Genomic DNA, 72,089 nt, shown 5'->3' with positions numbered 1-72,089 from the left:
TAGCTAGACTTGTCCCAAGTAGATTACACTAATCCTTACATTGTTTCTTTGATCTTCTTAGCTCTTGATATTGAAATTGGTTTATCTGGAACTTGCAAAGGATTTTTAAGTCAGGCCCCCTTTGGTTCCCATCATTCCCCCTCTCTTCAAAAGGATTTGACCTTGAATCTCCACCTGGATCAAAGGGAAATAGGTTAGTGACATTGAAAATAGTAGAAACATGATATTTACCTGGAAGATCCACTTTATATGCATTTTCTTTACTTTTCTCTAGTATTTGAAAAGGTTCATCCAAGCTATTCCTGTCATCAACAAGCAAAACCTTCAAATCTAAAAGAGTAAGTGGATTAAAACCATAAACAATGTCAAATAGAGAATAAGAAATAGTAGTATGCAAGGTTTTATTACGCATACTCTAATAAGGGTAAACTCCTGTAAACATCCATGTAACAATTCAATAAATGGCAAATTCCACAAATGTACGTGAAACACACCTAAAGTTTTCGTTATCCCAAAATGATCACTCCAGTTATATGTAAACTCAATGAATGACAAACAATACTCCCACAAATGTTCATGCAACACGCCATTGAATGGCAAATGATATTCCCACAAACGTTCATGCAACACAACAAAAGTCTTCCTTACCCGAAGGATACCCAACAAACCACCATGTCTATCACACACAAGGTACTTATGCATAAAACTAGTAGACATACAAAATCTATTCTCTCTAAACAAGTACCAATCTAGTTTATAGAACTTACCAAACGATGCTTTCTCACATGTTCCATACACACTAGCAAAGTCATCATCATTAGCATGCAATTTCTTGCCATATTCAAGTCTCAACAATTTTGCATCTAAAACGAAGACAAGGACATACCTTCTTGCTTAAATATCAACCCCAAAATTTTTCATACCTTGTGTGTACTTGAGTACATGAGGAAAATTATCAATACAGTCCTCCCACTTAGCATGTATTCTAGTCAGCAACTTACCTTGTCTGTGTGTCAAGGACTCATATTCTTGAAAGAAAGGTCGGTTAGGAATTGTCGCACCTGGCACAAAATCAATGTAGTGCTCTATCTCCCTAATAGGTGGCAATCCACTAAACACACCCCTAGGAAACACGACCTCATATTCCTACAACAAAGAGAAAACAACACTAGGTAAAGATACGTCAAGTTCGTTAATCGCCTTAACATAAAACTCATTTTTCTCTTTGTTTTTCTTTCACTTTCTTCACTCTCTCCTTTCTTTACACTCTCCTTTTCTTTTTCACTCTTTTTTTTTCCTTTCACTCTCTTTTCTCTTTTCACTCTTTTTTTTTTTTTTTTTTTTTTTTTTTTTTTTTTTTTTTTCTGTCACTCTCTTTTTCTTCATCTTTTTTTGAACTCTCATCCTCACAATTATTTTTCAACTCATTCTTTCTTTTTCTTGAGATCTCAACCTCACTGTCATCTTTTTTCTCTTTCATTTTTCTCTCTCTCTCCTTTTCGACCTCACTATTTCTTTTTTTCTCAATCTCACATTCACTCTTACTTTTTAGGCCAATCTTTCTTTCACTATTGCTTTTTAGCTCAATCTCCTTTTCACGTTTTCATTTTTTATCACTCTCATTTTCACTCTTTCTTTTTTGAGCAACCTCAATTTTCAGTTTCAATTGGTCCCCATGGACTTGTGTTGGAGTTAAAGGAGCAAGTTTGATTGTTTTTCCATCATTTTCAAAACTGTACATATTCCTTAACCCATCATGGATCACGTTCCTATCATACTGCCATGGCTTCCCCAACAAAATATGATCAGCATGCATAGGCACTACATCACAAAGGACCATATTATGATATTTTCCAATTGAAAAAGAAACTAGCACTTGCTTATTTACCCAAACCTACCCACAATCACTCAACCACTGCAACATGTATGGTCGAGGGTGTTTCAAGGTAGGTAAATTCAATTTCTCAACTAAAGTAGTGCTAGCCAAATTAATACAACTCCTCAAATCAATTATCATACTACATACCTTGTTGTTGATGAGGCATCTAGTATGAAAAATGTTCTCACTCTGCTTCTATGTATCATCTATCTTAATTTGTGTATTGAGTGCACACCTAGTAACAAGAGAATCACCATATTCTTCTTTCTCATACCTATTTTCAACACTAGACTCACGTCGCCTCCTATCTCTCCTGCCCTGTAGATTTCTAATTACCGCATCTTGATGATCTATCCTATCCCTCACTTCACCCAGCACCAAGTTCAACTGCTCAAACTGTTGTTGCATGGATTGCAACACAAAAGATGAGTTATCTACCATCCCCTTTGGTGAAGAGCCACTCCGGTGAGACATTGTAAAGTGCTACACAAAAGAATGTTAGTAGAAAACCTTACACACTTCCTTATGTATTTACACTCAAATAATGGCACTCCACTCGAGTTTCACTCTTAATTGGTTTTTTCTCGATAATAGTCTCACACTCTCTTGCCTTTTACCTCAATAGTTTTCCCGCTCAAGTTATTTAAGAACTAGTTGAACTAAATTAAAACAATACAACCTTGTATTATTCCAACTAGTAATATAGATCCAAGAAACCAGAAATAAGAAAGGAATAAAATGACACGAGACTCAAGGAATTTATATGAGAGAGAGAGTAATTATAAAACAAGATACCAACTACAAATATGTATTCAGCCCCTTTGATGATAAAACTCAATCAACAAATATTTTTTTTCTCTTTGTTGTAACTATGTCGCAACCTTTAAATATGCTACCTTTTTTTTCCTTTTTTTTTCGAATTTTCTATTTTTTTTTTAATTTATTTTCTTTCGTTTTCTTTTCCTTTCTTTTCTTCTCTTTTCTTTTCTCTAATGCAATCACAAACAGTAATATTCAATTGTGATAATCAAACAATTGAATTCAAGCAAACAAGAATTGACAATGAAGTAGAAGAGAAACAATGGAACGACACTACAAGCAATTGACAAACTTAGAGATGCAAGAAACCCTAAAATTTTGAAACCCTAGGTGATTCAAAATTCAGCAAAACCAAAAACTCTAAAAATTTGGGCAGCCTACATTTTGTTTAAGTTTTTTTTTTTTTTGGCAACCCTAGAAAAATAAAGCCGTAGAATTAAATTTAAAGTTACAAGAATTAAAAGATAGAATTAGACATGATTGGAAACCTTGCTCTGAATACCAAATGATATGAACCCGCAGGAATAAAATCCCTAGAACCCACAATCAAAATGAAAACTCACCCAAGAAAGCGAAAATAAAGTCAATGGACGGAGAATCTAGACCCAATGAGAACTCGTTTCAAGAATCTAAATTATATTAAAATCTAGACCCGTCTCAAGAATCCAGATTATAAAGAAGGAACGCTACAAATGTTGTGATTTACCTTTGATAAGTTCAAAAGTTCAATTAAGAACAAGAGGAGTAAAACTCAACTCACAATGAATAAATTCATCAAATTCCATAAACTTCTTAACATGAGACAACAAAGAGTATTTAAAGCCAAAACCTAATCAAACCCTAGCCAAAATAAATCCTCATCTTCCAAAAATGCCCCTAGATGAACAGTGCGGCGGCTACAGTAACGCATTTACAGTACTCGCTACAGTAAAACCCTAACCCTAGTTCAATAAAATAATAACTTTCTAAATAAGCCCTTGGCCAAAATATAAGGCCTTCCCAAAAAACCTTAGTTCATAAGAAATAAGATATATGTGGGCCAAGTATCCTCAAACCCAATTATTCTAGACTAATTCCTATAACTATTAAAATAAGCCCCTTTAATGAAATAAACAAATCCATGGCCTTCAATCACATAATCATAATAATAGGCCCTAATTTATGTTGCACTGTTCCATAGCTTGTATCACGTGCATGATCACTGGATCTCCTTCTCTCAAGCCCATATTGAATATTCGGCTCTTGCTAGACTTTTCCCAAGTAGATTGTATCATTCCTTGCATTGCTTCTTTGATCTTCTTAGCTCTTGATCTTGAAAATGGTTTATCTGGAACTTGCAAAGGATCTTTAAGTCTAGGTCCCCTTTGGTTCCCATCAAGTCATGGTTCACGTCATATTATGTTCAAGTTTACGTCCATGTCAAGTTTCAAGTTCATGTCGATCATGATAACCCCATGAGACAAGAATATATTTCAAGTTCATGTTTATGTCATATTATGTTTAATTTCACGTTCATGTTATGTCATGTTCACGTTCATGTTATGTCATGTTTACGTTCACGTTATGTTCCAAGTTCACATTGATGTTATGTTATGCTCAAGTTCATGTTATTTTCAAGTTCACATTCATGTTATGTCAGTCATGTTCACATTCACGTTATGTTCCAAGTTCACAGTTATGTTATGTTATGTCATGCTCAAGTTCATGTTATGTTCAAGTTCATGTTCAAATTATATATGTTCACATTCATGCTATGTTTCAAGTTCACGTTCATGCTATGTTGCTAGTTCTATATTATGTTTTAAGTTCATGTACATGCCATGCCACGTCAAGCTAAGTTTCATTTTCAGTTCAAGTTATGCTATGCTTACTTATAACTTTGATTATGCATTCATGCTTTTACTGTCATGCATGCATCATTAACCTGTGTGGAAGTTTCTGGTTAACTTGCTAAAATCTTACCGTGGTAGTCTCAACTACCATTCCCCCCGAATGGTAGGTGATGTGTCAGGACCAGAGTAGGGAGCAGAAGACACTGGCAGACTGGAGGAGGTTGACTAAACGTCGTAGACGCAACACGGAGCTTGCAGCCTTCATAGTTAGGCTTTTGGATAGTATTCCAACATCGTTACTCGAGTTACTCAACGAACTAGCCCAATAGTATATTTTGGCAATGTAATTATGGAGTCTTCGTTGTTTGAGATTACAGTCTTCTGAGACCCGTGCTGTAATCATGGATGTTTTAAGTATGCATGATTTATGTTCTAACTATTTGGGATATTAGAAGTTTGGTGCATAGTATTGCTCAAAAAAAAATTATCCGTTGTGAATATTGCATAATGCTAGATGCATGTTAGAAATATTGCATCTTATATGTCATGAACGAGAGCAGGTAACCTTGTATTGTATGTCCCGACGCTTCGGATGTCCGTCTGATCCCAAGCGGAATCTGGGGGCGTCACATTTCGCTTCTCCAGTTAGTTTAAAAGCTGCGAACCAAACTTTCTGTTGATCGGTACACTCCAAAACACTAAATATTTCTTCAATGTCTTGAATCCAATCCTCCACTGCTTTTGTATCGCTTCTTCCATCAATGGTGGGAGGATGCGTCCAATTAAATTGTTCAAACGTGCAACCTCCATCATTGTTGTTTTCGTTCAAACCTTCAAGGCTTCAAACTCGACGACGAGACACCATCCTAAAAGCTTAAACTAGGTGAAAAGTTGTAAAATAAATAAAGGCGAAAATATTAAATCAATAGAATAAATAAAATAGACATATAAACACAAATATATATATATATATCAAATAACTATCTAAGCCAGACATCACTTAATACTTACATACATCTTTAGAATTTGAAACTTCAAAGTTATGAATTCAATTCCTAACATCTGCCAAATCTAAAACCTCAAATCCGATCCAAAATCAATCATAAGGTTTACAGAAGCTCAAACTTAAATATCCACATGATTATCCTTATAGTCCTCAAGTTCCTACACTACCCACTTGAAATTTCACATCCTATGAACCCACAAATATCTAAACCTCAAAGGTTTATAGTATGTAGAATCTCAAACCTATCTCTGATACCAACTGTAATGCCCCGAACCCAGAGGTCCAGGGAGTTAACTCCTGACACCTTATAATCAACTCTAACAATACTAATATATTTCCAAGTCCAAGAATATATACTTCCAAAACTCCAAAACAAACGTAAACACTTCAAATTAATAAACAATACATATTCACAAACCAGATCCTCAGTACAACAACCCAAATAAAAATATCAACTTCTCTTCATATTTCAATTAACAAACTAGAATAAAATAGAATTGACATAAGTCTCCATAATCTGTCTAAACAAATTGAAATCAACCTACTAAATAAATAAAATCCACCAGCAGCACTAGTACCACGAGATACCCAATAACTATCCACAGCTAATCTTGTCCTCAAACTCTAATATTGGTCTTCAGCTGAACCATCAATGTCATCTGAAAATATTATGAAGATTAAGGGGTGAGTTATCAACAACTCAACAAGCAGTGAGCAAATACTAGCACGTAAAAATGAGCATTTATAGCATTCGATATGCAGAACAAAACATTTTCTTTCAGAATGTGAAAACAACATATTTACTTTCGGAATGCATAAACAAAATTGGTATAAAACATTAGAGCGAAATTTTCAAAAAAACAAACTTGTTCCCAAAAAGAAAATCCATTGGCATATCCAAACTGAATCATTATACTCATATCATCTCATAGCATCACATCGGGACAAATACCATGTTTAACCCCCGTAGTAGGGTTATAAACCACCATTATACTCGTGGTTGGGCCATATATCATGTTTCACCCCCGTAGTAGGATAAACTACCATTATACCCGTGGCTGAGTCGTATACCATGTTTCACCCCTGTGGTAGGGTTATAAACTACCATTATACCTGTGGCTGGGCCTTAACAAAAACATAACGGAATATCATCAGAATCAGATCACATTCAGATACAGAATCAGAACTTCATGCCAAGGTTTTCAAATGACACATCATATCAAAAAAAAAATACTGAATAACTTCAGATTATTTCATATGTTCGAAATAAACAGAATCAAAACATTTTCATTTATTCATAGCAAGAACTTTCAGATTTTTATATTCACTCTTTTTGAATGGTTCAGAAATAGAATACAGAAAATTAGCTCATGTCTACACCAGTCATAACAGAAAATACTTTCTCTTACATAGAATTTATGCATATGCAGAATAAACATCTGAGGTCGTTTAAAGATTTATTTTAAAAAACAAACATGCTTATTTTCAAAGTCAACCTCATTTCATTTCTTTTATGTAAATCTAGTATATGAACCCCGCTTACCTGACTTCCGTGTATTATCTATGCCTTGAGTTGGAACTCTAGTAGTAACACCACCGGCGTTGGACTCATTGACAAAAAAATGACAAACACGAAGGAGACACTACTCGATGGAGGGGAAAAACACAACGTTAGGAGTTCTAATGAGAGGGCTTGACGGCAACCCAAAAATCTTGGTTTACTCCAGAAATCGAAACCTTAGTGCACCAAAATCACTGAAAATCACAAGAGAGAAAGGATATGAGAGGTCTGCACTTTAAGAGAGAAAGAGAGGGAGAGTGATCGGTTGGGAGGTATGGAACAAAAAATAAACTGCAAAGGTATGGAAAAAGTGTGGCAGTTATAGGGAGAAGAAGAAAAGAAAAAGTAAGGGGAAAGTCACTCACATACACATAAACGACAGCGTTTGGGGCTTCAGTTTATGAATTACCGTGGGCTTGGGCCAGGCCTTAAGGCCAATTCTTACCCCTGAATCCCACTCCCACCATAACTCAAAACACAAGCCAAAATAGGCATTTGTCTTAAGCCACCATACTAGCTTCTATTGGAGGTTCTCCATGAACAAGGTAGAGGAGAACACAGACATTGGCGTTTGACCTCCATCTTCCCTCATGTATTTATTTATTTATTATGACAACTCCTTTCTAAAATTTCACTAAAATAAATTTGTATACAACTTTTGGATAAAATGAATGCACACAATCTCATGGTTTCAACAACCATTAGAGAAAAAAGAAAGAAAGGTAAATGTGAGTTCACACAGCCAGGACAATGAGACAAGAAGCTCTGATACCAATTGATGAAACATATAAATAAGATCATGTCTGTCTATTATCATAGCATGCTTAAACTCACCGACAGAAGAAAACATGCCTCCACTATGGTTAAAAGATGAGCTTGCCATTACCTTTGTGTATCTAAAAAATAATCTAGTGTTTGTGTGTTGAGGAGACTTTTACTCTCTTCTCTCTTGACACAAAAAATGACTCTCATGGAGTCTAATGGGCCAACTCTATTTATATATATATATATATGAGGTGAGAGTAATGGTTTCCTCAAGTGCTCACTAAATAGCCCACCCCATTGTGGGCTCACATTATGACTATGCTCGTCCACACATAAGAAATACAACAAAAACGTCTTAAACTGTCATTGATTTTCACATTTATAATCATTCATTGAAGTCCCATGCCAGTGAATCAAGACTTTGGTGGCTGGACGACGATCGGTCTATCAGAGATGACGATTAATGAGTTACTTTGGATAAGTGCACGAGCTATAATTTTATCAAGGTTGTTAAGAAATTTTAATTAAGCCCATAGGCTTAAAAGTCTATTTTAAGACCTGTCAAATTTTAGCGGATACTTTTGGATGGTATAAATGCATATTTTTAGGAGCACGAACTGAGATTTTATTCGGTAAATTTGAATAGGCCACAGACAAAAAATTTATTAAGATGGATTATGAAATTCTTGTCGAGCTCAATAATTAAGTTCAAAAGCCCATTTAATATTTATGTGTCAAGTGAGCCTATATTTAATTGATATTAGGCCCAATAATTTATTTAAAGCCCACAAATATTTATTAGACGAGCTTGACTCATTTTGAAATCTAAAATCGATTCATTAGAATTGCTAAGTGACTTAGCCCATGAAATTATAAGCAAACTTTATAATATAGTTGGACACATTAAATAGACCAACCCATTTATTAGATAAGGATCCAATGACAAAACCTAGTGAACCATGGACCATGAATTAAAGCCCAAGACCCATAGGAAAGGACCAACGACCAAGTTGTAAAAGCCCTACCCTATTGCTATAAATACCCAAACCCGCAGCTCGCACGTTGGTTTGCTTCATTCTTAATATTCTAGCATATGTTTACTAATGTGACTTATTCCCTACCATATTCAATTTATTATGTAAATCAATTAATATCATTGATTTATCGTATTTCCATTATTTCTCTTGCTCCATTCACCTATAAATAGAGATAAATGTAATGTATTCAATAATAATTGAGAATAGCATAGATGTAATCCTCAAATTCTCTTTCCCTTCTTCTCTCTTCTCTATCTCATTTTCTATTATATTTTATTCTGTACATGGTATCAAAGCAGATGTCTTGAATTCACACTTTATCCCCATTTACTTAAATATTCCACATGTTGGACTCACTTATTGAGGGCGAGTCTAGCCCACGCGTAAGGAGGACTATTATGAATATAATATAAATAATTAAATCTACCCTTTTCTATTAGTTTAAACTTTTAAGACAAATGTTGTTTTGATATCCACCATGCTTTTCCACTCGAACACATAGGTTCCACCAGCTTCGAAGCTCCAATGTGAGGACTACACCAAAGGAAGGGAAAAGATGTCCTTCCCCGAAGAAGAGAGCCATTAATTTCCACAATGAGGTGAAAGATGAGGCTGCGTGGCAATCAAAGTGCAACTAGTCCAATGGAAGGGCAAGCAGCACTATGTAGAATGTTTGGTTGACACGTCTCAACACTGTGTCGCCAAGGAATTTTCACCTTATGCTAGGCGGGCAAGCACAATTGATGGGAACCAAGGTGAGCCTATTCTCAAAGATCATTTGTAAATTCCAGATGAGCCAATTACAAGATCAAGGGCCAAGAAAATCAAGGAAGCAATGCACGAGTTGATGCAATTCACTTGGGATGAAGCTAGCAAGAGCCCAACACTCAAGATGAGCTTGAAAGAAGGAGAACAAGCTTTGATCCACTTGATTCAAGTTGTGGAAGAAATGACTTAGAGATAGGGCCTATTGTTATTGGAGACTTCCAATTTGGTTAAATGATTTATTTTATTAGTTTAGAATAAGTGGGCTTGAAGATGCCTGGCCCACACGTCTTATTTTTAATGAACTAGGGTTTTCGAGAAGGCCTTGTATTTTGGCCAACGGCTTATTTGGAAAGTTACTTTTTAGGAATTAGGGTTTCAAGAGGTACTGTAGCGTTACTGTAGCCCTACTATAGCCGGGGTACTGTAGCGAGACATTGTTTATAAGAACATTTTGGGTAAAAAGGGGCTTTATTTTGGATAGGATTTTAATTAGGTTTAGTTTAAACACTCATTGTAGCCTCATTTGAAGGCTAGACAATATTGAATGTTATTTGTGAGTTGAGGTTTCTCCTCTTGTTCTTGATTGAACTCTTGAACTTATCAAAGATAAATCACAACTTTTGTGGCGTTCCTCCTTTGTAATCTAGATTCTTGAGACGGGTTCTTCAACAGGTGTAGATTTTGATATAATCTAGGTTCTTGAAACGAGTTCTCATCGGGTCTACGTTTTGCCCCATTGACTTGAATTTAGCTTTTCTGGAGAGTTTTCAAATTGATTGTGGGTTCAAGAGATTCATTCCCGCGGGTTCATATCATTTGGTATCAGAGCAACGTTTCCAATCAGGTCTGATTCTATCTTTTAATTTCTTGCATCCTTAAATTTAATTCTAGAGCTATATTGTTCTAGAGTTACCCAAAAAAAAAAAAAATTGCAGAAACGAAAAGTAGGCTGCCAAAATTCTGAGGGTTTTGGGTTTGGCTGAAATTTGCATCACCTAGGGTTTCAAAATTCTAGGGTTTAATGCATATCTGAGTTTGTCAATTGCTTGGAATGTCATTCCATTGATTCTCTTCTATTTCGTTGTCAATTCTTGTGTGCTTCAATTGAGTATTTTTGTTTGTGATTGAATTAGAAAAAGGAAAAGAAAAGAAAAGAAAGGAAAGGAAAAAAAAAAAGAAAAGAAAAGAAAAGAAAAGAAAGGAAAGGAAAGGAAAAGGAAAAAAAAATTCGAAAAAAAAAAAGAAGAAGAAGATAAGGAGAGGTAACATATTTAAAGGTTGCTACATAGTTACAACAAAGACAAAGAAAAATATTTGTTGATTGAGTTTTATTGTCAAAGGGGCTGAATATATATTTGTAGTTGGTATCTTGTTCTATAATTACTCTTTCCCTCATATAAACTCCTTGAGTCCCGTGTCGTTTTATTTCTTCATTGTTTCTTGTTTCTTGGATCTATATTACTTCACGAGTGGAATGCCATTATTCGAGTGTAAACAAGTAAGAGAGTGTGTGAGGTTTTTCCACTAACATTCATTTGTGCAGCACTTTACAATGTCTCATCGGAGTGACTCTTCACCAAAGGGGATGGTAGAAACTCATCTTTTGTGTTGCAATCCATGCAACAACAGTTTGAGCGGTTGAACTTGGTGTTAGGTGAAGTGAGGGATAGGATGGATCATCAAGAAGTGGTAATTAGAAATTTACAAGGCAGGAGAGATAAGAGGAGGAGTGAACCTTGTATTGAACATAACTGTAAGAATGAAGAGTATGGTGAGTCTCTTGTTGCCAGGCATGCTCTCAATATACAAATTAAGATGGATGATACAAAGAAGCAGAGCGAGAACATTTTTCATACTAGATACCACATCAACAACAAGGTATGTAGTATGATTATTGATTTGCGGAGTTGTATTAATTTGGCTAGCACTACTTTAGTTCAGAAATTGAATTTAACTACCTTAAAACACCCTAGACCATACATGTTGCAGTAGTCGAGTGATTGTGGGGAGGTTAGGGTCAATAAACAAGTACTAGTTACTTTTTCAATTAGAAAATATCAGGATATGGTTCTTTGTGATGTAGTGCCTATGCATGTTGGTCATATTTTGTTGGGGAAGCCATGGGAGTATGATAGGAAGGTGATCCATGATGGGTTAAGGAACATGTACAGTTTTGAAAAGGATGGAAAAACAATCAAACTTACTCCTTTAACTCCAACACAAGTCCATGGGGACCATTTGAAACTAAAAAGTGAGGTTGCTCAAAAAAGAAAGAGTGAAAATGAGTGTGATAAAAAAAGAAAAAGTGAAAAGGAGATTGAGCTAAAAAGCAAGAGTGAAAGTGAGATTGAGAAAAAAAGAAATAGTGAGGCCGAAAATGAGAGAGAAAGTAGAATGAGAGAGAGAGAAAAGATGAGGGTGAGGCTGAAACCTCAAGAGAAAGAGAGAATGAGTTGAAAAATAGTTGTCAGTTCAAGAGTTCAAAACAAGATGAAGGAAAAGAGAGTGATAGAAAAAAGAGAGTGAAAGGGAAAAAGAGAGTGAAAAAGAAAAAGATTGTGGAAAGAAAAGAGAGAGTGAAGAAAGTGATAGAAAAACAAAAAGAAAAGTGAGTTTTTATACTAAGGCGAGTCTTAATACTAACGAACTTGACATATCTTTGCCTGGTGTTAGTGTCTTTTTGTTGCAGGGATATGAGGTCATGTTTCCTAGATGTGTGTTTAGCAGATTGCCACCTATTAGGGAGATAGAGTACTACATTAATTTTGTACCAGATGCGACAATTCCTAACCGATATTTCTTTGAAGAACTTGAGTCTTTTTCACACTTGAAGGAACAAGGTAAGTCGTTGACTGTAATGCATGCTAAGTGGGAGGACTGTGTTGAGACTTTTCCTCATGTATTCAAATACACACAAGGTGTGGAAAATTTTGTGGTTGATGCTTTAGCAAGAAGGTACGTCTTTATTTTCATTTTAGATGCAAAATTGTTGAGACTTGAATATAATAAAGAATTGCATGCTAATGATGATGACTTTGCTAGTGTGTATGGAACATGTGAAAAAGCATCGTTTGGTAAGTTCTATAAATTAGATTGGTACTTGTTTAGAGAGAATATATTTTGTGTGCCAACTAGTTTTATGCTTAAGTTGCTTGTGTGTGATAGACATGGTGGTTTGTTGGGTAACTTTGGTGTAAGGAAGACTTTCAATATGTTGCACAAACGTTTGTGGGAGTATCATTTGCCATTCACTAACGTATTGCATGAACATTTGTGAAAGTATCATTTGTCATTCATTAACGTGTTGCATGAACATTTGTGGAAGTATTACTTGTCATTCATTGAATTTGCATATAATTGGAGTGGTGTAAGAAAAACTTTAGGCGTGTTTTATGAACGTTTGTGGAAGTATTACTTGTCATTCATTGAATTTGCATATAATTGGAGTGGTGTAAGAAAAACTTTAGGTGTGTTTCATGAACGTTTGTGGGAGTATCATTTGCCATTCATTGAATTGCTACATGGACATTTGTGGGAGTATCATTTGCCCTTATCAGAGTGTGCATATAAAACCTTGCATACTACTATTTCTTATTCTCCATTTGAGGTTGTTTATGGTTTTAATCCACTTACTCATTTACCTTTGATGACTTTGCTTATTGATGATAGGAGTAGCTTGGATGAACATTTTCAATTTCTTGAGAAAATTAATGAAAATACATATGAAGTAGATGTTTCAAGTAAGTATCATGTTTTTGCTATTTTCAATGTTACTAACATTTTTCCTTTTGATCCAGGTGGAGATTCGAGGTCGAATCCTTTTGAGAAGAGGGGGAATGATGGGAACCAAGGTGGGACCTATTCTCAAAGATCATTTACAAATTCCAGATGGGCCAATTACAAGATCAAGGGCCAAGAAAATCAAGGAAGCAATGCATGAATTGGTGCAATCCACTTGGGATGAAGCTAGCAAGAGCCCAACACTCAAGATGGGCTTGAAAGAAGGAGAACCAGCTTTGATCCACTTGATTCAAGCTGTGCAAGACATGACTTAGAGATAGGGCCTATTGTTATTGGAGACTTCCAATTTGGTTAAATGATTTATTTTATTAGTTTAGAATAAGTGGGCTTGAAGATGCCTGGCCCACACGTCTTATTTTTAATGAACTAGGGTTTTCGAGAAGGCCTTGTATTTTGGCCAACGGCTTATTTGGAAAGTTACTTTTTAGGAATTAGGGTTTCAAGAGGTACTGTAGCCGTACTATAGCCGCGGGTACTGTAGCGAGACACTGTTCATCAGGGCATTTTGGGTAAAAATGGGCTTTATTTTGGCTAGGGTTTTAATTAGGCTTAGTTTAAATACTCCTTGTTGCCTCATTTGAAAGTTAGACAATATTGAATGTTATTTGTGAGTTGAGGTTTCTCCTCTTATTCTTGATCGAACACTTGAACTTATCAAAGGTAAATTACAACCTTTGTGGCGTTCCTCCTTTGTAATCTAGGTTCTTGAGATGGGTTCTTCAACGGGTCTAGATTTTGATATAATCTGGGTTCTTGAAACGAGTTCTCATCGGGTCTAGGTTTTGCCATCCATTGACTTGAATTTAGCTTTTTTAGGGAGTTTTCAAATTGATTGTGGGTTCAAGGGATTTCATTCCCGCGGGTTCATATGAGCTATGCTAACCATGCAAAGGTGAGAATGAAGAGCTGAAGAGGTTGGTAGCCCAGACGAAGGGCGAGTTACTTGCAAGAGGTGAACAGCGGTCAAGGACAAGACTGATATGGATGTAAGGGCTTTTCGAGATAGCACAAAACTGCTTAGAAGGCAGCAGTGCCATACGCATAAGCCCACACGTCATGTCAAAGGTCACATCTGAGGTGATTTTGTGGAAAAGAAATTACAACTCTACATGCCATATCATCTTATCTCGAAGGTATGGTCTAACACCACATTGGAGACCTTTATTTGGGGAAGGACTGTGGATTGGAACCAAGGCAAATAGCATGAATGTGCATGCCTTGTCCCATCTGCATGTCTCTACCATCCTGCAAGGCCATAAGGCAAATGGAAGGCCGAGATCAAAGGTCTCATATTCAAGCATATTAGGAGTTAGGAGAACGTTAGAAGGACACCTGACGATTTGGCTTTATAAAAGGGATTGGACAAGGGACAAAATCTCACTTTTGAGATCATAAAAGTGTTGGAGCTTCTTTGGAGTTGGAATCTTCAAAGTAAGCAAGTGGCTTTAGAGGGAGCAGCAGAATGAATAGTGCCAGTGCCGCCATAGTATTTTAAATACTACTAAGGTAGATTATCTCCTAAGACCGTACTGTGAATGTGGGCTAAATATTGTGGGTATGCTGTAAGATTAGGCCTTGTATATTCTGTAACTTTCCCCTTTTCTTCATGAAAATAATATACATTTTCTTCATTACGTTTATGAGCTCCAATGGTTTGGTTTGATGGAAATGGTGATTTCTAGGTGAGTGAGTCTAATCGTTTGTCGCGATCATCATGGACGGGTTGAGGAGTTCCCGTGCCATTCCCATGACACGTTGCCACGAGTTTCATACAAGGAGAGAGAGAGAGAGAGAGAGAGAGAGAGAGAGAGTCTCCATGATGATCAGGGTGGAATGCTTTCGTATTGGCCTCACTTGAAGTCTTGATAGACGGGTAGAGAGATTCCACTTGCATATCATGTGTGGTGTCTTGAGTTGGTTGACCGGGTAGAGTGATTCCCTGGGTCAGTCACGGGTATTGACCGGGTTGAGTGATTTCCTGTATAGGATGATTTGAAACTGGTGAATCAGTTTGCACATTGACCGGGTTAAGTGAGTCCCCAAGTCGAATGGTGGACTGATTCCTTGTTGGCATTTATGTGATGAGATATGATGAGTTTTATGTGTTCGATAAGAGGATGGTTCCTCACCTCAACCATAACTACATATATTGAGATATGCTCAAAGGGCGATTTGTCGCCATGCTTGTATACTTGTGTTGTTCAAAGGGTGATTCTTTATCGTAACTATGAATACATGTGTTTTAGCCTGAGTGTGATTCCTCACCATGCACAAATATTTGTGTTCGTAGATCTTTTACGCTAAACAGTGCATATGTCTTCACTTGCATTGTTGCCTATTAGTAGTATTGTCATAGATGCTTAACCTACCTGTGGTTTCATTATCAGGATCATAAACCTTGATGCAGATGTAGTCCCAGAGGAGGCTCCCAAGGTGGAAGGACCGGCCTAGCCTGAGTATTAGAGATGGAGGCCTGTCTCCATTAATAGGTTGTTTGTTTTTCTTTTTGGAGAGTTATCTCTTAATCAGGTGACAAATCATGTTCAATTTGTTGTACATGAATAGAAGTAATAAACAAATGGTGTTGTATAACCTTATTTGGGAAGTGACAGTGACTTGTGGATATTGTTATTTTAATGAATAAACCATTTTACCAATTTAAACTCTGGTACTATTAATATTTAGTCTCTGACTAAAACTTTAGTTATTCCATTGTGAATTATTCTATTTTTCTTGCACGTGCATTGCTCTTGAGAAAGCACACCTTTACTTATTCTGTTGTGAATTATTCTATTTTAAGGATTTCATATCCTAACTCCAAAACTTACAAAACATTTTGTCCTAAGTCCAAATATCTAATTAGAAAAATTCAAAACATAATACAACTAGGTCAAACAAGCATAGGCCGAAACATGTATAGGCCAAAACTCTTGTAAAGGCCAAAACATGTATAGGCTGAAATATGCAACATACAAAAATAACATCCTATGCTTAAATAACATGCTAGAACAGCCAACAAAACTTATATCATAAAAATCACAACTTTCTTCGTAATAAAACTTCAAGTATTTTAATCTTAAGAACAACCCTTGATGTTCATGGTTTATCTGTTTTCAAAATAACTCTAAGAACTCCAAAAGTTTAATAATATACTCTCAATTCATAAAACATTCTTAAGAATTATCATACTTTGAATGATTAAGCCAAAACCACAAAAAGTAACGAAATCAAACTCAACACAATCGGTTTTCACCCTTTTCTCCAAAACCTAGCAAGAACCATTAGATCCAAAACTTTCATGAGGTAAATCATCAATAAATAACATCATGTGGTTTATATTCAAGTCATAAAATAGATTTAAGCATCAAATCTAAGATCCCATGGCAAAAATTGCATAAAAACATAGACCCATCCGAAAACCTCAAATACACGAACTAACCGAACCATTGCTTGCATAATAATTAATATCTTTAAGATCAACACAATAAATCTTCAAAATACAATTCTAGTCAGAGTCATAAGAGTATCATATGTGAATATCAAAGCCATTGGAGCATGCTTTCACAACAAAAGACCTAAGCTTATCCAAAATAAAAATCTATTTTGCTACTCCCAGTTTTCAACTTGTTAGATGTTTGCAAAATGCTTGTAAAAAAGTTATAACATGCAACAAATCTTCATCAAACTTGTATATTAGAATGTTAGCTATAAACCATAAAAGATCAGAGCAAGATCTTGGCAATAACTTAGTCAAAAACATTAAAATATCACTCAGTGTTCAGAATATCTCCTAGAATTACCTCTTCACACTCAAAAATAATTTTCACCCATCAAATGATCATTAAAATTTACAAAGAGCCAATGTAAACTAGATGACAAGTGTTATTTTTATGTGATTTTTATCACTCTTTTATTTATGAAAAATATCATTTTCTCTTCAATACTATTGATTTTATTTTATTTCTACATATTTTTATTTATTTTCTTGGATTTAAACGAATGATAAGATTTAGTGTAAAAGGAGAGTATTTTGATACAAAAGAAGGGACTACAGATCCATATCGATGAGAGGCAATGACATTTGAAGAGAGCCAATGAGATCTGGGTGAGGAGCCTAGTCCCGTGGGCAGCAAAGAGATCTTTCTCATCCAAAGGTGAGAAGACTTATCTCCCAGTAGGCGAGGAGACTCGGGACCAAAAGGCGCCACCATAAAGTACAAAGATTTGGCAACAAGGCTCTAAGTGGTTAGATTGGGTGACTAGTCTAAATGACAAACTTAAAAGATCAACCTAAACGACATCATCGGCAATAACTAGAAAAGGCAAGAGCAGTCTTTCATCCTGGTCAGGAGTTTTTCTACTTGGTAGGCGATGAGAGGCCCGCTCATTTGTGACCTCCACGCCAACTATATTTAGCGCACATGACATCTACGCAGCGGGACAATTCCTCCTGATCGGGATCAATCTGCTTCTGACCAACAAATTCGAGTTCCACAATCAATTTTTTGGCGACCAAATTCTCTCGAACTCTGCAAATCAAGCCACATATCACTAAATCTTCCATTTTAGATAATTCTGTTATTTTTGGGATAATTTCTTTTATGTTAACATTTATCTCTAGAAACTATTTTCCAGATCTTTAGGTTAGATTGTAGCCGCAGTTATCTTATTTCCAAATAGGAATTTTGACATATATTTAATCATGTCTTGTGGGATGATTACGGGTCTTGGTTCTTAATCTTTGTTTTTGTTTTAGTCTGACTCTGCGTTTAGAGTTCTAGAATTTATTCTTGAAGTGTCGATATGAACCCGCGGGAATGAAATCCCTTAAACCCACAATCAATTTGAAAACTCTCCAAGAAAACCAAATTCAAGTCAATGGATGGAAAATCTAGACCCGATGAGAACTCGTTTCAAAAACCTAGATTATATCAAAATCTAGACCCGTTGAAGAACTCGTCTCAAGAACCTAGATTACAATGGAGGAACGCCACAATGGTTGTGATTTACCTTTGATAAGTTCAAGAGTTCAATGAAGAACAAGAGGAAAAACCTCAACTCACAAATAACATTCAATATTGTCTAACCTTCAAATGAGGCTACAAGGAGTATTTAAACTAAACCTAATTAAAACCCTAGCCAAAATAAAGCCCTTTTTTACCCAAAATGCCCTGATGAACAGTATCACGCTACAGTACCGCGGCTACAGTGCGGCTACAGTAATGCTACAGTTCCTCTTGAAACCCTAATTCCTAAAAAGTAACTTTCCAAATAAGCCATTGGCCAAAATACAAGGTCTTCTCGAAAACCCTAGATCATTAAAAATAAGACGTGTGGGCCAGGCATCTTCAAGCCCACTTATTCTAAACTAATAAAATAAATCATTTAACCAAATTGGAAGTCTCCAATAACAATAGGCCCTATCTCTAAGTAATGTCTTCCACAGCTTGAATCAAGTGGATCAAAGCTGGTTATCGTTCTTCAAGGCTATCTTGAGTGTTGGGCTCTTGCTAGCTTCATCCCAAGTGGATTGCACCAATCCGTGCATTGATTCATTGATTTTCTTGGCCCTTGATCTTGTAATTGGCCTATCTGGAACTTGCAAATGATCTTTAAGACTTGGCCCACCTTGGTTCCCATCATTCCCCCTCTCCTCAAAAGGATTCGACCTCGAATTTTCACCTGGATTAAAAGGAAAAATGTTAGTAACATTGAAAATAGTAAAAACATGATACTTACTTGAAAGATCTACTTCATATGTATTTTCATTAATTTTCCCAAGAAATTGAAAATGTTCATCCAAGCTACTCCTATCATCAACAAGCAAAGCCATCAAAGGTAATGGAGTAAGTGGATTAAAACCATAAACAACCTCAAATAGAGAATAAGAAATACTAGTATGCAAGGTTTTATATGCACACTCTAATAAGGGCAATTGATACTCCCACAAACGTTCATGAAACACACCTAAAGTTTTTCTTACACCACTCCAATTATATGCAAACTCAATAAATGGCAAGTAATACTTCGACAAATGTTCATGCAACACGTTAATGAATGAAAAATGATACTTCCACAAACGTTCATGCAATACGTCAGTGAATGGCAAATGATACTCCCACAAACGTTTATGCAACATGTTGAAAGTCTTCCTTACACCAAAGTTACCCAACAAACCACCATGTCTATCACACACAAGCAACTTAAGCATAAAACTAGTTAGCACACAAAATCTATTCTCTCTAAACAAGTACCACTTACCAAACGATGCTTTTTCACATGTTCCATACACACTAGCAAAGTCATCATCATTAGCATGTAATTCCTTATTATATTCAAGTCTCAACAATTTTGCATCTAAAATGAAGATAAAGACATATCTTATTGCTAAAGCATCAACCACAAAATTTTTCATAGCTTGTGTGCATTTGAATACATGAGAAAAAGTCTCAACACAGTTCTCCCACTTAGCATGCATTATAGTCAACGACATACTTTGTCCCTTCAAGTGTGTAAAAAACTCATGTTCTTCAAGCAAAGGTCGGCTAGGAATTGTCGCACCTGGCACAAAATCAATGTGGTGCTTTATCTCCATAATAGGTGGCAATCCACAAAACACGCCACTAGGAATCATGACCTCATATCCCTACAACAAAGAAACAACAATACTAGGCAAAGAGTCATTAAATTTGTTAGTATAAAAGTTTGCTTTAGCATAAAAACTCACTTTTGTCTCTCTGTTTCTCTTTGCAATCTCTCTTTCTTTTTCCTCTCGTGGCACCACTCTTTTTTCTTGACTCTCAGCCAACTCTATATTTTCTTTTTCACTCTCTCTTTCTCTTGATGTTTCGGCCTCATTCTCTCTTTTCATCTCACTATATTTTTCATTTTCACTCTCTTTTTTTCTTTCACTCTCCTCCTTTTTTGAACTCTCAGCCTCATAATTGTTTTCCAACTCATTCTCTATTTTTCTTGAGGTTTCAGTCTCACCCTCATCTTTTCCCTTAGGTAGTTCAGTCTTCCCCTTTGTTACAGCTTGATCATTTTTGTCCCACTTTGGTTTCCAAGGAATACTAGAAACCAAAGTATACCTTGATGTACCCTTTATTTTCAACTTCCTCTCCACCTTCATAGCCATGTGTACCATGTCCTCTACCTCCACATAATGTTGCAACTCAAATACATTGGCTATCTCCCTATTCAACCCACTCAAAAATCTTGTCATCATGGCCTCCTGATCCTCCACTACATTAGCCCGAATCATAACCACCTTCATCTCCTTATAGTAATCTTCTACACTCCTAGACCCCCGTATAAGATTTTGTAATTTTTGGTGGAGGTCTCTATAGTAGTGGCTAGGTACAAATCTTCGCCTCATGATAGCTTTCAACTCTCTCCAAGTTTCTACAGGCCTCTCAAGATTCCTCCTATTGGTCACTAATTGATCCCACCAAATACTCGCATAATCAGTGAACTCAATTACAGCCAACTTCACCTTCTTCTCCTCAGAGTAATTATGATAATCAAACATCAACTCTATTCTTTTCTCCCACTCTAAATAAACTTCAGGGTCAGTTCTACCTTGGAATGATGGTATTTTCATTTTGATGCTCCCAAGGTTCTTATCTACTCCATCTCGACCCCCCGGCTTTGCCCTAAGTCCTCTTCAACGCCTAACTCCTCTATGTCTACCCAATCCAACTTCATATGTTAAGTCTTCCTCATCCTCACCATCTCCCTCATTCTCATACTCATTTTCAACTCTATGCTCACGTCGCCTCCTATCTCTCCCACCTTGCAGATTTCTAATCGCTGCTTCTTGATGATCCATCCTATCTCTCACTTCACCCAACACAAAGTTCAACCGCTCAAACTGTTGTTGCATGGCTTGCAACACATAGGATGAGTTATCTGCTCTCCCCCTTGGTGATGCGCTACTCCGCTGAGACATTATAAGGTGCTGCACAAAAGAATGTTAGTGGCAAAAAAGTAAACCTCACACACTCCACTCGTGTTTCACTCTTAATTGGTTTTTTCCTGATAATAGTCTCACACTCTCTTGCCTTTTACCTCAAGAGTTTTCCCACTCAAGTTCTTTAAGAACTAATTGAATTCAATCAAGACAAAGCAACCATGTTTTATCCCAACTAGTAATTAGGTCCAAGAAACAAGAACAAGAGTAAGACGGAAGGAATAAAAAAAAAGATGACACGTGAATCCAAGAAATTATACGAATGAAACAGTAACTATAAGACAAGATACTAACTAGAATAATGTATGCAGCCCCTTTGATGATAAGGCTCAAGAGAAATTTCAATTTTCTTCAATTTTTTTTCTTTTTTTTTTTTCTGGATGATTTTTTTTTTGGGCAAATTTTTTTTTTCTTTTCTGTCTTTTTTTTTTTTCACCAACTGATTTGATCACAATCAAGAATAAGCAATTAAGAAAACTCTAACAATAACTCAAAAACCCAAACACAAGTGCTATATGGCAGCCCCTAGAGCAAGAGATTTTAGCCAACACAAACCCTAGAACAATGAGATTCAGAAACCCTAACAATAGTGAAGAAATACAACAGCCACTATTTTTTTTTGTAATCAATCTTAGAGCAATAAAACCCTAAAATGAAATATGCAAGAAATAAAGATAGAATCAGAACTGATTGAAAACCTTGCTCTGAATACCAAATGATATGAACCCGCGGGAATGAAATCCCTTGAACCCACAATCAATTTGAAAACTCCCCAAGAAAGCCAAATTCAAGTCAATGGATGGAAAAAACCAAGATCCGATGAGAACTCATTTCAAGAATCTAGATTATGTCAAAATCTAGACCCATTGAAGAACCCGTCTCAAGAACCTAGATTACAAATGAGGAATGCCACAAAGGTTGTGATTTACCTTTGATAAGTTCAAGAGTTCAATCAAGAACAAGAAGAGAAAACTCAACTCACAAATAACATTCAATATTGTCTAACCTTCAAATGAGGCTACAATGAGTATTTAAACTAAACCTAATTAAAACCCTAGCCAAAATAAAGTCTCTTTTTACCCAAAATGCCCTGATGAACAGTGTCACGCTACAGTACCACGGCTACAGTACGACTACAGTAATGCTACAGTTCCTCTTGAAACCCTAATTCCTAAAAAGTAACTTTCCAAATAAGCCCTTGGCCAAAATACAAGGCCTTCTCGAAAACCCTAGATCATTAAAAATAAGACATGTGGGCCAGGCATCTTCAAGCCCACTTATTCTAAACTAATAAAATAAATCATTTAACCAAATTGGAAGTCTTCAATAACAATAGGCCCTATCTCTAAGTCATGTCTTCCATAGCTTGAATCAAGTGGATCAAAGCTGGTTTTCCTTCTTCAAGCCCATCTTGAGTGTTGGGCTCTTGCTAGCTTCATCCCAAGTGGATTGCACCAATCCGTGCATTGATTCCTTGATCTTCTTGGCCCTTGATCTTGTAATTGGCCCATCTGGAATTTGCAAATGATTTTTAAGACTTGACCCATCTTGGTTCCCATCAAGTGTTCTTTCAAGGAGGCAGATCTAGAGGAGCAGAGGCGAGAGCCGCATGTTTCATTAACTAACTCCAATCAAGAACACCAGTTTTATTTTTTTTTCTTTTTAATTTCATGATGAACTAATTCTATTTCCTAGAACTTTAATGTAGCCTAGCATTGAACACACATTTTATAATCCAAGTTATTTTATTTTCAATATTTCCATGATTGAGTATTTATTCCTTGTTCTTAATGCTTTCAATTTTCTAGCTAACTATTGTTCAATCTTTTGGATTGCAATGAGACTGAGTAGTGATTTGTGATTAAAGCTCTAGGATTAAACACCATTAGTTGAGCGAAAGCAGAGATGCTTTACCGTGACTATTGTATTTTCAAGAAAAATTTAAAAAACTTAATGAGTCTCTAATTAGTTAAATTCACATAAAGATCTAGAGTTATTAGTTAGATATTTTTTTGGTATTGTTCGAGAGAAAATATTGAATAGTCAAGGGATTTTTATCATCAACTTGGGATAATTGAGATTCTATAATAAGGAAGAATAGATTGTGGAGATTTGTTAGGTGAAGTCAAATGCTCTATATCTATTCTTATTATTTTTAAAATCTTAATTTTAATGTTCTTTTTTTCAGTTTAATTTAGATAAACCATTTTTCAAATTTCAGTTTTCACAATAGCATAATTATTCCATGTGGGTTCGATATCCATTTTCATTAAAACACTTCACTACTTGTTACGATTCTTTACACTTGCAAATATATTTTTAACCGTTATCTAGACTACAGGAGGAACAATGTATGTGAAGGGAACATTATAAGAAAATACATAAAACATCATCGAAAATGTCTTAAAGAGTTCCTCTGGTTTCCTCTTTAAGAGAAGGTTTCATAAGTGATCAAAGGCTAGTGAAATAGACAAGGATGAAACTTATACATCTAGAGGGGTGATAGGAGATATGTAAATGACACTTTGGGTGATGTGGGGTCAGTCAAAACCATGGGTAATACCATGTGCTACTAGGGCTGTAAAATGAACAAGCTACTCGACAAGCAGCTCGAATTTGACTCGATTAAACTCGAAATCGATTCGAATCGAATATTAAATGGGCCGTTCGTAAACATAGAATTAGGCTCGATTATTAAACGATACAAACTCGTATAAAGCTCGACCGGCTTGATTAATGTTCGTGAACAAACTCGTATGAAGCTCGACTCGACTCGTGAGCTCAACTCGTATATATTTATACATATATAATACAATATATATAATAGCCAAAAGTTAGATATATATAATTTATAATATTCATAATTATGTATATAGACTTGGTCTTACTTATAGTCCACTACATATACAATATATAAATTTATAATATTAACTTCTAGTCTTATAGAACTAGAAGTTATGATGAATACATGAGTCCAATAAATATATAACATTATAAGTTTATAAGTTATTATGAATACATAAATTTTATACAAAAATAATATTATACAAAATATTTTATACATATAAGTTTTATATATAATATATAAAAAGAAATAAAATCACTCAAATATTATTACTAAATTTTGATAAGTACATAAGACATTATTAGTTATACTAATAGAGACTATAGTTATAGTTATACTAATATAGTTATACTAAATCACTATAACTAATACTAAAATATAACTAATACTAATAGTCTAATATAGACTATAGTTATATTTAGTTATACTAAATCACCATAACTAATACTAACATATAACTAATACTAATAATCTAATATAGACTATAGTTATAGTTATAATAAATCACTATAACTAATACTTATACTCTAATATTAATACTATTATATGGTTATACTAATCATTATAACTAAATCACTATAATCTATAACTATATATATTTAATATCAATATATTATTATAGTGATACTAATCACTATAACTAAATCATTATAGTCTAGGTATAGTATCTATTACACTATAACTATAACTATGTATTAAATGTATTACAAATATATACAAATATAATTATCAACCAATGGGATGATGACAACTCTTAAAAGGATATAATAGACATTACAAATATAAATGCTGATAAAGTAGTAAACTTGTTCCGGCTTTTTGCACACAAGTGTTGCTTTAATGTATTATTTATTCCAATCAGTTTATATATTATTATTTAATATTCTAATATATAGAGCATGAATATTATATACTTTATTATATATACGAATCAATGATATGCCACCGAAGTCATATTATAAAATTAGGAAAATATTATTTTTACTATTTGTTTCTACTGTCAATTTTTATTGCTGTAAGTTTTTTATTTTTTTTATTTTTTATTTAATGATTAATTAAATATTTTTTAATAATATTATAAATTCATTTATTTTTAAAAAATATTTAAATGTGTTAAAAAATACATATAAAAAATAAAATAAAAATTCCAAAACTACTGGCGGGGGCTCTGGGAGTAACACCGCGCACAAAACTAGTATATTTGTCTCGTTCCACATTTTTTTAGAAGGCCAAGTACTCTAGAGTCTAGCCTCCCCACACCGCTATTTCCACATTCCACTACATAGGTAAGACTAGTGCTGCTGCTTCCACGTGTGATTTCCATCTCTTTCCCAGTGCATGATCCAACGGCTACGATCCCATTGCACTTCACTTAACCTTTTTCACCAAAAGACTTCAGATTATTCATCCCTTTCGTCTTGTTCCTTCCCGAATCCTCCAAGACTCAGCCTTTCTTACTTCTCAAGCCGTCGACTGTAACAGAGAGCCATGTCTTGAGGGAGAAGAGAGAGAGGTTGCCGAGAGAAAATCTTGCGGCAGTTCATCTGCACAGCTAGTGACGATGGCGTTAAGCCATGCTCGACGTGAGGAGCGGTGGGGAAACGGGTGGGTGTGAGATGTCAACAACTTTTTCCTTTAATTTATGTTTCCTTTTTTTCCCTCTAGATCCGAACAGATCTTCATATATTTTGAGAGATTGTGTTAGATGTCAGCGTTGTTAACCCTTTTTTTTTTTTTCGGTTGATCATTATTTTTTAATTTTCTTTTAGTCTCATTTTCTCTGTTCTTTTTCTCTTTTGTTTGATTTTTCTTCCATCGTGGATCTGCAGGAAAATTTTAGTTCCTACATATCTGAGTTAATGTACATTTTTTTAAAAGCTTTTTATTTCGATTGTTGGTTTTCTTCTCTTGTAGATCCGAACATATGTTGATATATTTGAAGAGATCGTGTTCAGATCTCTGTTTTTTTTTTTTTTTTTTTTTTTTTTTTTTTTTACCTTTCCGGTTGATCTTTATTGTTTCTTTTTCCTTTCACTAAAATTTTGCATTAGCGAGCCGAGCTCGAGTCGAGCTTGGGCTCGGCTCGTTAACAGAACCAAGCTCGAGCTCATTTCCCTTGTACACGAGCTGAGCTCGGACGTTCTCATAGGCCCAGCTGATAAACGAGCCGAGCCCAAGCTCGACTCGAGTAGTGAACGAGTCGAGCTCGCACAACCCATGCTCACTTGAACTCGGCTCGTTTACAACCCTATGTGCTACAGCACATGGCTTTCTACCAAGGAAGCTTCCATGTAAAGGGTGGTGGTGAGGTGGCTTTGGTGTTCCCATCATCCACTATTTGGGGTTGACTTGGGCAGTGAAAGGACACCTATGGTAGGGGAAAAACGTCCTCTATAAGTGTAACACTCCAATGGAAGGCCCAAATTACATGACTTATACTCCAAAAGGACTAATCAATAATACAATTGGAGCTCCATTGGAACCTTATAAAGAGCAAAAACTTCTCCATCCCAAATAATGTGAGATCTCATACACCACCTACCCTTATCCTTATCACAATCTACCCTCTTAAATTCTCGACGTCCTCGTCGGGCTAGTCCATCGTAGGTTGATGGGAACCAAAGTAGGCCAAGGCTTGAAGATCCTTTGCAAGTTCCAGATAGGCCAATAACATGGTCAAGAGCCAAGAAGATTAAGGAAACAATGCAAGGATTGATGTAATCCACTAAGGACGAGTTTAGCAAGAGCCCAACATTCAAGATGGGCTTGAAGAATGAAGATCCAGTTTTGATTCATTTGATAAGCTATGGAAGAGGGCAACAACATGACTTAAAAGCTTTGGGCACTTGAAGGCTTTCAACTTGTTTAATTCATTTAAAGAACTTATTTTATTAGTTTAGAATAATTGAGTTTATTATGAGAATGACTTAAAAAGGGCCTATGCAAGGGCATGTTGGGAAAATTATTATTTCATTGAACTAGGATTTCTAGAGGTTCCTGTAGCGTTCCTGTAGCTGCAACACTGTAGCCGCAACACTGTTCATCCAGAGGCATTTTGGGTAAAAGGGGCTTTATTTTAGCTAGGAGTTTAATTATGTTTAGGTTTAAATACTCTTTGTTGCCTCATGTTAAGAAATTTATGAAATTTGATGAATTTATTCGTGTGAATTGAGTTTTACTCCTCTTATTCTTTATAGAACTTTTGAACTTATCAAAGGTAAATCATAACATTTGTGACGTTCCTTCTTTGTAATCTGGGTTTTTGAGACGGATTCTTCAATGGGTCTAGATTTTAATATAGTCTAGGTTCTTGAAACGAGTTCTTATCGGGTCTAAATTTTCCATCCATTGATTTGATTTTGGCTTTCTTGGAGAGTTTTCAAATTGAAAGTGGGTTCAAGGGATTCCATTCCTGTGGGTTCATATCATAGGTGGCAGCTCAAGTCTCACATTTTTGGTTGGATAGACTCTGATACCATTTGTGATGACCCGAGTTTGTCTAGACTTGGCCCTTAGAATTCATTCTACGTTGCCTTGGCATTTTAGGAGCCTTAACTACTTTGAAAGGCCTTAGAGTTTTTGATTTGGTAACTTGAGCCCAAGAGGAGAGTGACCTTAGATTACTTTGTAATTTTTGGCCCTATTTAGAAACCCAGGCCCAATGGCTATTTAGGCTCATGACCCAAATCTTAAGTCACTAGTGGCATGTGTCATGAAAATGTTACACTTCGAGTCTAGTCTTGATAGTAGGTTAAGGGGAAGAGAGAAGTGTAGGAAAGCACCAAGAAATGGCCTACCCTAGAAAAATTGCCACTTGTCAACTTGCTAGAAACTTTCTAGATGAACCAAGGGGCAAAAGGATCCTAGGAAGACTTAAGGGATTTTCGGGTAGCCCTTTTCCCACACGCCTAGCCCATTGTCTTGCCCAAAATTTGAGTTCCAAGGTAGATTTATTGGGAAGGGAAACCTAGGGAAGTGAAATAGAGTTTTTCTAGAAAATTTGCATGGGAAACCGAAGGGAGGCACATAGGATTTCAAATTTGGTCAGTTTATGCCAAATGTCAAGCATGCACTAAGTTTCTAGAAGAATATGTGAAGACACTTTTGTATCAAGGACAAATATGCCCTTAGGGTTTCGGCTAGCCATCCCTTCCCAATGCAATCCAAGTGGGGAATTCCAATAGGCATTTTTGGCAAAAGAGAAAGGGGAAGAAGAAATCTATGCCACTTGTCATCCATGCAAGGATTTTGGAAGAAACCAAGGAGGGAAGTGAAGAGTCTACAATAAAAAGGAAGGGGGACACGCCAAGGGGCTTTTCCCTTGCCATTTTTCGGAAATTGCATGAAATCTCACTCTCTCCACACAATTCTCACATGTTCACTTGAAGGTTCCCTCACTTTCTCGTATTTTCTTTCCAACCAAACAAGGAGGATCCTTTCAAGAAAGAGGACTTCTGCACATCAATAATAGACAAGGTAAGGATTGGTTTCCTCTTAAGTTTGGTACACACGTCATTTTCTCAACCCGAAAATGAGATTCAAACCTCAATGGACTTCGAAAATGATAGAACACATACACTTTCTACCAATTTCTTGGAAAATGACTTAAGGTTTTCAAGAAACTCTTGAAGCCAATTAGTGGAGGGAGTTCATCCTCCATGTTTTCGACCACCACATGTATCTTTGCTTTACCTTAGGTTTTGTTTTACTTCACGAGTGAAATGAAGGGGTTTTACCCCAATAACCCTGTTGGTTCTACCTCAGGATTACTTCCTGCTGCTACTTCATGGTTTCCATCATTCGACGAATTGCGTCTGCCAACTCACGTCCTCCATCGAAACAACGATCTTGATCTCTGTGGATGTTAGATCCATCAATGTTCCTCTCTTGTCTACCACGTGTCATCTTGTCTTAATCCATCCGACTCCTACGATATATGCGTATCAAACCAAGCTCTAACTGCAGGATTCAAGCCTATGCAAGACTAATGATTCAAACCTATATTCTGGCATAAGGTTCCTAAGGACATGTGGGTTTACCCATAGACAAGCTGCTCTGATACCACCGCTGTGATGCCCCCAATCCCCGATTGAGATGGAACGGAGACTTTCAGCGTCGGGACATGCAACACAACATTACATACCCCCGTTCATGACAGTTAATATGCAATGCATTCTAGTATGCAACTAGCAGTATGCAATAATCGCAGCAAAAATAAGAGGTTAAGGTGAAAAATATGCCAGAATAATTAAAACATCCCAACTTAATTACATAATCATCATGTTCAAAATACTAAAATAGTATAATCTTATATACAAAGTCATATCATTCTCTTAATGTGATCTAAAGAATAAAGGACTTGGGCTATGAACATCAAAATTAAGTCCAACTTCCTCTCCAGATCCGGCTCCTTCTCAATCATGTGAATCCAGTGCTCCATCAATCTCGTCTTGGTCGATCCCTGACACAACTTCTATCATTTCGAGTGGAATGATAGTGGTCCCATAAAAGGGTAAGATTTACTCGAAATCTCAATAAGTTAAACAACTAACTGACACAAATATAAATCAATCATGAAAAATGATAAATATGCAATGCATGAGATGCAGAAAATCAGTATACATGTCTCCCATCCAGATTCCTCAACATCTTTTTTAAAAAAAAATGAGGACACGGGTTTTTACTCAGTAAGTAATTTCATCATCATTTTTGAAAAGACATAACTTCTTCATAAAAATTTCATCATAAATTTTCTTCATCATAGACTTATATCATTATCTTAATTAATAACATAATGTGTGGTAATGTCACAGTTCCCCATATGCATTGTCAGTACTTGCCGGTGACCGTAGTATATAAGAAACTACGTTGTCTATAGCCTTGTTCTCAATGCATTGGTAAATATAACATAATATCATAAAATTCATAACGTGTAGACCCACCAGCGTTAGGTGTCATAACATGTTGACTTCACTCCAGCGTTTTTTAAAAAGAACCCATTCGAAGCCTGTTGACTGTTCTTCGTCAACCCAAGAGTTACCACTCCATTATTAAACACCACAGAATGGATAGAGGAGTTCCACTAGGATAATTCCCCATCCTGACGTTTGGGGTCGTGACAAAATGATTTTCATGCTATGCTTTAGAAAAAAATATTTTTCATGACATGTGCATAAATAGTAAATTTCATGCAAAAAATGACATTTATAAATGTAATATGCAAAAATGGTGAAAATGTCATATGTTATGCAAGTATGCACTCGATGTGTCATATAACATGATAATTTCTGCTCAAAATGATAATTGAAAAATAAATGAAGCATTTATCAATAATTCATAAGAAATTTATCAAGGTGTAAGTTAGAGGCCAACTTACAAACTTCCGGAGAAATTCAAAATTAGCATCGTAGCTGCGTAAATTGTGTGTATACTAAGTTAGGGTTAATACTCTTATGGATAGGTTCAAAATCAAAGGCTTAAAAAATTTCGATATTTACAAAAATACTCCTAAACTTTCAAAAATTGTCATATAGAAGCTAAATTTTACTAATTGCAAACGAACTCCAAATTTAACCAACTTTCATGGACTTCATATTTTGGCATTCTAAAACCATCTATGCCCTTATATTTTCAAAATTCGAAATGAAACTTGTCCAATTAGTCCCAACCCGTGGCAAGCATTCTAATTGATGCCTATGTGTATTTTCAATTATTCATCCCTATGAATGCATGCATATGAGATTTTCTTTAATCATTAATGATCACTAGCATCTTTAGAGACATTATAAAGTCTAATCCTTGAGTAATCAAGTTCATCCCAATACTTAATCAAAACTAAGAAATCCTTAATCACTAATATGCTTAAAATTGATTCATGCTTGATGATCAAAATAAGATAGATTTAAAACCTATATTGACATGCTTCTATTCACAAATTTAACATTCCATAATCATGTTAGGATAATTATAAATCATATCAAATCATGCTTAATACATGCCATAGCTAAATTTCAAATTAAAAACTTTCAATCATTCAAACCTTCCTTTAATTGACCCGGTTTTGCATTAAGCATCATAACTTTCTGAAAACTCAACCAAATTTCATATCAACACTTGGAAACAAAGCTTGACATGCTAGCTAAGATCAAAATGAAGAAAACTTACAAATTTTGTGGCATTCCAAGCACTCTAGACTGCCTTACACAAGAACACTCAAAAACTCACCAAAACTCACTTGGTTTACACTCTTTTGATCTCTAAGTGGGGGAAATGCTCTCAAGGCTCAAGATGATGCTTGGAGCTGTGGTGTGGTTGAAATGAGAAGGGGAGGGAAGTATTTATAGTTGGCCAAGGGGTGAGGGACGTTGGCTTGGGTGCTTGGTGATTGGGTGAAGTGGGATGTGCTCAAATCAGGAAAATTTCCAGATTTGCTTGCATGAGCTTAGGTCACTTGTACAGAATGAAATAGTGCTCTAAACCACCATCATTTCCTCAACACAGTAGCTGCATGGGTCCTATAGATGACTTCAGGTCGTGGGGCATTATTTGTGATATGAACCTGCGGAAATGAAATCCCTTAAACCCACAATCAATTTGAAAACTCTCCAAGAAAGTCAAATTCAAGTCAATGGATGGAAAAACCTAGATCCGATGAGAACTCGTTTCAAGAACCTAGATTATATCAAAATCTAGACCCGTCTCAAGAACCTAGATTACAAAAGAGGAACGCCACAAAGGTTGTGATTTACCTTTGATAAGTTCAAGAGTTCAATCAAGAACAAGAGCAAAAACCTCAACTCACAAATAACATTCAATATTGTCTAACCTTCAAATGAGGCTACAAGGAGTATTTAAACTTTCCAAATAAGCCATTGGCTAAAATACAAGGCCTTCTCGAAAATCCTAGCTCATTAAAAATAAGACGTGTGGGCTAGGCATCTTCAAGCCCACTTATTCTAAACTAATAAAATAAATCATTTAACCAAATTGGAAGTCTCCAATAACAATAGGCCCTATCTCTAAGTCACGTCTTCTATAGCTTGAATCAAGTGGATCAAAGCTGGTTCTCCTTCTTTCAAGCCCATCCTGAGTGTTGGGCTCTTGCTAGCTTCATCCCAAGTGGATTGCACCAATCTATGCATTGCTTCCTTGATCTTCTTGGCCATTGATCTTATAATTGGCCCATCTGAAATTTGCAAATGATCTTTAAGAGTAGGCCCACCTTGGTTTCCATCAATTTGGATGGCAAAAGATCCCTCAAACCACCCTTGAAAACAGGTGGATGAAGCTGGTTTTGTGGTGGCAGAAAATCAGTTCGGTTTTGGATCTTTTTGGGCAGCAAAAATGAGTCAAAATCCTTCATGATGGTCATAGGACTTCTTGATGATTGGGTGGAGAAGGAGGTGGCGTTGGGTGGTGGTACAAACCATGGCAGGAGGTTGGTTCAAATTCAATCCAAATGGTTCCTACACAAACTAGACCAAGGTGCATCCGGTTTGGTTCTTTGTGTTGGTTGATGCAACCAATTTCGTCCAAGGCTCAAAATGAGTTTTGGAGGGTCTCATAAGGTGTTTAAGGACCATATTACCTTTGAGGACAAACCACAAAAATGTTGGGTCCAAGGGCAAAACAGTCCAAGCATTACAAAGGGCAATGCACAAAACCAATTGAAGCATGGTTTGGGCTTGTTATGTCATTTTCTTAATGACATGTGGAATGGTTTAGCTAGGGTATTAACATGGTCTAATCATGGTTTAAGATAGTATTAATTCAAGAAAATTTGAATTAAAAAGTTTAAGAAAAAATTAAGTATGATTAAGTTTCAAAGTATTGCTTAAAGTGCACTAACCTCAAGTATGATGGTTAATGGCCTTAACCAATTTTCAAAACTTAATTTGAGTACTTTGAGTGTAATTTGGGCTTAAGGAAACCAATGGTATGATGTATTTGGACTTTGGTCTTTAAATGGTCAAATGAGTCCAAATATGACTTTGGGCCATATGGGCTTGAAAATGGCTAATGGTCTAATCTACACCAAATGCCTTATACCTTTCTATACTTGGGCCAAAACTAGCCTTGATTTTCTAAAGGCTTGGTTCAAAATTTTCTTGGGCTTGCCCATGAATATACTTGGGTCCTAAAAAGCCTTACGAAAATTACTAATGGGCTTGCCTCTCTAATCATTAGCTCATTAACACTAAGTACTAACATTAATGCTAATCCTACTATCAACCTTAATGAAAGTGATTAACCCAAAAATAAAAGTTTTATCTAGAGTACTTAAGGGTTAATCAAGAGTTAATTAAGCGGGGTATTACAGTTCTTATTTGGGCTCTAACAAAAGGGTTGGCTATTTGAGGGGTCAACTATATTATTGAGCTTGTTATAATTTCATGAGCCAAGTCACTTTACAACTCTAACGGGCTGGTCTAAAAATTCATAATGAGTTGAACTCCTCCAATAAATACTTTTGGGCTTTACATAAATTCTTGGGCTAATAAAATTAAAGAATAAATATAGATAGAAGTCACTGTTGGGAGCAACTATTTTGCACACATGATGTGGCATCATCTAGACCACACATCTCCTAAGTCTAAAATAAAAAAGTAGAGAACTAAAAGCAGTCATGTAATGAATGCAAAGTGTGCACTGCTACAGTGGCTTCTCTCTAGCATTACTCAAAATTAAATATAAGCCAATAATGCTCCGTAAATACTAAATAGACTTTAATCCAATTATTGAGTCCAATAAAAACATTTAGTCCTCTATAATAAATGTTGGGTCCATGGTCTATTCAAAATTACCCAATAAATCTCAATTGGACTACTTAAAATATTGGCCAGTTAACACCATCTAAATTCATCCACTAAAACATGGGTCTTAAATTAAACTTTTGGGCCTAAGGGAGGCCTAATTAAAAATTTTAACCAACCTCAATAAATAATAATTCGTGGGTTTATTTAATATGGCCAACTAAATCTAATTTAAACTTAATAAAATTATCAATATTTTGACGTTAAAAATATTAGACCGAGTCATCAGCCATCTGCCTGGCAACTCCGAAATCAGCAAAGTCGATATCTCAGAAAAAGTCATACTTGTTGCTATCATCGGCATATACGTACCCAACCTGGCAGCTGTATGGCCTGATTCCTTTTAAGTCTCCAACTTTGACCTAACCAAATTCGATCACATTACATTTTGGGATCAAATAATGAAGCATAAGAACCTAGCGAAGTCGCCATTTAGAACTCCGGATGATTCAACGGTAGAGAAGGTGAGAAGCTCTGTCAAGTGCCTTTTGGCCCCAATTTGGGAGAGGGTGTGGTAGATTTTCTTGATCCGTAATGTTATGACCGCAATTGAGAAATAATGATAAAGAGAAATAAAGCTGAGAATGAAGAACACAATGTAGATATAAATGGAGATGAATTGCAAAAGATGGTTAAAAATCGACCATGCCTTGGGATGTTTAAGGCTCCCAATTCCTCCAAATGAAAAATACAAAGGTTCAATAGATTTTCAGAATAATCTTCCTGAGCCCTTGGCTCAGTACATATAGTATGAAGTATTACAAAAGTTGTCCCTTATATGGGTCTGTACTAATAACAACATAATGAGATACCCAAACAACATAAGTATTACTCTTACGCTTAAGCCCATTACCAACTACAACTAGCAGTCCAACTAACTATAAAAACAAACTATGAAAATGGAATTCACCACACAAGCTATGAAGTGGTCTGTGGGCCCTATTGTCAATATAAGCTAGGCTTAGTCTCGCAAACAAGACTATGACAAACCCTCCCCCTTTGAAGCACCTTGTGGGCAAGGTGCAGTTATGCTTTATGTAAAGTTTGGTCTCTTATCAAGACCAAAATTATTACTGGAACTGTTATCAGTTATTAATGTTCCACTATTTGAAACACTTGAAGTTCCACTGAACAAGCCAGATGCGGAAGAATTGGCTCTCATCTTTAATGAAGAAGTATGAGTTCTGGTAGTATTGGTAGCCTCAGAACTGGATATGGAATAATCAAACCAAGTATTTGGCAACAAATCGCTATTCATGGGTACATTAAAGCTCTTCTGAGAGGAGGTCCTCTCTGTGCTACTGAACTTTTCTAGCAGGAATGGTGGGAAGAGATGCTGTACAATCCACTTTGTGGTCCTTAGTCAAAGCCAATTCAAAAGCCTGATTAGACCCATTGGAGAGATTATTAGACTTTTCAACCTTGTAGGCGGCAGAAGAAAAACTACGTAGATAATACCTGAGAGAATCTTAATACGACTTATAATAAACTCTACAAAAGATAGTGGGGTTCCTAGAGGATACAAGTTTCCTCTCATTCCAAGAAAATGACTCTGATTATCTTTACTAAGGAATGTGGCATTTTCCATTATCTTCAAACATTTCAATAGCTGCATCAGACTTGGTAGATTCAGTCCCTTCTTGAGTTGTAGTAACATAGAGTCGTCATCCAAAGTGAAACTCCACCCTTTATTATATCAAGTACAAGCATAATCTGCAACATGAATCCGGAAAAATAAATTGGTGTGGCAATATAAAGGGTCACAAAGGAGTTTCCATCAGACAATGGTGAGAAGCAGCATGCAATAATTCCAACAAGAACCAAGAATACCTACACATTCATGCCCATAAAATAGGAAGTTCAAGTCAGAGTGATATGAACCTGCAGGAATGGAATCTCTTGAATCCACAATCAATTTGAAAACTCCCCAACAAAGCCAAAATCAAATCAATAGATGAAGAATCTAGATGAGAACTCGTTTCAAGAACCTAGATTATATTAAAATCTAGACCCGTTGAAGAACCCGTCTCAAGAACCCGGATTACAAGGAGGAATGTCACAAATGTTGTGATTTACCTTTGATAAGTTCAAAAGTTCAATTAAGAACAAGAGGAGTAAAACTCAACTCACAATGAATAAATTCATCAAATTTCATAAACTTCTTAAAATGAGGCAACATAGAGTATTAAACCAAACCTAATTAAAACCCTAGCCAAAATAATGCCCCAACTTCAAAAAATACCCCTGAGTGAACAGTGCCGAGACTACAGTACGACGCTACAATAACTCGGCTACAGTACTAACCCTAACCCTAGTTCAATAAAATAATAACTTTCTCAATATGCCCTTGCATAGGCCCCCCTAAAGTCCTTCACATAATAAACTCAATTATTGTAAACTAATAAAATAAATCCTTTAAATGAATCAAACAAGTTGAAAGCCTTCAAGTGCGCAACGCCTTTAAGTCATGTTGTTACCCTCTTCTATAGCTTATCATATGAATCGAAACTTGATCTCCATCCTTCAAGCCCATCTTGAATGTTGGGCTCTTGCTAAACTCGTTCCAAGTGGATTGCATCAATCCTTGCATTGTCTCATTAATCTTCTTGGCCCATCTGGAAGTTGCAAATGATCTTTAAGACTAGGCTCATATTGGTTCCCATCACAGAGGATGATTCTCACTAACAGTTGTAATAATAGCTATGTACTTGCGTGCATATGTTGGATCAAAGGCACCTTTAACTTCCTTAGTCATAAGGTATGTAATCCATGAGATAAAGGCAGAAAATCTAAGTGCATAAAATACACCAACCAATTCCACAAACATAAGAATGTTTAAAGAATCCAAAAGCCACCACTTTATGTCTACAGTCAATGATAGTCCAGTGTAAACGATTCCTCCAATAACATGACTAAGAGGATACCAAGTTTGATTATCAAAGCAGTTCTAGAAACCGTATATCCCATTCTTTGTCAAGTACGGAGTGACTTGACAATTGAAATAAGGATCAAACTCGTGAATAAAGCTCTCAAAAGAATATAACAGAGAACATTTCCCCAAAAACTTCCTCTGAAGTCCCAGTTGCTTCTTCAAACAAAGAGCCAAGCCGACAGCAGCTTGTAAGCATGTTATAGGTGTACAATTCAGGGTACTCCTCCTGAACTTTTGAGATAAGCAAGGTACCCATTCTAGAATCAATACCTCCTCCCAAGGAATGGCACACTTGAAAACCTTGAAGACAACCACAGTTCTCGACTTCCTTTCTCACACATCAAGAACGGCTTCAATAAGCTCTGCACCCTTAGTGTACTGCCCCTTGGCCCAATTGTTTCAAGCACCAAACTGTCCAAAAACAAAGTTATCAGGAGAGAAAATTTGGCCATATGGGTCAATGCAAACACTGTCCATGGTGCCAGCTTTAAATCCATGATCACAGCTCGGGGACCCAATCGGCCACAAGAAGCTTCATTATAGTAGACATTGACACACTCCAGCTGTAGATCTTAAGTCCCAACTTATCTTCCGGTTGGATCAATCCCATTCTCCTTACAAACAACTTCATAGAACTTGGAACCAAATCTGGTTCCTGCACTATTCACCCTGAACATGAAGGATCTCTCCAATTTTACCATTGACATCACTTCTAATTGACATTTTCACAAACTGCTCTCTCGCATCAAATAAACATCGAACGGCTCTTGCATACCCAAAATTCATCTAGGCAATCCACTGAATGAGAAGAGAACCACTACCTGAAACACATACTACTAACAATGAAAAACTCAATGCAACGTAGATGAGTGCAACATAAGCACCAATGGCAAACTTCTTTCGCCTTGTCTTCTTTCATGGCTGTATAATAGAAAATGGAGCTGTGGTTTATGCCAAAGAGGAAGTCGCTTGAGTCGACAACAACCATTCGAATCTCTAATTGTTGTCTCCCTTTGGACCGTCACCGAGGTGGACCCTGGGCAACATCTTAGTGAAGAAGAAACGCAAAGGAGCACCGCTTCCACTTAATCGAGAGCTCATTTTCGTACGACACCAAGGTCACGACTTTTTCTGAGGACCACCACATGAGGAGGCTCACCGGGGTCAAGAGCAAGGAGTTTCTCATCAAGGTCAAGAGTATGGAGCATGATTTCTTGGATTTCTTTGGAGATGGGAGGCGTGATGGCGTTCGTAGTATGAGATCCCCACAAGAACAACTTGTCATGTAACACCTGGGCCCAATACAAAACTCGTGTCCAAATTTTTTTTTTTTAGTATGGATGAAAAAATCATTGGGATTTTAGCGAGTAATTTTGAAAATAGGTTATGCACCCAAAATTTGTATTGATGGATTATGGACTTTTTATTGGGCTTGATATTTAGATTATTTTTCGGTTAATATTTTATGGATCAAGTGGGAATTATTTTGAGTTTTTGGCCCGACAAGTTGTGGAACGAATGCTAGTTTAGAATGTGAGATGAAACCCTTTTATAAATCAAGAAGTGGGCCCAACAAACCCAAATTTGTATGAAGCCATTTTCAGCCCCTGTCCACGACGTTTTCTTTCTATTTTCTACCCTAGGGTTATTCTTCACGTCATTGACATGCATGTTTCTACCCCCATGACCATCACGGCAAGAGTGCGCATAATATAATATGTATTGGCATTGCATTTCTTCTTCTCTTCCTTTATTTTCTCTAGGGTTGCAGTCTTCTTTTTATAGTTATAACTTCCATGTGCGTACGCCTCTCATTTTTCTCCTCTAGGGTTTTTCAACCACTTGACGTATTTATAGAAGCAGAGGTTTTTCTTTCTTTTGCTTAGAGAAACTACCCAAGGCTCCTTTATTGTCAGCCACTCCCCAAAGCCAAAGCATCTTCCGTCGCCGTCACTGCATCTCCACAGATCACAACTCCTCCTCGTCGTGTGCCACCTCCACTTGACCATCACTGGAGCTCCAGCTCCTCCGCCGTACACCACTGCACCACCACCAAAGTGCCGACAATAATCACCTACATAGTGAACCGAAACTCCTCTATTTTGGGTCCGAGAAATAGAGCAATTGGTTGCTCCTACAAGCACGACAGTTTTGCACTACCAACCCTTTTGGATGTCTCCTCCGCAGCTCAAAGGGAACCCACTATCCAGCATCTCAGGCACCCTAGCCACTGCTCACACCCGGTGAGTTCACGTCGCACCCCACGACTTTCATTTCTGTATATTTCTTGTTTTCTCCGTGCACTCTCTCTCTTCATTCGCACTCTCTCTCTCTCGCACATCACTCTCCCTTTCTCTCCCCATGCTCTGCCACCACGCCTTGTCGTGCCACCATCGATAGTCACCCAGGCCGTCGTCGCACGTAACTCTCTCGGTAAGGAGCTCTCCATCTCCCTCATGGTGCTCTCATATCTCTCTCTCTCTCTCGCTCATCTCTTTTTCTCTCAGTACGACGCAACCGAGACAGCCACCTTTTTCGTCGCACCGCACGTAGCTCTTCCCTCCTCGGTGAGTATCTCGTGCCCCTGCCTCGCCAACTGTTACACTAAGTAAAACATCAAAACATTTTTCTTATAACTAAGTGTTACAAAGGCTACGTAAATTTAGTTTTACATATTATTTTGATATGAAATTGTAATATTATCCTTATTATTGGATGGTTTCAATTTGGAATTATGTTTATATTAAATCTGTTTTTACATGGTCTTTGTGGGAAGTATAAGAAATTGTACAGAAAATAAAAAAGATTTTTAAATTGTACTATTGGTAGCAAATTATTTTTATAGTAAGTGTGTGTAATTTTATTTTGAACATTTTAAATATGATTAAAGCTACTTTTTTTTTTCTTCTTTAACGAAATTTTTACTATTACTTATCTTAAGTGTTGTTGATATCAAGGAAATTTAGAAAATGAGGATTTAGAGGATATTTCTAGAATTAAGGGATATTTTAAGGTTATGAGAATTTTTAGGTATTGAAGAATTAAAATAGATATTTTAGAAGCTTAGGCTTAAATGGTTTAAATTTGTGATTTATTGGTAATTTATGGAATTACATGACAATTTTATAGATGACGATTGATTTTCGTTCAGTACTGTTGTGGAGAATTTCTGATAAGATAAGAAGTTCAGGTAAGCAGGATTCATATGCTAGATTTTGCATAAAAAGAAAATGAACTAGGGTTGATTTACACAAATGTGCATGATATATTTGTTTTTTAAAGGAAATGTGAAAATAACCTCAGTTGTTTGGTCTGCATTACTCATGAGATCCGTAAGAAAGAGAAAAGTATTTTTGTCATGACTGGTGTAGACATAAACTAGCTTTTATGCATTTTGTTTCTGCTCTGGGAAAGAGCGAATATGAGTCTTTTTTTTAAGTTTTGTTTTGATGAAATAAAGATATTCTCATGCATGAGATATAAAAGTTTTGTTCTAAATGAATGAAGATATTTTGATTCTGTTTATTTCGAACATGTGAAATTATCTAAAGTTGTTTAGTTTTGGCTTTTGATATGAAGTGGCATCTGAAAACCTTGGCATGAGATTCTGATTCTGTATTCTGATTAAGTCTGATTATGATGTTCTGTTTGATTTTCTGTTATGGCCTAGCCACGGGTGATAATAGTGGCATATGGCCCAACCACGGGTTATAATAGTGGATACGGCCCAACTACGAGTTGTAATAGTGGATACGACCCAACCATGAGTTATAATAGTGGATACGACCCTTCCACGGGTTATAATGGTAGTTTATAACCCTACCACGGGGGTTAAACATGGTATACGGTCCAACCAAGGGTGATAATAATGGATACAGCCCTTCTACGAGTTATAATTGTGATTTATAATCTTACCACAAGGGTTAAATATGGTATATGTCCCGATGTGATGCTCCGATATGATAAAGATTAGGTCTTAGATTTTGATATGCCAAAAGATTTTTGAATAAGAATGTTTTTCAGAAAGTTTCGCTCTGATACTTTTGTAACATGTTTTGATATTTGCATTTTGAAAGTAAATGTTTCTGTTTCTGCATTCTAAAAATAAAATGTATTTTTGTTCAACATTCTGAATTCTGAAAATGCTCATATTTACACACTGATATATGTTATCTGCTTATTGATTTGTTGATAACTCACCCGCTTATTTTCATGATATTTTCATATAATTTTGACGCCTCAACTGGAAGTCAAGAGTAGGAAGTAATAGCATGGTTTGATGATCACAGAGGAATAAGTGCCAGAGGGTACAAGTTTTTATTTAAGAGTCTCATTTAGTAGGTTGATGATTTTATGTTATTTGGTATTTTGGAGTTATGGAGATTTCTGAATCTTTATGGAGATTTAAAATTATTTCTTTGAATTATTTATTTGTTGTGCTGGTGGAGGAACATATATATTTGGATTGAATAAATAGAATTGTATTTTGATGGAGAATTTGAAGTATATAAACATGTTATGAGAGATGGTTTTAGGTTATAAGAGCTGACTCTCCGGATATCTGGGAATTGATCGTTACATGTCATCGTGGCAAGTGGCGGGGAGTTGCAGTTGCCGGCAACCACGGCATGGGCAAACCACGAGTCCAGGAATTTAACGGGCCGAACCCATTCCCCCTTCATTTTCTCGATCTCAATAGTTGGAAAGAGTGTCTCACCCCTTGCCAAACAAGCCCAATATTTCTTAACCAAACAAAACAAAAGAAAGTGAGTGATGCATTTTGGCAAATCTGGCCATGGAGGATGCCACATGAGATGTATAGAAGTATGGGCCTCACCCGTGTAAATGACTACCACCCTCAGTTTGAACGGCCACAAAGTAATGTCACTCTGCTAGAATCATCACTAATTGTATGGCCAATCAACTTCCTAGCATCGAAGACGGTGTTGATGGGATTCATGGTGTCCTAGTTCTTGGCCCCATCATCGATCAAGTGCTTCATCTTGCTGAGCTCAACATCTGACGACGTGTTGATGGAGGAATGAAACGAATGACGAAGAGAGAGATCTAAAGGTTGAGAAAATAAGCCTGGATTTTCAAAAGAATTTTCGAGAATAGATGAAAGAGTAATTTCTTTGAGGAGAACTCCTGTGGGCATCGCTACTATCTCTTCCACCGCTATTGTATTTTCTTCGTCCTCCTGCACAACTTGGTCTCCCCACTCCATGAGGGATTGCTTCAAAACCTTGTAATGTGCATGGGTTTGGTTAACAAAATCCTTGAGCCGTTGAAGTGCTTCAAGAATGTTTTCCATCAACAATGAATTTTCTTTCTTTTTCTTGAAGCTTACCATGTCCATGAAGAACCGTATGGCTCTAATGCCAATTGTTATGACCCCAATTGAGAAATAACGGATAAAGAGAAATAAAGCTGAGAATTAATAATACAGTGTAGATAGAAATAGAGATAAATTGTAAAAGATGGATAAAATTCGACCACGCTTTGGGATGTTCGAGGCTCCCAATTCCTCCAAATGAAAAATACAAAAGTTCAACAGATTTCCAAAATGATCTTCTTAGAGCCCTTGGCTCAGTACATATAGTATGAAGTATTACCAAAGATGTCCCTTATATGGGCCTGTATGAATAACAGCATAATAAGATACCCAAATAAAGACTACTCTTAGGCTGAAGACAAGGACACAATTAAATTCTCTCGGGAGATTAGTGGAGGAGGGTTGGAGACTTTTACATGATGGGCAATGATCATGTCGGCCGAGATAACTACTTGGCACAAGGCCAATAAGAAGAGTGACGTCGTTTTGAAAGATCAAAAGATGGAAAATTGGTAAGTCTCTAAACGACTTTCTCCCATTCAAGAAAAGCAAGAGACAAAATAATTGTTAAGTCTCTGAATGGGTCTCTCTCCAGAAGATCAGAACAAGACGCAGAAAAGCAGGTAAAGAAAAGAAATAATACAATTAAATAAAACTAATTAAATGGTAGCAAAAGTTTCTAAAATCTTATAAAAATTTACTAGAAGAAAGTGTTGAAATTATATGGTGTGGCTGTTTTATAGTGAAGAAAATGTTTCAGAAATAGTAGAGACTAGATATATTAAGGGTTTGGCATTAGAAAACGCCGGTGATTGAAAACAAAAAAAATGCATTGCCTTATATTTTATAAAAAGAAGAGAAATGTTAACTGTAATTAAGAAAAATTCATAAAAAATTTAATTCTCCACATATTAATTATTAATATGCTAAAAATTATAAAATTTAAAATTCATAACTCTATTTAAAAATAAGTAAGATGCTAGTGTAAAAGGATAAAATATAATAGCCCATAGTTGGGCACAGCCTACCAGGCTATCAATAGGAACAAGAGGGCAAACAATAAGGAGACAAGGAGCGACATGAGAGCATGCAAGTGTTAGAGGGGCCAAAGAGAAAGTAAGAAGAGAAGGGAAGCTGACACACGCAAAGGGGTATGGTCCCACACTGTAGACTAGCACACGCAACAATCAGATATATAAAAAGCCTTCAGCCAGATGACAAAGAGACGCTCTCTCTCGATAAAATCTTCTTCTTCTTCTTCTTCGGAAACCTCTCGAGGAAGACAGCGGCTCCAACTAGAAGAGCTCCTACTTTTTTTGTACAGTGAGAAATGAGAGGCTATGGGAGACTGTAAACGAGTATATTATATTGGACTTTTCCTCCCCAAATGCCCGTGCACGTAGACAACATGCTGAACCACGTAAATATGTGTGTCCCATACTCTTATTTTCTCTGTACTTATTTTATATCACGTACGCATCGCCACTGTACAACGGCACCGAAACACTGCTGAAGGCTCCAAACAATACCGATCAAGGTCTGTTCGATTCAGTGGGCCGGGAATGACTTTTTCTGTCATTCTGACCTGTTGTGCGATTTTTTCAAGATCAAACTTTCTTTGATTAGTTCCCAAAAGCTAAAGCAACTAACTAATGCAATTCCATGGTATTTATATTGCCTTATAATTTGCTTAGATTCCGCCCCCTCACTGTTCTGTCAAGCCCTTTCATTTTCTTTCTTTTCTTCTGGTCCCAAAGAAGCTTTAGTACTCGTGATAAATGCCGCCCGGGCCTATTTCATCTTTTTTCATCAGTGGCTACGCAAAATGGAGTATCAATCAAGACATGCTTAAAGACTTGAAATATGGAAAACCCCAAATTTTAATGTAGTAGTACTCTGTATACATCCATTTACATGATCTGTTAATTACAAGTTCTTTCGTATTATTGCTCATGTTTTATTTGGCTCGGTAAGTTAGTATAAATTACAATGAATGCATTCCGGTTTGGCTAGTTCGTATTGTTGCTACTATATTTCGTAATTTATGTCACTCACTTTGTCCCCTCGACATGACACTACAAATATTGTGCCACGGCATGTTAAAAAAATTTTAATAATTTAAGAAACTTGAAAAATATATATTCAAAAATAAAATGGAGCCCCAAAACATAAGCTGATAAATTAAATTAATTAAGGAAAATGATTTATGAACGGATGAATTGGACCAATTATTTGTACAGATTCTCTATTTATTTATTTATTTTAATAGTTAAGTAAATGAATATTATTAAATTTATGTATTTTTTAAAAAAAATATTTAAAGAGTTTAAAAAAGATATATTTTAAAGGAAAAAAAGGACAATTGCACTGATGTTGGAACTCTCGATTCCAGTAATGTCCATAAAATTAACAACGATTCTTTTGTAACAACCTTCATTTTAATACTCCGAACACACTGGCCACGTTGGCACAATCTCAAATTACCAACTACTCCCCAAATAAAACTTTCATCCCATTTCCCTTGTCTCACGAAACAGAAGATGAGTACGAGGAAAAGAAACATGAAGACATAACACAAGTACAACACAACATGCAGAAAATACCATGCAACAAAGCAAGTTGATGAAAAGCACAATGCAGCAGCTAAAAGGTGTAAAGCGCTGGAACAAAAAATCAAAGCAACAGAAGGAAAGCATGGGGTGACAGACCAACCTCAAAGGCTGCACTGATTACACACAAAGCAAATAAAGTGATGAAAGACATGAAAAGCAATGTCAAAGGCAACAGACTACAATAGATTGCTTGTAAAACAGTAGAAGATAAAAAGTTAACTTTAGGACTCTTCCCTTTGGTCTTCTCTGTTTTTCTATAATGTATATATATATAGTAGAACTTTGTATCTACAATTCAATGCAATGAGAATAAGGTTTTCTCTATATTGAGATTTCATTTCGAGTTCTTATTTCTACTTCTAAATGGTATCAGAGTAGGCTATTTGTCCTGCTGTGTTTGCTTAAATCTGCAAACAAGCTTCGTTTTCTAAGCCATGACATCCTCCTCTTCTTCTTCTCCTATTTCCCTTGCTGAGGACCCAAGTAGTCCATTCTTTCAACATCACAGTGACAATGCTAACACTATCATTGTATCAACCCCATTAACTAGTTTGAATTACATATCTTGGAGCAGGTCATTTCTTCTTTCCATTTCGATCAAAAACAAGCTAGGCTTCCTGGATGGCACCATTACTACTCTTGAGTTGTCAAATCCCTCATATGTGTCATGGCTGAGATTCAACAACATTTTGCTGGCTTGGATCCTGAATTCTGCTTCAAAGGGTATTGCATTTTTCATGACCTCAGTTAAGAAGTTTGGGACAAACTTAAAGAAAGATTTGCTCAACCTGATGAAGCTCGAATTTATCATCTCCAACACAAGCTCAGTAGCATTGTTCAAGGGCACTTTTCAGTAAGTGATTACTTCACACAACTTAATGCTATTTGGAAAGAATTATAGACCACTTTCTTGTTGTTCTTGTCGAAAGTGCACTTGTGATGCCTTAAAAATTGTTGGTGAGGTCCAACAAGGAGATTATGTTTTTAAGTTTTTGATGGGCTTAAATGATAGCTATGATTCTGTAAGGGGGCAAATCATTTTAATAAGTCTCTTATCTTCATTAGATAAAACATTTTCACTAACTTTGCAAGAAGAAAGACAAAGGCAGGCAAGAAATACAACTTTACCCATCTTAGAGTCTTTTGCTCTTCTAGCCTACCAAAACCTTCCAAAGAAAAGGGAAAAGTCAGACCAGGTTTGTCACAATTGTGGTAAGGTTTGACACACAAAGGATAAGTGCTATAAATTAGTAGGATTCCCACCAAACTTTAAATTTACCAAAACCAAGTTTGGAAGTAACCCTGCTGCATCATATTCTGCAAACCAAGTTACTGCACAAGTTGCCTCTTCACGTCATGAAGCACCTGCTCCAAGTGCCTCTCAATTGAATCTCTCTCAAGCACAAGAACAACATCTCATGGATCTTGTCAATGCTCAATTCCCTCAACTGAACTTGGGACAAACCAAGCCAATTCTACCTACTCTTGCCTCTGTTAAACTAGACATTCATGAAACCAACTCTTCAATCACACCCCACTCAAACTTAGTAGGAAATTATCACTGCCTCTTAACTCTCTCATTACCTACTAATCACTCCCATCTCAGTTCTATGAACCATTGCAAACACAACTCATCTTCCCAAAATGAGCAATCTGATGTTTATAACACACCATAGATCATGGACGCAGGAGCCACTGATCACATGGTATGCTCCACCTCTTTTTTTTTTACAAGCTCTCTTCTTGCATACAAGCCTTTGTGCTACTCCCAAATGGTACAAAGGCTCAAGTTACACGCATAGGCTCTGTCAAACTTTCAGAATCACTAATCTTGACTGATGTCCTAGGTGTGCCCTTGTTTATTTTCAATTTGATCTCAGTCAGTAAGCTCACTCAAAGACCAAATACATGCCTATTTTTCTTAAATGATTTGTGCTTCATTCAGGCCCTCTCTTCATAGATGACAATTGGACTTGCTAAAGTTCATGTTGGCCTATATTACCTGCTACCTTGTCCTCACGACAACAACATCAATCCTCCTTCAACTCTCTCCAATCAACCTCAAGTCAATCAAGCAGCCACACAACAAACTTTTGATCTAAGAAACTTTAGATTAGGACATTTATCTTCACAAAGGATGAGTTTAATTCATTCTCATGTTCCTAATGTAAAGTCCAAGGATCAATCTCATTGTAAAATCTGTCATTTGGCCAAGCAAAAGCATCTTTCTTTTCCTTCAAGTGTATCCACTAGTTCATTCCCTTTTGACTTAATACACTGTGATATACGGGGACCATATTCTAAAGCCTCACTTCAAGGTTTTCATTACTTTCTAACTATTATGGATGATTTTTCTAGAGTGACTTGGGTTTTCCTGATGAAATTAAAATCAGATACAAGATCCATTTTACAATCATTCTTCCAATTCATACACACTCAATTCAATAAGAAAGTACAGAAAATCAAGACTGACAATGGTCTTCAATTCTATATGGCAAATTTCTATAAAGATCATGGCATTATTCACCAAAAGTCTTGTGTGTATATGATATGAACCCGTGGGAATGAATTCCCTTGAACCCACAATCAATTTGAAAACTCCCCAAGAAAGCCAAAAAATCAAGTCAAGGATGGATAATCTAGACCCGATGAGAACCCGTTTCAAGAACCTAGATTATATTAAAATCTAGACCCGTTGAAGAACCCGTCTCAAGAACCCAGATTACAAAGGAGGAACACCACAAAGGTTGTGATATACCTTTGATAAGTTCAAGAGTTCAATCAAGAACAAGAGGAGAAACCTCAACTCACAAATAATATTCAATATTGTCTAACCTTCAAATGAGGCTACAAGGAGTATTTAAACTAAACCTAATTAAAACCCTAGCCAAAATAAAGCCCCTTTTTACCCAAAATGCCCCTGATGAACAGTGTCGCACTACAGTACCGCGGCTACAGTAACGCTACAATACCTCTTAAAACCCTAATTCCTAAAAAGTAACTTTCCAAATAAGCCCTTGGCCAAAATACAAGGCTTTCTTGAAAACCCTAGTTCATTGAAAATAAGACGTGTGAGCCAGACATCTTCAAGCCCACTTATTCTGAACTAATAAAATAAATCATTTAACCAAATTTGAAGTCTCCAATAACAATAGGCCCTATCTCTAAGTCATGTCTTCCACAGCTTGAATCAAGTGGATCAAAGCTGGTTCTCCTTCTTTCAAGCCCATCTTGAGTGTTGGGCTCTTGCTAGCTTCATCCCAAGTGGATTGCACCAATCCGTGCATTGCTTCCTTGATCTTATTGGCCCTTGATCTTGTAATTGGCTCATCTGGAATTTGCAAATGATCTTTAAGACTAGGCCCACCTTGGTTCCCATCATTCCCCCTCTCCTCAAAATGATTCGACCTCGAATCTCCACCTGGATCAAAAGGAAAAATGTTAGTAACATTGAAAATAGCAAAAACTTGATACTTACTTGAAAGATCTACTTCACGTGTATTTTCATTAATTTTATCAAGAAATTGAAAATGTTCATCCAAGCTACTCCTATCATCAACAAGCAAAGCCATCAGAGGTAAATGAGTAAGTGGATTAAAACTATAAACAACCTCAAATGGAGAATAAGAAATAGTAGTATGCAAGGTTTTATATGCACACTCTAATAAGGGCAAATGATACTCCCGCAAATGTTCATGTAGCAATTCAATGAATAGCAAAAGATACTCCTACAAACGTTCATGAAACACACTTGAAGTTTTTCTTACACCACTCCAATTATATGCAAACTCAATGAATGGCAAGTAATACTTCCACAAATGTTCATGCAACATGTTGAAAGTCTTCCTTACACCAAAGTTACCCAACAAACCACCATGTGTATCACACACAAGCAACTTAAGCATAAAACTAGTTGGCACATAAAATCTATTCTCTCTAAACAAGTACCAATCTAATTTATAGAACTTACCAAACGATGCTTTTTCACATGTTCCATAGACACTAGCAAAGTCATCATCATTAGCATGCAATTCCTTATTATATTCAAGTCTCAACAATTTTACATCTAAAATGAAGATAAGGACGTACCTTCTTGCTAAAGCATCAACCACAAAATTTTCCATACCTTGTGTGTATTTGAATACATGAGGAAAAGTCTCAACACAGTCCTCCCGCTTAGCATGCATTATAGTTAACGACTTACCTTGTCCCTTCAAGTGTGAAAAAGACTCATGTTCTTCAAAGAAAGGTCGGTTAGGAATTGTCGCACCTGACACAAAATCAATGTAGTACTCTATCTCCCTAATAGGTGGCAATCCACTAAACACACCTCTAGGAAACATGACCTCATATCCCTGCAACAAAAAGACAATAACACTAGGCAAAGATACGTCAAGTTCGTTAGTATTAAGACTCGCCTTACCATAAAAACTCACTTTTCTTTTTGTTTTTCTCTCACTTTCTTCACTCTCTCTTTTCTTTCCACAATTCTTTTCTTTTTCACTCTCTTTTTGCTTTTCACTCTATTTTTTTCTGTCACTCTCTTTTCCTTCATCTTGTTTTGAACTCTCGACCTGACAACTGTTTTTCAACTCATTCTCTCTTTCTCTTGAGGTTTCAGCCTCAGCCTCATCTTTTATCTCTCTCATTTTACTCTCTCTCTCTCGTTTTCGGCCTCACTATTTCTTTTTTTCTCAATCTCACTTTCACCCTTGCTTTTTAGCTCAATCTCCTTTTCACTTTTTCTTTTTTGATCACACTCATTTTCACTCTTTCTTTTTTGAGTAACCTCACTTTTCAGTTTCAAATGGTCCCCATGGACTTGTGTTGGAGTTAAAGGAGCAAGTTTGATTGTTTTTCCATCCTTTTCAAAACTGTACATGTTCCTTAACCCATCATGGATCACCTTCCTATCATACTCCCATGGCTTCCCCAACAAAATATGACCAGCATGCATAGGCACTACATCACAAAGGACCATATCCTGGTATTTTCCAATTGAAAAAGTAACTAGCACTTGCTTATTGACCCTAACCTCCCCACAATCACTCGACCACTGCAACATGTATGGTCTAGGGTGTTTTAAGGTAGGCAAATTCAATTTCTCAACTAAAGTAGTGCTAGCCAAATTAATACAACTCCGCAAATCAATGATCATACTACATACCTTGTTGTTGATGTGGCATCTAGTATGAAAAATATTCTCGCTTTGCTTCTCTGTATCATCCATCTTAATTTGTATATTGAGAGCATGCCTGGCAACAAGAGACTCACCATACTCTTCATTCTTACAGTTATGTTCAATACAAGGTTCACTCCTCCTCCTATCTCTCCTACCTTGTAAATTTCTAATTACCACTTCTTGATGATCCATCCTATCCCTCACTTCACCTAACACCAAGTTCAACCGCTCAAACTGTTGTTGCATGGATTGCAACACAACTGATGAGTTATCTACCATCCCCTTTGGTGAAGAGCCACTCCGATGAGACATTGTAAAGTGCTGCACAAATGAATGTTAGTGGAAAAACCTCACACACTCCCTTACGTGTTTACGCTCGAATAATGGCATTCCACTCGTGTTTCACTCCTAATTGGCTTTTCCCCGATAATAGTCTCACATTCTCTTGCCTTTTACCTCAATAGTTTTCCCGCTCAAGTTCTTTAAGAACTAGTTGAACTAAATCATGACAATACAACCTTGTATTATTCCAACCAGTAATATAGATCCAAGAAACAAGAAAGGAATAAAACGACACGGGACTCAAGGAATTTATATGAGGGAAAGAGTAATTATAGAAGAAGATACCAACTACAAATATGTATTCAGCCCCTTTGAGCACAAAACTCAATCAACAAATGTTTTTCTTTGTCTTTGTTGTAACTATGTAGCAACCTTTAAATATGCTACCTCTCCTTATCTTCTTCTCCTTCTTCTTCTTCTTCTTCTTCTTTTTTTTTTTTTTTTCGAATTTTCTTTTCTTTTCTTTTCCTTTCCTTTCATTTCCTTTCCTTTCTTTTCTTTTCTCTTCTCTTCTTTTCTTTTCCTTTCCTTTCTTTTCTTTTCTTTTCTTTTTTTCTAATTCAATCACAAACAGAAATACTCAATTGTAAAAATCAAGCAATTGAATTGAAGCACACAAGAATTGACAACGAAATAGAAGAGAATCAATGGAACGACATTTCAAGCAATTGACAAACTCAGATATGCATTAAACCCTAGAATTTTGAAACCCTAGGTGATGCAAATTTCAGCCAAACCCAAAACCCTTAGAATTTTGGCAGCCTACTTTTCGTCTATGCAGTTTTTTTTTTTTTTTGGCAACTCTAGAACAATGTAGCCCTAGAATTAAATTTAAGGATGCAAGAAATTAAAAGATAGAATCAGACCTGATTGGAAACCTTGCTCTGAATACCAAATGATATGAACCCGTGGGAATGAATTCCCTTGAACCCACAATCAATTTGAAAACTCCCCAAAAAAGCCAAAAAATCAAGTCAAGGATGGAGAATCTAGACCCGATAAGAACCCGTTTCAAGAACCTAGATTATATTAAAATCTAGACCCGTTGAAGAACCCGTCTCAAGAACCCAGATTACAAAGGAGGAACGCCACAAAGGTTGTGATATACCTTTGATAAGTTCAAGAGTTCAATCAAGAACAAGAGGAGAAACCTCAACTCACAAATAATATTCAATATTGTCTAACCTTCAAATGAGGCTACAAGGAGTATTTAAACTAAACCTAATTAAAACCCTAGCCAAAATAAAGCCCCTTTTTACCCAAAATGCCCCTGATGAACAGTGTCGCGCTACAGTACCGCGGCTACAGTAACGCTACAGTACCTCTTAAAACCCTAATTTCTAAAAAGTAACTTTTCAAATAAGCCCTTGGCCAAAATACAAGGCCTTCTTGAAAACCCTAGTTCATTGAAAATAAGACGTGTGGGCTAGGCATCTTCAAGCCCACTTATTCTAAACTAATAAAATAAATCATTTAACCAAATTTGAAGTCTCCAATAACAATAGGCCCTATCTCTAAGTCATGTCTTCCACAGCTTGAATCAAGTGGATCAAAGCTGGTTCTCCTTCTTTCAAGCCCATCTTGAGTGTTGGGCTCTTGCTAGCTTCATCCTAAGTGGATTGCACCAATCCGTGCATTGCTTCCTTGATCTTCTTGGTCCTTGATCTTGTAATTGGCCCATCTGGAATTTGCAAATGATCTTTAAGACTAGGCCCACCTTGGTTCCCATCAGTATACCCCTCAACAGAATGGTGTTGTTGAGAGGAAACACCAACACCTCTTAAATGTGGCCCGAGCCCTTATCTTTCGAGGTGCATTGCCCACTCAATTTTGGGGAGATGCAATTCTAATGGCTACATCATCAACTGGATACCTACACCTCTTCTTTCCAATAAATCTCCCTATGAAATGTTTTTTTCTTCACCACCTTCATATGCTCACCTTCAAGTGTTTTGATGCCTGAGTTATGCTAGCACCACCAAACATCACAAAACTAAGTTTGAGCCACATTGTTTCTGGGATACCCTGCAAATGTCAAGGGTTATAAGCTTTATGACATGGAAACTCATTCCACATTCATTTCCATAAATGTCATCTTCCATAAATATGTCTGTCCATTCCAATCTCCCACCTCCATTCCCTCTCCTCATCCCTCATTTCCTCAAAATCTGGTACTTCCTCCTGCACTACCAGATGACACATTTTCACCCACTTCCATGTCACACTATGTCCTAACGGATGACTCATCTTCACCCACTCACATGTCACAATCTATCTCAAAATCTGAAACACCTCATTCTAAAATATCTTTCCTTACTACCTCCCTCGATTCACCTCCTTCTTCATCCCCTTCTTCACCCTAACCTCATGAGCTGCCTACCACCCCACCCCTTTGAAGATCCACTAGAGAAAGACATCAACTTGCCTATCTCCACCAATATCACTGTCAAACAGCAACATCCCATCCCTTCATCAATACTTCCTCCACATCCTCTTCAACTCTTCACCCACTCCACCATTACTTGACCGACAAACACCTCTCCCCATCCCACCAATCTTTTTCTACATTTCTCTCATTTTTTTCTGAACCATCCTCCAATAGTGAAGCTCTCAAATTCAAGCATTGACAACATGCCACGAACACTGAACTCAGTGCTTTAGAAAAGAACAACACTTGGACTGTTACATCTCTTTCCCCCAACAAAACTACAATTGGTTGTAAATATGTGTTCAAAGTCAAGCTCCAAACTGATGGTTCTCTTAAAAGACACAAAGCAAGGCTTATAGTAAAGGGATACACTCAAAGAGAGGGTTTTGACTTCCAAGAGACCTTCAGTACAATGGCCAAACTCACCACCAGTTCGTGTCTGCTTTCCAACCATATACAAGTGGCCTTTCGCTTTTGGGGTCTCCACACACACACACACACACACACTCTCTCTCTCTCTCTCCTATCGGCCTAGGCCTTTTAACATGGGTAATTTTGGGGTTCGCATCGAGCAAAGAGATTATTGTCATCCAGAGCTTTACGGTTCACCCCACCGGTGCCGAACCCATCCCCGACAACCCTACCGACCAACAGCTTCCTACTTATATTGTCCTCGTTTGCCTTCGTTAGTCAGTTATCCCCTTGGTGTCTTTAACAATATCGTTGACAAGGCAGATGTCTCTCTCCTTTTTCTTTGAGCCAATATCCTTCCTTTTTGTCATTGATCTCTCGGGCGTGCTTTATCCCGCCTAGTCCTTTAGTTCTTCCATCTTGCGTTGTCGTGCTTTATTTTGATATGCAATAGGCCCTTTGGCCTATGACGTGATGTGCTTGCCACTTTTTATCATGTTGTTGATGTTCGCGTTCCTTGTTGTAGAATTAGCCCTCACTCCATCGAAGAGAGGTCGAGATGGCTCACACCAATCCACCTCTTAGCCTACCGAGGAGGTAATTCGGATTGCGACGTGGCTACTTATCTCCTTCGCTGTGAAGAGGATCGAGGTAAGTTTTTAGGCCACCTTGGGGCTGGACCCGCTCTCCACTACCCAGAGACAAGGCAACCCCTGGCTCAACTTGTCTCCTTGGTCGACGGGGAGGTAGGTTGTTCGGGCAACTTCAGACTAAACCCACTCCCGCCCGTTGACATCGCAGTGAAGGGTAAGTTTGGGTCAGACTAGCGCTGATCCCACACTTCGTCGTAGTGGAGGTCGGGGTATATTATTCGAGTAGCCGAAGGCCGATCCCACTCTCCGCTGTGGGGAGACAAAGTGGCCTCTAGCTTCACCCGTATATGTGCCTTTCGTAGAACCTTAAAGAAAGGCACTTGTTAGTGGATCTTGAGACGAACCTGTAGAGAGCCGTTACTCGCCCAGCCTGTCTTTGCACCTCATTTATGCTTCAGGGTGGGGCCATGTTGAGGATGGCTTCCATCTTTTCGGGGTTAGCTTCAATTCCACATTCTGACACCATGAGTCCCAGAAACTTCCTTAATCCGACACCAAAACTGCACTTCGCCGGGTTCAAATTCACCTGGTACTGCCTCAGTATTGTGAATGTCTCCCTCAAATTGTCCAAGTGTTGTTCCGGACTCCCACTCTTAACAAACAGGTCATCCACATAGATTTCTTCCCACCTGACTTTTGAACATACGATTAACTAGCCGCTGGTATGTGGCCCCTGTGTTCTTCATCCCAAAAGGCATCGTTGTGTAACAATACAGGACTCAGTCAGTGATGAACAAGGTCTTCTCCTCGTCCTCCAGGTTCTTGCGATTCTAGTTATACCCTAAGTAGGCGTCCATGAAGCTGAGCATGCGATAACCCACCGTAGAGTCAATGATCAGATCGATGCGAGGAAGTGAGAAGTTGTGATGACCCGAGTTTATCTAAACATGGCCCATAAAATTCATTCTTGGTTGCCATGGCATTTTAAGAGCCTTAATTACTTTGAAAGGCCTTAGAGCCTATGATTTAGTGATTTGAGCCCAAGAGGGGAGTGATCCTACATTGTCTTGTAATTTTTGGCCCTATTTAGAAACCTAGGCCCAATGGCTTTAGGTCCATGGCCCAAACCTTAGTCACTAGTGCCATATGTCATGCGTGTGTTGCACTATGAATCTGGTCTTGATAGTAGACTAAGGGGGAGAGAAAGGTGTAAGGAAACACCAAGAGGTGGCTTACACGCATACCCTAGAGGACTTGCCACTTGTCAACTAGCTAGAAACCTTCTAGAAGAATCAAGGGGCAAAAGGGACCTAGGACGGCCAAAGGATTTTCGATCAGCCCATTTTCCCACACGCCTAGACCCTTGTTTAGCCTGATTTCAAGTTCCAATGTAGATTTCTTGGAAAGGGAAGCCTAGGGAAAATGAAGGAGGTTTTTCTGGAAAAGATGCATGGGAACCAAAAGGGACACATGGGATTTCAAATTTTTGTCAAAATTTTCCAAGTGTCAAGCATGCGTTAAGCTTCTAGAAGATTAGGTGAATGGGCTCTTGTATCAAAAGACAAATATGCCTCTAGGATTTCGACTACTACATTTTCAATGTAGATCTTCACTTGCCACTTGTCACTTAGGTTATTTTTAGACCAAAGGCACACGAGGAGTCATCTTGGGAAGGAGCAATAGAAGATGAAGCATCAACTTGGAAAGTGGAAGAGAGAGAGAGGATGGCAAGGGCAAGGCACACACCCATGCCACTTGTCATCCATGCCAAAGGTTGTTTGTTGGGAAAAGGACGAGGCATGAGATGTTTTACAAAGATGCCCTTGTAGAGATATTCACTTGTTTAAGGAAATGAATGACATAAGGGGGAAAGAAGAGATTTCGGCCAAGGGATAGGAAACCCTACACGCCACCCCAAGTGGTCCCTTCCCAATGAAAATCCAAGTGGGGATTCTAAGAGTCTCTTCAGCAAAAGTGAAAAGGGAAGGAGAACACACTTGCCACTTGTCATCCATGCAAGGATTATGGAACAACCATAGAGGGAAGTGAGGAGACTACTCAAAAAAGGAGGGAGTACACACCTATGGGCTTTTCCCTTGCCATTTTTTGGAATTTGCATGAACTCTCACTCTCTCCACACAATTCTCACATGTTCACTTGAAGATTCTCTCACCTTCTCGTATTTTCTTTTCAACCAAACAAGGAGGATTCCTTTCAAGAGAGGATTTCGGCACCATCAAGGATAGAGAAGGTAAGGATCGGTTTTCTATTAGCACACACATGTCACTTTCTCCACCCAAAAATGAGATTCAAATCTCATAGGACTTCGAGAATGGTGAGACACACTTTTTCTACCCGTTTTCTTGGAAAATGACTTAGGTTTTTTAAGAAACCCTTGAAGCTGAATAGTGGGGGGAGTTCATCCTCCATGTTTTTTACCACCACATGTATTTTTTGTTTTACTTTAGATTTTGTTTTACTACATGAATGGAATAAAGGGATTTTTAACCTAAGAACTCTAAAAGTTGAGTGGTTTAAGATCAAGTGATGCCCCAGAAATCCTCACATACTCAAGAACATGAAATAGGGTTCTTAGATACTCTTTCTAATGTAGTATATTCAGATTTACAGCTTGCTAGTATTTCTTTACGCGGATTTTTGTAAGTATACCCTCAACTTACTCTTGGTTAATATTTGTATATGATTGTGTAAATCATTTTCATTGTTATGTTTGCTTTGTTTGCTATTTCTTATTTGTTGGTTTGAATATGCTTATATGATCTTGGAATATGAATATTACAGATTCAGTTTTAAGATGAAAATGGCAAGAATGTTCAACGCATGTTTCAGTTTTTAGGAAAACATTGTGGTAGATTTGTGTTACTGGATGATTCGGCTATACCATGTCTTTGAAGTTTCAGATTTTGGACAAATGCCTTGATTTTATGTTTCGTTTCCTTATGCTTTGATTTCTAAGAAAATATGTTTGAATAAGCATGTTTAAGTGATGAACTTTCATGTTTTGCATCTTTATGTTTCGGCCAAGGCCCCTTTTCATAGGTTCATATATATATGTTTTGATATCTCATATGATTTATGTCATCATGCTATGAAATGACTATGTTATGCTTGGTTCTTTCATGCACGGCATTTCACATGTCATATGTCAAGTGTAAGTATGCATGCTATAAGCCTCATGTCATATGCATTTGGGGGAAAAGTGTTTTCAAAGAAATTGTTTTCAAAGAAAGAGCTTATAAGTTTTATCACGACCCCAAGTGCTAGGACTAAAAAATGTCCCAGTAGAACTCATTTGTCCACTTTGGAATATTTAAGAAGAGCGTAGTAACCCCTGGGTCGACAAAGTATCTTTGACGAGCCTTGAATGGATTCTTTTCAAAAGATGCCGGAGCGAGGAAGCACCTAACGTTAGTGGATGCATAAGGCATGTAACCCGACGAAGTAAGGTTGAGTTAATATGAATCTTTATTTATGACGTATTCATCACGGTGCATGGACCGTGGATGGTGTGGTAACTAGCAGGAGCATGCGGTGCTAAGGGGAACCGTGTTGTGTGCACCCTCTGAACAAAAATAAGAGCTTATGTGATATGAATCACTCAATGTAAATCTTGTGATATGTTCTGATAAAACAAGTTCTGATTAAGATCACGTGAAGAAGAAAAATTAAAAAGTTTTCTGAAAAGTTAAGTTTTGTTACAAGTCTTTTGAAAATTGTCAAGTCATATGTAAAGTACATGTCCATGCATGCATTTCATGATATACCTCTTGTATGGTTGTGTTAATTGTGGTATGTTGTGTGATTACTTGCTGAGATTTCTTGAAATCTCATTATGGTAGTTTCTACTACCATTCTCCAACCAGAATTGTAGAAGTTGTGACAAGTGTAGTAGATGACGACCATGACCAAGAGGAAGAGAACGACACCTCCTTCTCCGGAGAGGATTGTGCCTAAGATGGCTGCAAGTCAACTTGAGCCCTCCATCCTGGAGTGACTGGAGGCCATCGTCCGAGAGATCTCTAGTATACTTGAGTTCATTGTAGAATTCAGACGGTGTAACAATCGGGACAAAGATAAGACCTTGGAAAAGCGTGTGAAGCCCGAACCCTCTTGAAGAGAATGGGAACCCAAGTTATTTTGTGGAAAAAAATAGAAAAGAGATAGGACTTATGGTTTTAGACCTCAACTTTTGTTGCACTATGTTTTAAGTCCTGTGTTTTGGGAGATTTAAGCTATACTCTATGATTTTGGGATGCTATATCTTTTTTATTCATGTTTATGTTTTGGGAAATGTTAGGATATGATATTAGTACAGTGCCATGTGCTTTGCAATTACTTGTCGCATTGCTTAGATTATCCGATCTTTACTATTTTTTCCGCTGCTATGTTATTGCATATTGGTAGTGTACTTAGGTGCATAGCATATTATTTGTCATGTACGAGGGGTGTGTAGCTTTGTATTATATGTCCCAGCATTTCAGTCACCGTCCAATCCCAAGCGGGGGACTGGGGGCGCCATAGAAGCTGTCTTTCGGGTAGACTTTGTTGAGGTTGGTGCAGTCGACACACATTCTTCATTTGCCGCTCGGCTTTTTCACGAGTACCACGTTTGACAACCACTCTGGATAGTAGGCTTCTCGGACGAATCCGGTAGGTGGTCCACTTCCTCTGCTATGGTGACGCTCTTTTCTGCACTGACACTTAGGCATTTCTACCTCACCACTTTGTTCTTTCAATTCATGCTAAGGTGTGATGTATGACTACTGGAGCTATGTCAGGCATATCCTCGTGTCTCCAAGTGAATATGTCCTGGTGTTCGGTGAGGAGTTGCTTCATGTCCTAATCGTTACTCAACAAATATGAAACGATCAATAATTACTTAATAAATGATAGCAAAACATGACTAACCATTTCCAGAATTAACGTCTCTTTGCTAGTCAAAACAATGCTCGCTTGAGTCTATACATGCACCTTCTTTTGTTGCAGTGAGCTCATGAGAATCTCAAGTCTCATTTATTGGCGTTAAAGTCTCTGCCCCACTTTCTGCAACATTGGTTGAAGTTCCCGTGCTAGATGAATCCAGATAATTTACTTGATTCCCAAATAGTTGGATATGCGGGGGGGCTACACAATGTTAAAAAATGTAGTGCAAATAATAATATTCCATAAACATTTCTAAACCACAACATCTATGTAGGGTTAAGTGGTTGTAGGAGCATTATGGTTTAGCAGAGGTGCATAGCGGTTTGGAGTAATAGCATAAGGGGATTGAGCATAGGAAATTGGGGTTGTTTTATGGAATGAAATAGATAGAGAGCAATTGGCTCATATGGATTTGAATTAGTAGTAGGTGCTGAAGGAGAGTATATGGGGTAGAGGCCCAGAAGTTGGAGTTACCAAACGAGCCGACATTGATCCATAATAAGTCTGAAAAAAATAGTATTACTTCAAACCAACAATAACAATGTATACAAATCCGAAAAAGAAAAAAAAAAAACATTTTTGCCACCTTCGTAGAACTTAACCATTCACCCAAAGATGTCTTTGATGGGTGGTTTAGAGATCTTTTATCCTCTCCTTTGCCCATTTTGTTTGTTTGCCTATGAATCAAGCAAGTGGTATGTTTAGACACCGATATATACATTTCGAAATTAACTGAAACACAAATGATGCACAACTAAATTGTTGTATGAAGGGATGGGTGGAAATACAAATATTCACCCCTAATATTTTCAGAAACTCGGATCTAGACAAATAAAGATGGCGGGAAAATTCTCATAATTTAACACACACACACACACACACAAATATTTAAGTTCTCGAGAAAGAAGACAACAAATAATACACACTTTACTCTAATACATATTTGCCAGAAATCATACAAAACTTGTGGTCTCGAATGAATAATACAATCCCATTTTTCATTTTTCCTTGTAGGTGAGTATGTATGTGTGCATATACAGTCTCGATTTTTCCTAACAATAACTCAGGACTACAAACTACAATACCCAAAATTTCGTTATGGAGCACTCGAAATCATTGGAGTACCATAATAAATCATAAGAGTACATATTTCTGACTCTACAAATAGATTATGCAAATATAAAGACAAAAGTTTTGAAATTAAATTAAGATAAAAATGAGTAATCTGTTTGCATACTTGAACCCTAGATTGCATACCTGAACCTTAATTTATGATGAAGCAAGAAATAAAATCGCCGCCTATCACCTTTCTCAGTGATTTATAAATCGCTAGAGGTTCGTCAGTGTTAAAGCCCCACTTCTGATCTACTCCAACGAAAGTTAAAATCGCCAAAAAAGATTTTCTTTACCGGCGAATTTTTTTTTGCTGCAAATAGTACTTTATATCGCCGCAATTGTAATCTACAATTCAAATAGTAATCGTTGGAAAAGATTAATTCTGGCGATTTACTACAGTTGCTAAAAGACATAGTTTTTTGGTTAATTTCAGAAAAGCCGAAATTGACTAAACGGTTTTGAAATGATAATTGCGGCAATAAAAATTCACCGTAATTGATCTATACCTGCGATTTATAAATCGTTACAATTGGTCATTGGTTTGGTGAACTCAATCGCAACGATTTATAAATCACTGGTATAGGTCAATAGCAATGAATTTTTATTGCCGCAATTGAGTCTTCCGTTTTGAAATGACAATTACGGCGATAAAAATTCGCCGCTATTGACCTATACCAGTGATTTATAAATTGCTGCAATTGAGTTATTGGTTTGGTGAACTCAATTACAGCAATCATAACATTGCTAGTATAGGTCAATAGAGGTGAATTTTGCTAAAACTTGTTGACCCAGTGTTCTTACTTGACCTCGTTTTTTGTTATTCCAAAATGCAACATTCAACCAACTTCTGTTTCATTCATTCAAACTGAACAATGAAAACACATGTAGCAAATAAAATCCATCAACTCATCCAAACTCATATGTATTTATAAACTAGGGTGATGCATTATATTCTCATATCAAGTACAAACTGAGCTACATATGAAATAATAGATAAACATCACTGTTATAACATATTGTTTAACTCTACTATCCACCGAAATAACCACTACCAAGTTCCACAACTCTATTTAAGTGGGACCATTCATCGGTATTAGAACCCACAGTTCTACATATTGTCTTCAATCGAGAAAGGTAGCAAACACGAAGATATATATCTCATGTTACTTCTCATACTCCTCATTTGTGTATTTGACAAGATCAATAGACTGCACAACATTAAGGAAAACTAAAAAATTCAGTTATAATATTAATCAAGAATAGGTTTAATGACATTATGACTAGAAGAAAAACCAATGAACCCCCAAAAGTTATTAATGAAGAGGAACTTGATAAATCTATTTACAAGCCTCTAATTTATTGATACACTAAAGTTATTATTAATATGAAAGTCTGTCATATTAACTTATATACAAATTTATGGGTACTTTGACTCTCATTATAAATATAATAGATCTCACAATAAATAACATGTTACACATTAGATTTGTTAATAGTGTAACAAATTTTTGAGTCTAAGCCATGGTAGTCATGTATGATGGTTCCGAACCACAGGAAGTGCATGGAGACATCATGGCGTTAGTTGGCCCATTCAGCTAATATATATAAATATATGTACCTTAGAGGTCTTTTGGCTTAAGGAGGTCCCTCGAGTATTGTTCTAATTCCTTCCCATGTCTAAAGTGAAAAATAATACATATGGCTTCAAAAGAGGGTAAAGTCTCAAAGTATAAAGCAGCTAAACTAGTCGACAGTTTAGGTCATGGGGCTAAGGCCAATCAAGCAATTTGGCTCATTCAAATATTGGTTGACATAGAGAATTTGTATTTTTGTGATAAGTCATACAAAGCTTTAGACATAAAGAATAAAAATAAAATCAAGAGATAAAGGGGACAACTTATTATTTGAATTGTTTACTTGTAGTGAAGCCAACTCCAATTCATCAAGTGGCATATTCCGTACCTACAAACAGCTCACACAAAGTCATCAAAAATAAGTAACTCAAAAAGGTCCAAAGAATTTTTTAGGTTTATTTTATTTGTTTTTAATTTACATTAATTGTTATTAGGGTTTTTGAAAATCTGGCCAGGACGATGAGTCTAACTAATAACATATTGTACTAATTATTACCCCACAACAATCTTTCTCGAGTCACGATGATATCAACCCCCAAAAACATATCATATATGTTGTCTGCAATCCATAGCTCTTTCTTGGGAGAGGATTTCAGAAATGCAACCTCAAAGGGATAAACCCATGTAGAGTAAGCAACCAGTTCATCTCCATAAATTTCTCCCAGCTCCTACATAAAACTCTTCTTTCTTTCTTTTTTCTTTTTTTTTTCCCACCACCTTAAATGTGAGAGATAAAATCTTGTATATAATATTTGCCATTTTTAGAGAGTTAGTGAAGATACATTATAAGTTGTCTTGGAGGAACAGAATTTTTTTTTTCTAACCCATTAAATAATGCTCATATAAAATTCTAAAAGCCATCCAGTTTTACTTTCTTATTTGACAAAAAGGGGGATGGCATGCATTATTAATGGTCCATTTAACACCACTGCAAGAAGGACAACTTGTAATTTAAAGGGAAAAGTACATTACTTTACACCTTTGTGTGCTGGAAGAAAGCATATGTACAAAAAACAACTAATTCTAGGTCATCTCTCTGCCGATGGTTCGTGATGCAAGGTTCTAAGTCATATGACCTATTGTGTTTTTTCATTTGGATGTTAGGGCATGCAATGATCCCGTTAATACTACAACTACCTAGCTAGCTAGGCTTGAACAAACCCACAAACTTCGCCCAATCTACTACTTTGCTTTTAAGGTAAGCAATCTAGAATGTTTACCATGCTAGGCAAAAGCTCTACTTTCAGAAGCAAAAAAAGAAACAAATCAAGCTCTCTGCTTTCTACTTCCTGATCCTATCCAGTATACAAATTCAACCAACATCATAGTAAAACAAATTTCAAACGCCCTTACCTATTTTTCCAAACTCACGGCAAGATGTGCTGGTGCTGCTGCAATGGACTGTTGTTGCTACGGGCTACTGCTGTGATGAAACTCAATTTCAAAGTGAAATGGGACGATTTTATTTCCAAGCAAGAAATAGAGCCTAACTAATAATTTATTAATAAACTAGATAGAAAATGATTTTTCTGATCCATACAATCAATCTAAGGTTTATAAAAAATTAATCATAAACCAATTAGAGAATCCGAACAAAAAAAAAAGCAAAATAAAAGCTAAAACACGCAAAGGGGATCACGATTTGGTCAGATTAGATGGGTAGATGAGGAGGAGGGACCTTGAGTTGGGCCTCGGCTGCATTAAGGTGCCTCCATCTCTAAGTTGCTTCAATGGCTACTCTTTGCCTGCCTTGAGTGGTGCTGCGTCAACGAGAAACAACCTATACGGCTTTTGTGCGAAGGAAACAGACACCCTAGGGCAGAAAAATGGGAGCAGATGGCTTGAGTGGCTTTTGTGTGAAGGAAACGAGCAAAGTGATCTCCCATTTTGGGCTGCAAACAATGGCCACTGATGAGAGGGTGGGTATCACAGCGGCGATTTTATTTGCAACAGATGAAAAATCACCGCAATTGACCCTTTTTCTTGTAGTGATGTTTCCCTTGATTTCTTAATGAATTATATTTATAAAACATCCAGAAATGATTGCTAATGGATGTTAAGGATGACCAAAAAAGTACCTTTACAGGTGGAGTAAAGTATATGTATGATACTAAGGATCCACCAACAGCTAGGTAAAAAATTATGCGTAAGTCATGCCCGGCCAATAAGAAGTAAGGATTAAGGAACTGATATTCATCTTCAATACTATCGTAGGGAGCAACATGAAATATTCTGAAAGTAAAAGAAAAAATATAAATGAATTAAGTGGAAGTATTCGTGTGCATACATTACAATTGGTTAAATAACTTTGTACCAAAAAGGATGGAAAAGAAGACAATAAATTAAATGCGTTGTTCTTAGACCTATTGCTCCTGAAGGAATTGGACGATAAGGTTCATTTATTGCATCGACTTCTTGGTCATTCCAATCATTGAGTGTCTAAAATATGAAACAATCAAAGAAGATTATATTAGATGAGTTTGAAGTTCTTATGGTGTTGAAGTGGAGCATTTTTTATATCATTAGAATTATACCTGTGTATAGCTAGTTAGACATGGGTATATGTTTATGTGGAATTGGACAATGGCATGGCTGATTCTATGCTAACCAAAGAAGGTATACGGGAAGAAGATTGAGATGTAGTGTTTAGTTGAGAAAAGCATAACGATTTATCAGAAGGAAAAGAATATTATTTGTAACAAAAGACGCTACTGATTTCATAATATGCAAGGACTAAGGAGGGTACCAGAAGTAGCAGTTTATTCTCATTTTTTTTCTTCTATTTAAGTGTATATAACACATAAAAACCCTATTGTGCCAATTTATTTGTTCAATTAATTGAAAGTGCATTTCAAGTAAACAATAAATGAAATAAGTTAAAGTGAAATAAAAGTTTGCAGTAATCATTATACTAAAGCTTGCAGTAAATCAACCTAAAGCAATTTTATTTAAACAATTAAACTAATACAAACACAAGTTCCACGACATTTTAGAAAGCATCAGGACGAATTGACATAAATTTGTAATTCATTCTCACTTGTCCAGCAAGATTTATATGGACTCAAAAAATAGTTATATGGCTAAGTTCACAGCCATAAAAGCCATATTTTGTAATTTCCCCTAATATCAAACCAAAGCCTCACAAAGTAAGATAATTGAATAAAACATTCAAATCCAAACAATTCCAAACAATTGACTTTCAATCTGTAATTACTATCTAACCATTCAATTCCTACACCAGCTAGCAACATTAGCCACATTTGTAAATTCTACCATGGCTGGTGAATGATCACCATATTTTATTGATTTATCAACGAAGTATTGTTAGTTCCAACAGGCAAAATGCATATGAGTTTAGTAAAATCAGAATTGAAATATGAGCGAGCAAATGAGGTATTCTATTTCGAGAGTATAAAGTAAATCTAGAACAACTTATTAAAAGAAAAAAAAAATAGAATTAGAAAAAACCAAGTGAAGACCTCTTTGAGGGAGGTGAGCGCGACAGAATGTAGTCCTCCAAGCTCATTCCACAAATCCGCCCTATTTGTGGTCATTAGGTTCTCTTGCAGTTAGCTAAATCTCAAATAATCAAAATATAATTAAACTTATTATATATAAAGTAGCATCATTAGGTTCTCTTAGCAGTTAGCTACTTTTTCTTATAGTGGTTGGGGGTTAGAAACATTGAGGGTTTTAATTTTGCTTTATTAGGTCAACATGTATGATTGTGTTTTCAGCTTAAAAATAAAAGTAGCACAGAAAGTAAACAAAATACAAAGGTTATTGTAAGCACCCGATATTTGTCCTAGTTACATTCTTTGGTTCAACAACAAAAGATTAAATGGGCAAAAATGATCTGATTTCCCATAACTTTTGGAGGGATATTTAATGGAAGCTACTGTTAAATCAAAACATATAAATCCCTATTGATCTATGTTGGGATATGTGAAGTTCAAGAAAGAACCTAAGCATTATGAATGGGACCACTTCTAAAGCACATCAAAATAGGTGGACAAAGCACGGTTTTGTTTAAATAATTATCTCTCTTGTTTTGTTTTTTTTTTTTAATGTATAAAATTTGAAAAATGAAAATACATATATATATATATATATATATATATATATATATATATATATATATATATAAGAACTCGTGAAGAAAACGAGGGTAGATGATTTTTTTGACATACAACAGTTTGAAAACAGAAACAAGCGTGATGAAGGAAAAATAGATAAATTAAAATAGAGATGAGCTACACCCAAGCTATACTTCATGTTAGAGACTCTTATATATAATATATGTATATGTAACTGTAAGATATAATTAATTCACCTAAATAGTGCAACAAATAGAAAAACTAGTGAGGAACATGCAAAATAGCCAAAATATCCAGACCAATGTTGGAATCAAATGAGGTACCATAGTGTGGACAAAGGAAACTATAAAAAAACTGTACATTCACATTTAAGTTACCCCACACATTCCAATGATCTAAAGTAATATATATATATATATATATATATATATATATATATCACAGAAAGACTGAAAACAAATAATACAAAACAAATGCAAAACAATTTAGAACTTAGCACATTTAACAAGATGCGTAGGTAATTCATTGGCCACTTTATTTATAAAAGTGAGTTGAGATGGTTTTAACTTTTTTCTAAAGATTTAATAAAATTGTTGTTCCAGCAATTATTGTTTGTATTTTTAAATGATTAGGTAATAGTCATCTAAATATTCTCCATTAATTAATATCAATTATTAAATAAAAATATTTCAATTCCAAAATTAAACTTTATATTCTAAAATAATTTATATATTTCAAAATTTGTAATAAATTCAATTCAACTTGGGATGTATACTACAAAAGCAGAACTACGATGCCAATTTAATTGTTTTGATAAATCTAATATTATTTGTGGGTCCCAACAAAAAATCACCTACATACAAACCTTCATAAAAATGCACACCCACGAAAAATACTAGTTTTCCTGTTATTAAACTATAGTTAAATCTCTGATTTTGTTAATTCGAGAATTTATTGCAGCAGACACTACTATATTGCTTTTATTGAATTTGAATTACATAGTTTATTGACGTTATAAACTGTAGTATGTGCATACTTATTTCATTTCAAAATCAACACATGTCATCAAATAATAGTATTGAAAAGCGCAAATCGTGCCAGTATTAAATATTGGAAAGCATACACTATATTTCAATAACAAGTAGACCACTACAATAAATAACTTAATTACATATATGCTTAGTTTTAATTACATGTCCAATGGCCACCCCTATCTGCTCACATAGGTATGGCAATCTCATCTTTTATTGCAGACATAGCTTGGCCTGCTTGAGTCGTCATGTCCATATTATGAGATGATTCTGCCCCGTCACCAACCCCACACTCAATAACAGGGAGCTGCATCCTACCCCATGTCTGAAAAATCCAGTCATCGGGAGTCACCGTTCTAATGAAATTATGCAACACACAATGTGCTGTCACGATCAATCCTTGCCTCCCAACAGAATATGCAGGCATTAAGTTTAAAATTTTAAATTGTTCTTTCAACACACCAAAAGTGCATTTTATAATATTACAAAGTGAGTAATGAAGGTAATTAAAGTAGTCTTTATACTCTCAAAATTGACCCTGACTATGGCTATCACTCCTCTAATATCTTTCTCTGGGATAAGAGAAAAAATCCTCCAGTGACAGGTAGTGATTCTCCGACCCATCCCGGTACGGGGCATCACAGTTCCTGTATAATTTGAGTACTTTGTAAATATATGTGAAGGGAAGGGAAGTTTGTTGGTGGTTTTCGATTTTGAATCTTGTTTTGGGAGTTTTGTTTGGCTTATATAATCATTCCGTGTTTTAGGACAACTATGATGCTTAGATAGTTGCAATTGTTAAAGTTAGTAGGCCTTTGGGTTTTTTTTACTGCTTTCGATTTGGGTGTTTTCAGCCATTTTCTTGTTAGGTCAAAATAGGTTTTGGATTTGAATGTGGGGTTGGTTTGGAGGTTGCGATGAAAACATAGCGTTCAAGAGGAGTGCATCTACGAAAAATTCCACATATACAAAGAAAGTCCAAGGAGAGAGAGAAACTCCAACTTCTCTCTAAAAAGTCTTCCATCCGAATCTAGTTTTGAGGGGGTGGGAGCTTTAGCTGCTCCCCCTCACCTCCCTACTGTCCATATTTTCAGTCTGTTGTTTTTGTTTTGTGTTTATTGTGTGTTTTTTTCAGCTCAAATAAGGGTGAGCACTTTCGAGTGATCCCATTCTTAGCATAGCTTTTGTTCCTCTTCTTCATTTCTGACATCCATGTTTTAGAATAGTCTTTCTACACCTTTCGGAAAACCCTCATTTTTAATCTTTTCTTTTGCCCCAAGTGAGGTGTTGAGCCACAAGAACGGATGCAATCTGGGGCAAGAGCTGGTCGAGAGGGGCGGGCGATGCTATGGCCGATGGTCGTGCAGCAATGTTTATGCGTAGGAGGGTCTTCTGCGCAGTGGAGGTTAGTGTTCGTACGAGCTAGGTGCTTATGCCGTCTGGGCTTGGGAAGCCGATACTTGTGGTAGGCGCGCTGTCTTGGCTCATGCATGTGCTCGTGGTGGGCGGCGGTAGGAGAGAAGGGGACAGGCTAGGGAGAGAGCGACAAAGGGAGGCAACGACAACTAAGAAACGTAGGAAGGAGTAGAAGAAGAGAGTAAAAGAAAAAGAATAAAGAACAATGAAAGTAGAAGGGGGGCGCGGACTAGGAAGAGATAAAACCCTAAGCTCCCACTTGCAATTTTCATGTGTTTTTGTATTTTTTTTTTTATTGTGTTTTCTTTTTGCAATTTTTGTTTTTAGTAATTTATAAAAAAAAACATGTTATTGGACTTGGTGTCAATAGCAGCAGAGTCTCATACTTTTCCTCTCTGGAAGGACTGAGAAGGCTAGTGCTTCTCTTCTTTGGAAGAGGGGTCGTTTAGTTTTGTTTTTACAGAGTGCTCTCTCTGTTAGGAAAGAGTTATAGAAGTTAAGATAATGTCCGCCACAAAGGAATTTGTGTGCGGGGGTGCCCCAAAGATGATGCGTAGTTTGCCTTGTAGTCTGGGTTTTTCCTCTATTGATAAGTCACAGCTGTAATTTTGGTTCATTGAATAAAATGAAGTCTGTTTCCATAAAAATAAAAATAAAAAGGAGTGCATTTGTCATTGAATTTATGTGTATATATATATTATATATATATATATATAATTTCATAAATATCAACTAAAATTTCTAAGGTAAATTCCTAAAGCACTTGTGTTTTGAAACAAACATTATTCTAACCGATATGTTTTAAAGATCGTATGTTCAAAATAATATGTTGATGGATCTTCCTAAGATTGTATAAGATGATTGTGTTTGGAGTGGCCCACCTATGGTGAGCTTGGTTTGTGTTAACTTTGCGAAATGCTCCAAGCAAAAAATCAAGAACTCAAAGCCGGTCTGTTTGCAACTTGACCTCTACAATACCTAATGACCGAAATCTGAGAAGAACTTCCCCCATACATACACTACCAAAAACAAAACCAAAATTTAAATTCTCTCCAAATAGTCGAAAGACTATGTCCAACAGGAAAAAAAATAAACAACGGTTGCTCCAAACTACTACCAAACAACCAAAACACTTCGAAAAAAAAAATCAAAATGTCAAAAGAGTTTTAAAAAGCAGAAAGCCCAAAGGAGAAAACGTAAAAATCTTCAACTTCACTTAGTCCATGTCTAAGGTCTGAGACTGTAATCTAGCTATTCATGAAGTCAAATCCAACCATTAAGAGAGAGTATTCCAGAGAGAGAGAGGCACAAAGAGAGGTCATCAAATTGCTCAAGAATTATGGCAAACCAGTACGCACAAAGAAACAGAAAAAAAATGTATCATCGAATAACGGCACATTTTTGCTAAAGAATTCATGGATATACCCATAGTGAATTTTTGTAAATCAAAACGGGAACAATGGTCTGCTTACCTAGTAGGACCAAGTTTTGGGAGCCGTCGTGGCTGACCTGTGGGCGATATGCCATTTATGGCCAGAAATTATCGTGGTGTGTTGTGAGGTGAGATTGGTTCTGGTGGATATGCTCATCTTGAGCATCTTCAATTTATAGATTTTTTCAAGCTAGAAAAGAAAACCCACTACACACAGAAGACTCTGTGAATCTCAAGAAACCCATTGCCCACAATCAAGCAAGAACAGCATGGGCCTCGACGTCGCTTTGTAGGTAAAGCTGAACCCACTAACATTGCAAAGGCTAAGGGAATCTAGACTATTCAGAGCCACACGAAGGTATAAAAATTCAAGAGGGGCAAAGACTGCTTCATTGTCTTTTGCTAAGGTTTTTGGGCAACTTTGGCATGGTGTGGCAGGGAGATTCGCATGGCGTCGTCAAAGCATGTGATGCAGGTTTGGGTAGCCCTAGGGTTTGCAAGTGTCGGCGTTGGGGAATGAAGGAGAAATGGGGGGCTCTACAGAAGGGGAAAAAATTAGGGCAAAGAAATGTAATACTGAGGCTGACTCGGTCTCAAATGTGCTTTCAAGTGTAGAAGCGTCAAGTTGTATTAAGGATAAGTCCAGGATCGTATTCCACAAAGACAAATGTTTATCAAAGTATTTGTCAAAATTAATTGGAAAGTATGATGATGTATGAGAAGTGTGAAGGAGAAAAATGAAAGGTAAATTCTCCTTTTTTTTGTATTTCTTTATGTATGTATAAAGAATGAGCAAAATGGATATTAATATATTCACAAAGAAGGATTTAATGAAAACAAAATATATGGTTGTGCTATGAGGATTTCGGTTTTGTGATTCTTAGAAAGATGGATTAAATCATAAAAGAAATAGTTGCTGAAAATTTAATATTCCAAACAATGGAAAACTGTAATTCAAATTCCTACAAGTAACAAACAGGATTTTAATATAAGGTTGAAAATAACAGTTCCAAAGAACTGACTTAGCAAACACTTAGGTCACGGTTTTAGACTTCCTTTGTTTCCACACTCCACAAGAGTTCTGGGCACTACTTATCTTCTATTAACCCAATCAAGGTATTAACAAATCACAGATTAAGGACATTATACACTCAAAGTATATGTGCCAGTTCTTAACACAAAGTATCCTCACTAAAGCATCAACCAATCTCACTATAACATTTGGCTGATAGAAACCTTGATTAATTCAAGAGTCTGTCGTGCCTTATGTCAAGAACAGATCAAGAATAAGAGCAAGAGAATCTATTCAACTTTCTATTTCCAAAATCTGGTCTGAAACAAAGTAAAGTATGAAATTCGAATTCTGTAGAAATCTAGCAAATAATGTAGATAAACGAAAGCTTTCACTGCAACCCAAGTTTCAGAAATTAGCTACACATAGTATTTCTTGCAGCAAAAATTAATCTAAATAAGCCATCACAAAATCTGAGAGCAAAAGAGACTCAAATGGGTTAAACCCCAAAATGCAAAAATTAGCTTCTCAAAAAAAAACACGTTCTGGCCAAAATGACCAAGAAAAACCGAGATCGAAGCCGTAAAACTCAACTATCCGAAAAGAACCAAAATAAAACAACGAAAATCAATACTAATGCTCCGAAGAAAAACCAAAAAAAGAAAGGTAAAACCCAGCCAATGCCATCCCAAAAACCGAAAGAGAAAGGAAACAAAAAAAAACTGAAGAGAGCCCCGAACGAAAATGAAGGAAAATGAAAAAAATACAAAACTCACTCTCCCCCTCACCCGAAAATCCCTCTTCCTTTTATACTCAGAATCTTCTCTTCTTCTCTCTCTCCTTGCCATGGATCGTAGCCTCTCCATCGTAACGGCTTCTCTTCGTGATCCCCAAGTTCATGCTTTCCTCTCCCAGCTGCAGTACATAGACTTGAGGCGTGCCCTTGATTTCCTTCTGCAGGTGGTCTTCTATTAGGCCTAATTAAGTCTTTGGTTGCAAGTCCTGGAGTCCTTCTAAGTCTTTCATATTCATGGACTTCAGCTTGTACGTGGGCCTCCTTGTGATAATTCATCATAAGCTATATGAGCCCATCTGAATTTAATTAGGGACAAGAAAATCATTTCACATGTCAAACAAAGTTAAATCACATTATCTAATTAATACTTTTATTTTAACATATAAAACTCTTTTAATTCAAGATATTTAAGAGTATTAATATCGCATAATTGACCATTTATCATAGGCTTATAAGGAGAGATAAAAAAAGGCTAAGTGTGTCGGTATTAAGTAAAACCGATATATATACAGTGTTGGAATAAGTTGAAATCTTTAAAAATGAGATTCAAATAGTAATTAGATGACCTTTTGTTTTGAGAAAACTTCTGTCCATATGAAAATTAGAGGAGGTTTGTGTCTCAATTCTGTGCAACTGCGAAAACAAACGAGAACTCATGATTTCTCAATTTCTCATTTTT

This window comes from Juglans microcarpa x Juglans regia, chromosome 2S (assembly GCF_004785595.1).
Source record: "Juglans microcarpa x Juglans regia isolate MS1-56 chromosome 2S, Jm3101_v1.0, whole genome shotgun sequence".
In the NCBI taxonomy this organism is placed as follows: domain Eukaryota; kingdom Viridiplantae; phylum Streptophyta; class Magnoliopsida; order Fagales; family Juglandaceae; genus Juglans; species Juglans microcarpa x Juglans regia.
This window is presented reverse-complemented; position numbering follows the sequence as displayed.